This window comes from Nyctereutes procyonoides, unplaced genomic scaffold, assembly GCF_905146905.1.
Source record: "Nyctereutes procyonoides isolate TBG_1078 unplaced genomic scaffold, NYPRO_anot_genome, whole genome shotgun sequence".
Lineage (NCBI taxonomy): Eukaryota > Metazoa > Chordata > Mammalia > Carnivora > Canidae > Nyctereutes > Nyctereutes procyonoides.
In genome coordinates, this window is record NW_026575022.1 from 125,350 (window position 1) to 197,438 (window position 72,089).

The window sequence follows — 72,089 nt, forward strand, 5'->3', positions numbered from 1 at the left end:
CTGGTATTTGGTAACCATTATGTGAACCTGAGGCATTAAATATGAGAGAAAAGCCCTGTGAACTAGGAATCTAACGCAAGAACCACTTTTCTCACCCATATGGTTTAGCATGGTAGGCACTAGCCATGTCTGAGTAATGAGCACTTGAAACGTGGCTTGTCTAAGTTGAGACACACTGTTACTGTAAAATGCACACTGGATTTCAAAAACATATATATGTGTATAGATTTTAAAGTTTTTATTTTTAAGATTTTATTTTAAAGATTTTATTTTAAAGATTTTATTTTTAAGTAATCTGTACACCCATCATAGGGCTAGAACTTACAGCCTGGAGATCAAGAGTTGCATTCTCCATCAAGTGAGGCAGCCAGGTGCTCCAGAAAATTAAGTCAATATTTTTAATATTGATTGCATAATGGAATATGTTGGATATATTGAGTCAAATAAAATATAGTATTAAAATCTACCTGTTTCCTTTTATATTTTTAGTGTGGCTACTAGAACTTACACTATTACATGTGTGACCTGATTTTGTTTCTTACATTATATTTCTTTTTTAATTTTTTTTAATCTTTATTTATTTATGATAGTCAGAGAGAGAGAGAGAGAGAGAGAGAGAGAGGCGCAGAGACATAGGCAGAGGGAGAAGCAGGCTCCATGCACCGGGAGCCCGATGTGGGATTCGATCCTGGGTCAGGATCGCGCCCTGGGCCAAAGGCAGGCGCCAAACCGCTGCGCCACCCAGGGATCCCTCTTACATTATATTTCTATTGGACAGGACTACCCTAGACTCTTTTGCATGTGGGAAAGTAATGTTCAGGCCAGTAAAAGTTGGGCTGTCTGTTGATTATGGCTGAAAGCTTTCCTTGTTGCTACCAAATGCCATTTCCAATCACTGAATAAGGGGATCATGGAAGTCACTGGTTGATTCTTTCCTACACATTTATAAATGTTACAGTACAGGTTTCCTCTAGTATCTGAAAGTAGAGTGAAACTTATAAAACCTTCTGTAAGCCAAGATGGCATGAAGCAGGGAATCAATTACCATTAATTTATATTTATATAACATTTTTGAGCATTCCCAGACTCTCAAAATAAATACCTTAGGACCCATCTTGCTAAAGGGTACACAGAATAAATTGGTTTAAAGCACAGATGCTCACAGACACACTTCAAGGTTATGGCAGCCTGATGCTGAGATGCTGCGTGTAGTTCCCAGGGAAGGAGCCTGGCGAGGCCACTTTCACTGCTCGCTGCAAAATGAACACTGAATGCTATTTTCGCTTTCACCTTTTTTCACAAAAGCGAAAATCCCCTTTAGATTTCTCTAGGTTAGTGAAAACAGATACTGATGTAGGTCTTTCATTAAGCAAATCAGTCTAATAGCAACTTTAGAAAAGCAAAGTGATGTGGGAAAGACTTTAGAATTCAAAGCTGAGGGCCAAGAAAGAATTCTTGAGACATCTTTGGTGCCATTAGGTGGTTTTATTAAAGCACAGGGACAGGACTCGTAGACAAAATGAGCTGCTCTGGGGGCATGAGGAAGGGCCCATTATATACTTTCAAGTTGGGAGGGGCTTAGGCAGAGCCTAAGCCTCTAAGGAATTTTGGAAGTGAGGTTTCCAGGACCTCGAGGTGTTTCAAGGACTTGTCATAGGTCTGTAAGTAGTAGGGAAATTTAATAATTTTTCTTTTGCTTTTGTTTCCCACATCAAAGGGATACCTGTATGAGCTTTACCACTTTCCTGCTCATCCAACACTACCTTATGGTTATGATTACTTTAAAATAAATATATATTTTAAACAGTGAGACAGACCAGGGTAAGCATCTAGGCTCACCTCCTTATTGTCTGTGGATACAGTGTAAATCATTTAACCTCTCTGAGCCTCAGGTTCCCTAGTTTTAAAACAAACAGGCTAATTCCTGATTTGTAAGATTATTTAAGGATTAAGAGATACAATTTATGTGAAATGGGTAACTCAGTGCCTGATGCCTAGTTGTTGCTTGAAGCACCATAGCTCTTCTAATGAAAGGGTGGGGCTCAGTCTCCAGCAGCGGCTGGGTCAGTGGCTGGAGAGAGAGTTGTAGAGTGTAAAGCCTGATGCAAAGACCCCGGAGGGTCATGTATGCAGGATGCGGCATGGTCCTCCGCTGCAGATCCTGCCTGCAGCCCTTCTCTGGCCCTCTACTGCCACATTTCCACTTGCTCTGTCCAAGGCCAATGGAGATTGGGATCCAGCCTGAATAAAATTTGGGGATAGCAGCGAGCACTAGTGAGGACAAGCAGTGAAATTATGAATTTATAAAAGATGAACTAGTTTGACTAGGGACTGCACAATTTGATTTTTTGGTCTGTTTTTCTGGAGTTTATGCTGGCAGAGGTGCTTAAGAGGACAGTTTTGCTATTAAATGTTTTAAAAGGGGAAAGATAAGAGAAATTAGAGTATAGTAGTAGATAGTATTGTTACGGATGTGGGAGAGAAGTGGGCTGCTGGCAGGTGCTCTTGGAAGGAGAAGAGCATCCACAGAAGCACACTCATAATTGCATAGATGCAGCCTTACCACCCCGCCACACGTTCTACATGGGGCCTGGGAACATCCACATGAATAGCAGTAACACTGCTGAGATACGTGATTTAATAAGACAGTCAGTGTAATTGCAGTCACTATCTCAAATGTGACTTTCTAAGAGGAGCACAATTGGGAGGGAGAAGGGTTTAAAATGGATTAAAATTTAAACAATTCCCAATCAAATGAAAATGTTCTGGGAATAGTGCCAGAGTGTATTGTTGAATTGGTTTTAATATAAGCGTTCTAAATTTAACCAGCGAAATTATTTGCATTATTCTTGAAATTATATATGTGGATGTGTTTTACGGATATTTAAAATACAATATTTATTCTTTAAAAAATTTGTTCTTAGTGGCTGAGGTCAGAATATAGAATTACTGAATTTCAAGATGGGATGGAATCTTAGAGGTCAGTGAAAACAATTCCTTGTTGATAGAAAGTGCATCTGGGGAAACTGAGGCTTAGAATCAGCAATTGAGTAGCTAAGACAGGCCTGGTACCCGGCTCTGTTCATGCCCACATCAGAACCTTTGTCCACAACACCCAGCTACCTTCTCAAAAAACACTGACGGCTGGTTGCTGAAAAGGTACCAGTGGGAGCCCTGGGAAAAACTTGCAAACTGCCAAAGAGGTGGCGTATGAAAATAATGAGAAAAAAAAGTCAAAGTTTGAAATTCTAGCAAAATAATAAGGAGAGAGGAAGACCGCAAGTTACATGCCTCATTTCTAATCTCAGGTGGCCGGATCATCTCTGAAAACCGACAAAGGAAGCCTCTGTCCTGACCACATGAATGGGCTGTTGGAGCCAAGCCGTCCACTCCGGGTGCGTGTGCGTGTGTGTGCAAGCGGCGCCCGTGTCTCCGCGTGCAGGCGTGTGCAGGTGTGTGTGTGTGTGTGCAAGCGGCCGGTGCGCCGGGAGGGCCGCCGCCAAGCCAGGAGCCTAGCCCTGGCGTCCAGGCTGGAAGGCAAGGGGCACTTACCTGCATTATTTAAATTCTTTTGGCCCTGGGGGCTGGGGATGGCTTCAGCTTGCGTTTATCTGTCTGGGGGTACCTGATGTGACGCTGTGTTACACTTGGTCACATACGTTAAATGTGTTCTTCCCATTACTGTGTCCAAACTATAAGTGTTCGCCTTTTATTTCACTCATTGGTTTGATCAGTATGTAGCCTTTTCTTTTTTTTAATTTTAATTTATTTTTTATTGGTGTTCAATTTCCCAACATACAGATTAACACCCAGTGCTCATCCCATCAAGTGCCCCCATCAGTGCCCATCACCCAGTCACCCCCGCCCCCTGCCCACCTCCCCTTCCACTTCCCCTAGTTCGTTTCCCAGAGTTAGGAGCCTTCATGTTCTGTCTCCCTCCCTGATATTTTCCACACATTTTTTCTCCTTTCCCCTTTATTCCCTTTCGCTATTTCTTATATTCCCCAAATCAATGAGACCATATAATGCTTGACTTACTTCACTCAGCATAATACCCTCCAGTTCCATCCATGTCAAAGCAAAAGGTGGGTATTTGTCGTTTCTAGTGGCTGAGGAATGTCCCACTGTATACAGAGACCACTTCTTCTCTGTCCATCATCTTTCGATGGACACCGAGGCTCCTCCCACAGTGTGGCTGTTGTGAACATTGCTGCTGTGAACATCGGGGTGCAGGTGTCCCGGCGTTTCACTGCATCTGAATCTTTGGGGTAAATCCCCAGCAGTGCAATTGCTGGGTCATAGGGCAGGTCTATTTTTAACTCTTTGAGGAACCTCCACACAGTTTTCCAGAGTGGCTGCACCAGTTCACATTCCCATCAACACTGCAGAGGGTTCCCCTTTCTCCGCATCCTCTCCAACATTTGTTGTTTCCTGCCTTGTTAATTTCCCCCATTCTCACTGGTGTGAGGTGGGATCTCATTGTGGTTTTGATTTGTATTTCCCTGATGGCCAGTGATGCGGAGCATTTTCTCATGTGCATGTTGGCCACGTCTAGGTCTTCCTCTGTGAGATTTCTGTTCATGTCTTTTGCCCATTTCGTGATTGGATTGTTTGTTTCTTTGCTGTTGAGTTTAATAAGTTCTTTATAGATCTTGGAAACTAGCCCTTTATCTGACAGGTCATTTGCAAATATCTTCTCCCATTCTGTAGGTTGTCTTGTAGTTTTGTTGCCTGTTTCTGTTGCTGTGCAAAAGCTTCTTATCTTGATGAAGTCCTGATAGTTCATTTTTGCTTTTGTTTCTCTTGCCTTCGTGGATATATCTTGCAAGAAGTTACTGTGGCCGAGTTCACAAAGGGTGTTGCCTGTGTTCTCCTCTAGGATTTTGATGGAATCTTGTCTCACATTTAGATCTTTCATCCATTTTGAGTTTATCTTTGTGTCTGGTGCAAGAGAGTGGTCTAGTTTCCTTCTGCATGTGGATGTCCAATTTTCCCAGCACCATTTATTGAAGAGACTGTCTTTCTTCCAGTGGATTGTCTTCCCTCCTTTATCGAATATTAGTTGACCATAAAGTTGAGGGTCCACTTCTGGATTCTCTATTCTGTTCCATTTATCTATGTGTCTGTTTTTGTGCCAGTACCACACTGTCTTGATGACCACAGCTTTGTAGTACAACCTGAAATCTGGCATTGTGAGGCCCCAGCTATGGTTTTCTATTTTAATATTCTCCTGGCTATTCGGGGTCTTTTCTGATTCCACACAAATCTTAAGATGATTTGTTCCAACTCTCTGAAGAAAGGCCATGGTATTTTGATAGGGATTGCATTAAATGTGTAAATTGCCCTGGGTAACATTGACATTTTCACCATATTAATTTTTCCAATCCATGAGCATGGAATGTTTTCCCATCTCTTTGTGTCTTCCCAATTTCTTTCAGAAGTGTTCTGTAGTTTTTAGGGTATAGATCCTTTACCTCTTTGGTTAGGTTTATTCCTAGGTATCTTATGCTTTTGGGTGCAATTGTCAATGGGATTGATCCTTAATTTTCCTTTCTTCAGTCTCATTGTTAGTGTATCGAAATGCCGCTGATCTCTGGGCATTGATTCTGTATCCTGCCACACTGCCGAATTGCTCTATGAGTTCTAGCAATCTTGGTGGAGTCTTTTGGGTTTTCTATGTATAGTATCATGTCATCTGTGAAGAGGGAGAGTTTGACTTCTTCTTTGCCAATTTGAATGCCTTTAATGTCTTTTTGTTGCCTGATTGCTGAGGCTAGAACTTCTAGTACTATGGTGAATAGTAGTGGTGAGAGTGGACATCCCTGTCTTGTTCCAGATCTTAGGGGAAAGGCTCCCAGTCCTTCCCCATTGAGAATGATATTTGCTGTGGGCTTTTCGTAGATGGCTTTTAAGATGCTGAGGAAAGTTCCCTCTATCCCTACGCTCTGAAGAGTTTTGATCAGGAATGGATGCTGTATTTTGTCAAATGCTTTCTCTGCATCTATTGAGGGGATCCTATGGTTCTTGTTTTTCTCTTGGTGATATGATCAATCACATCAATTGCTTTACGAGTGTTGAACCAGCCTTGTGCCCGGGGATAATTCCTACTTGGTCATGGTGAATAATCTTCTTAATGTACTATTGGATCCTATTGGCTAGTATCTTGTTGGGAATTTTTGCATCCATGTTCATCAGGGATATTGATCTATAATTCTCCTTTTCGGTGGGGTCTTTGTCTGGTTTTAGAATTAAGGTGATGCTGGCCTCATAGAATGAGTTTGGAAGTACTCCATCTCTTTCTATCTTTCCGAACAGCTTTAGTAGCATAGGTATGATTTCTTCTTTAAACGTTTGATAGAATTCCCCTGGGAAGCCATCTGGCCCTGGACTTTTGTGTCTTGGGAGGTTTTTTGACTGCTTCAATTTCCTCCCTTGGTTATTGGCCTGTTCTATTTCTATTTCTTCCTGTTCCAGTTTTGGTAGTTTGTGGTTTTCTAGAAATGCGTCCATTTCTTCTAGATTGTCTAATTTATTGGCGTATAGCTGTTCATAATATGTTTTTAAAATCGTTTGTATTTCCTTGGTGTTGGTAGTGATCTCTCCTTTCTCATTCATGATTTTATTAATTTGAGTCTTTTCTGTCTTCTTTTTAATAAGGCTGGTTTATCTATGTTATTAATTCTTTCAAAGAACCAACTCCTGGTTTTGTTAATCTGTTCCACAGTTCTTCTAGTCTTTATTTCATTGAGTTCTGCTCGAATCTTTATTAACTCTCTTCTTCTGCTGAGGGTAGGATCTATTTGCTGTTGTTTCTCCAGCTCCTTTATGTGTAAGGTTAGCTTTTGTATTTGAGTTCTTTCCAGTTTTTGAATGGATGCTTGTATTGCGATGTATTTCCCCCTTAGGACTGCTTTTGTTGCATCCCAAATATTTTGAACGGTTGTATCTTCATTCTCATTAGTTTCCATGAATCTTTTTAATTCTTCTCTAATTTCCTGGATGCCCTTTTCATCTTTTAGCAGGATGGTCCTTAACCTCCACGAGTTTGAAATCTTTCCAAACTTCTTCTTGTGATTTAGTTCTAATTTCAAAGCATTATGGTCTGAAAATATGCAGGGGACGATTCCAATCTTTTGGTATCAGTTCAGACCCGATTTGTGACCCAGTATGTGGTCTATTCTGGAGAAAGTTCCATGTGCGCTTGAGAAGAATGTGTATTCAGTGGTGTTTGGATGTAAAGTTCTGTAAATATCTGTGAAATCCATTTGGTCCAGTGTATCGTTTAAAGCTCTTGTTTCTTTGGAGATGATGTGCTTAGAAGACCTGTAGATTGTAGAAAGCGCTACATTCAAGTCACCAAGTATAAGTGTATTATTATCTAAATATGTCTTAACTTTGGTTATTAATTGATTGATACACTTGGCAGCTCCCACATTCGGGGCATAAATATTGATGATTGTTAGGTCTTCTTGTTGGATAGATCCTTTAAGTATGATATAGTGTCCCTCTTCGTCTCTCACTACAGTCTTCGGGGTAAATTTTAGTTTATCTGATATAAGGATGGCTACCCCTGCTTTCTTTTGAGGACCATTTGAGTGGTAAATAGTTCTCCAACCTTTTATTTTCAGGCTGTCGGTGTCCTTCTGTCTAAAATGAGTCTCTTGTAGACAGCAAATAGATGGGTCCTGCTTTTTTATCCAGTCTGAAACCCTGCTCCTTTTGATGGGGTCTTTAAGCCCATTCACATTCAGAGTTACCATTGGAAGATATGATTTTAGTGTCATCATGATACCTATTCAGTCCCTGTTTTTGTGGATTGTTCCCTTGGACTTCCTCTTTCTATTACAGAATCCCCCTTATTATTTCTCCAGAGCTGTCTTGGTGGTCACATATTCTTTCAGTTCCTGCCTGTCTTGGAAGCTCTTTATCTCTCCTTCCATTCTGAATGAGAGCCTTGCTGGATAAGGTATTCTTGCCTGCAGGTTCTTCTCATTTAGGACCACGAATATATCCTGCCAGCCCTTTCAGGCCTGTCAGGTCTTTGTGGACAGGTCTGCTGTGAATCTGATATTTCTCCCCATAAAGGTTAGGGATCTCTTGTCTCTTGCTGCCCTAAGGATCTTCTCTTTATCTTTGGAATTTGCAAGTTTCACTATTAAATGTCGAGGTGTTGACGGTTTTTATTGATTTTAGGGGTGTGTGTGTCTCTATTTACTGGATCTGAATGCCTGTTTCCCTTCCCAGTTCGGAAAGTTCTCAGCTATGATTTCTTGAAGTACATATTCTGGACCTCTGTCCCTTTTGGCACCCTCGGGAACCCCAATTAAACATAGATTTTTCCTTCTGAGGCTGTCATTTATTTCCCTTAACCTATCCTCATGATCTTTTAATTGTTTGTCTCTTTTTTCCTCAGTTTCCCTCCTTGCCATCAACTTGTCTTCTATGTCACTCACTTGTTCTTCTACCTTGTTAACCCTCATCATTAGGACCTCTAGTTTGGATTGCACCTCACTTAATTGATTTTTAATTTCGGCCTGATTAGATCTAAATTCTGCAGTCATGAAGTCTCTTGAAACCTTTATGCTTTTTTCTAGAGCCACCAGTAGCTTTATAATGGTGCTTCTGAATTGGCTTTCTGACACTGAATTGTAATCCTAATTTTGCAACTCTGTGGGAGAGAGGACTGTTTCTGATTCTTTCTTTTGAGGTGAGTTTTTCCTTCTAGTCATTTTGCTCAGTGCAGAGTGGCCAAAAACAAGTTGTACTGGGAAGAGGAGAAAAAGAGAGAAGAGAAAAAAGAAAAGAAAAAAAAAAGAAGAAAAAAAAAAAAGAGAAAAAAAGGGGGGGGAACAAACAAAACAAAAAACAAGGGGGAGTATCCTCTGTTTATGTATACTGTAAATCCCTCGACTTCCCCTGGAACTTTCCAGTGCTGCTTGGTCAATAACTTGCTTTTCCCCTGTCCATCTAGCTGGTCTTCTGGGGGAGGGGCCTGCTGTGCTGATTCTCAGGTGTGGGCACCTGGGGAGCTGCTCAGCCCCTGCCTGGTGCACGGCTCAGTAGGAGCTGTTTATGCTGCGAGGCCCCAGGAGGAACCACAGTGGCGGCGGCCAGCTCCCCAGCCCCAGAGTCAGCTCCCGCAGTAGCTCCCCCAGCTCTCAGTCCGCAGGATGCTCCGGGGCGGGCTGCTGACCTGCACAGCTCGGCTGCCCGGGCAAGAGCGTCCTGCTGTCCTGGGCCCTCCCGGCTGCCGCCTGTCCCGGAGCAGCACCGGATCCTGGGCGGAGTCCCCGGCGCCCTGGGCTCCAGGGCATTTGCCATGGGAATCGCGCTCATGGGCCACGCACCCCCTCCGCGGAGCCGCCTCCCGAGCCCCCCCGAGCTGCTCCCGCCCCGCAACCTCCTCCGCGGAGCCTCTTCCTCCGCCCGAGCCCCTCCGAGCTGCTCCCGCCCCGCAGCCCCTCCGCAGAGCCTCTTCCCCCGCCCGAGCCCCTCCGAGCTGCTCCTGCCCCGCAGCCCCTCCGCGGAGCCTCTTCCCCGCCCGAGCCCCTCCGAGCTGCTCCGGTCGGTCCCGCCGTGCGCGCTGCAGCCCTTAGGGAGCTCGGCGCACTCTCCCGGGGCGCAGGTGTCTGTTAGTGTCCCCGGGAGCCCGAGGGCATCCCCGCCCTCCTGGGTCCTGCTCCACCTCCCTGCGAGCCCCTTTCCGCCCGCCGGGAAGGTTGGTGCAGCTCCTGCTCCTCCGGGACGGGGCTCTCCTGTCCTGGGGACCCTCGCCCCGGCCTCAGCCCGGCTCCTCGCGGGGCCCCTCCCCCTCGGAGGCCTTTTGTTCCTTTATTTCTTCTTCCCCGTCTTCCTACCTTGATAGAAGCGCGGACTCTTCTCACCGTAGTATTCCAGCTGGTCTCTCTTTACATCTCAGGCCGAATTTGTAGATTTTTCAGGATGATTTGAAGGTCATCTAGGTAATTTGGTGGGGACAGGTGACTTGGGGACCCTGCTCCTCCGCCATCTTGCCCCTCCTCCCCGCATTCCCACCATTAATTAATGGGAATTCCTTGACAGCATCTGGTGGTGTCACTGTTCTAAATCTGGGCCGTTCGAATAGGTGTGTAGTGGTATCTCATTGTTTTATTTTTTTATTTTATTTTTTAAAATATTACATTTATTTATTCATGAGAGAGAGACAGAGAGAGAGGCAGAGACCCAGGCAGAGGGAGAAGCAGGCTCCATGCAGGGAGCCCGACGTGGGACTCCATCCTGGAACACCAGGATCATGCCCTGGGTCAAAGGCAGGTGCTTAAACCCCTGAGCCACCCAGGCTGCCCTCATTGTTGTTTTAATTTGCATTTACCCATTGACATGTGATGTGAAGCATCTTTCTAAGAACTAGCTTTTTATTTCATTGATTTTCTTTTTGATTTTCTGGGTTTTCAAAAATTTTATTGATTTCTACTTTGATCTTTATTATTTCCTTCTTTGGATTTTGTTTGTTGTTCTTTTTCTAGGTTCTTTTTTTTTTAAGATTTAAAAAATTTTTTAAGTCATCTTTATGTCCAATGTGGGGCTCAAAATCATAACCCTGAGATCAAGAGACACATGCTTTACTGACTGAGCCAGCGAGGCACCCTTCTTTTTCTAATTTCTTAATGTGGAAGCCGAGTTCACTGATTCATATTCTTCTTTTCTAATCTGTGCATTTAATCCTGAAAATTTCTCCTAAAGTACTGTTTTGTAGACAAATCACAAATATTAATTTTGATTTCTCATTTCCTTATTTTTAAACGTAATAAGTTCTTAGGCATGTTAAGGCACAATAATATCTTGAATTTGTTTAACACTTTGCATATTCCAGGATTAATTTTTTTTACCTCATTTTATTTCAGGTTAAGTTGAAACAAACTCTTAATACATTCTCAGTTGAGCAGTCAGTCATTTAGCAAATATTTGGTGAATGCCATACTTTGTGCCAGGTACCGGGAATATGCTAACAAAGAAACAATGTCCCCTCTGTCAAGGAATTTATTTTATTTTTAGTGGAGTAATAATTTTAAAGATGAGATGTGGAGACAAAACAAAAGTTAAGTGGTTCACTGACGATCACACACCTATCCATGGTAAACCCTAATCTTTCAGCCACAGTATTATGGTCTCTTTCTTATACCATTAGCACTGCAGAACTTTTTTCATTAAATATAAAAACAGAAAGGTATCAATACAATATACACACATTATTAAAGTCAAATAAAGAACCTTCAGTAAAACTGCAGATTATAGTTTGCTCATGCTGATGTAAAATTAACTAAATCTTTAATTATAGATTCAGTGAAAAAGGATGTACATAATGTTAATACTACTGATTAGGAAGAGAACTGTCCTACTGACACACATTAGTTTTGGGCAATTAGCTTTACTTTCCAGTTTCCAATTTCCACATTTAAAAACCTGCAATTAATCAAATGATCTTTCCTTTAGCTTCTAACTTTTAGATATTAAATTCAGATTTTGAATATTTGCTGAGTATTCACTACAGTGCTCTGTTAGGAATTCAGAATAAGGTAAGACACAATACTTGTTCCAAAACAATCTAGGAGGCAATAAACATAGGGAATATTTTTAAATGCCAATATGAGTGATATAGGCAGTAATGATCTGGAGCAACTGGGGATGGTTTTGTCTCTCTAGGGGACATTTGACACATCTGGGGACACTTTTACTTGTTCTGACTAGGGTGGTGATGACTTCTATTGATAGAGTCACCAATAGAGGGGTGGCCAAGATCGCTGCTAACCATTGTGCAGTGTACAGGACGGCCTTGCACACAAAACTTACGTGGACCAGAATATTAATAGTGTTGAGGCTGAGAAATGGCTCTAGAAAATCAGAGGTAAAACCTTTATGGGAAGGAAAGATAGGAAAGTTTCACCAGGGAACTCTGTTTTTCCATGAACTTCTAACGTGGTTACATCTGGAGAAACACAGCATAAACAAGTTATGGAGAAGGGAATCAGCACTGTTTATTTGAAGAACAGTGAAAAATCTGGTGCAGTTGGAGTGAGGGGCTCACATATCAGATAGAAGGTTAGATTAGATTGGTATCGTATTGTGGAGAACCTCAAATGCCAGGGTGAAAACTTCTTTATTTATTACACAATGGGGAGACTTTCCATAGGCATACTTTGGAGCAAGCATTATTTTGGTTAGATGAGCGTGTCAGTGTTCTGAGGATCTATTGTAGTGGGGAGGCTGAAAGACAATAAGGAGGTTTTAACAATCTAGGCCTGAGGTATTGAGTATTAATTCAAGCAGAACTTGACTTAACCATGATGCTTACACCACATGTCCTACTCTAAATTCAATTACAGATTAGGGTAAAGCCATTCAGTGGCAGTAGTGCCAAATCATGTTTTCACACAAATGCATAAACAATCATTTCTGGTTTGTAAGTGATGTGGACTTTTTACACTGTGCAATTTTCCTCAGGCGTTTGTATCCAGTGTGTTAAAAAATTGTGATTTTTATATCACAAACTGAAGTGATGAAAACTTTCATTTGAGAACATTAGCTTTTTATCACCATAGTTTTAGGTTCTTTGTGTCCTGATCTCTGTGTCCCTTCCAGAGTAATGTTCTCTAAGCTCTGGGTTCTGTAAATCTGTGTACTAACACATTGCTTTGTAAGTTTGCCACCATGTTGGCTTCCACTTGCGTAGGCAAAAAATCAACAACTACCAAAAAGTTCATACCTCAGGCTTTCAGTGGGAAGTGAGGTGAAAATATTAGGAAATTTCTCAGTGTGTTTGAGTTTCATTATTGACTTTGTATCCATAAGGTCAATGCAATAACAACTTTTCCCCCTTCTGTCTTTTGTTTCCCACTGCACTGATTCAATATCTGACATCCTAGTTACATCGGTGTAAGTAAATCATTCAAACTTAGATTTGGGAAAGAAAGTTGTTCCTTTGAAGTCTGGAAGGAGCAGTCATATGACCATCACTGCGGAAGTAAATGGTTGTACCCAGTTGTGGTAATCACTTTGTTATATCCTATTTGTAGCAGGACCTCAATAAATATCAAAGGTGAACAGATGAATGGATGAAAGATACCCAACAGAGCATAGTAAAGATCTGGGAATTGATTTCTGACTTGGTCAACTGTTAACTTTAGGATTTTTTAAAATCAAAAGAAACACAACTTCTTCTTTTTCTTTGTCCTGCCCCTCCCCCCTTCTCTCTCTCCCCTTTTCCTTCTTCCTCCTCCCCCTACCACCACTACCACCACCACCACCATCACTACTACTAGTACTTTCTTCTCCTTCTTTTCATCCGTCTCCTCTTCCTCTTCCTCTTTCTTCTCTTCCTCCTCCTCCTCTTCTCCTTCTTCCTATTAGAAAAGAACTTCTAGGAAATTTTAATTTAGGAAATGAGCTGCTTTCAAATACTGACTGTTTTGGTGATATTCATGACTGATTTAGATTCAAGCTTATTTATTTTAATGCTTCAAGCTTTTTTTTAGATTCTAGTTAGTTGACCCTATAATACAATATTAGTTTCAGGAGAATAATTTGGTGATTCGTCACTTACATATAACACCCAGTGCTCATCACAAGTGTCCTCCTTAATAACCATCCCCTATTTAGCCAATCTCCTTTCTACCTCTGCTCTAGCAACCCTCAGTTTGTTCTCTACAGTTAAAAGTCTCTTTTTGGTTTGCCTCCCTCTCTTCTTTTCTTTGTTTCTCCTATGCTCATCTGTTTTTTTTCTGAAATTCCATATTTGAGTGGAATCATATGATATTTGTCTTTCTCTGACTGATTAGCAAATACATTCTAGCTCCATTCATGTTGTTGCAAATGATAAGATTTCAACCTCTTTGGTGGCTGAGTAATATTCCATTGTATATGTGTAGACCACATCTTCTTTATCCATGTATCAGTCAGTGGATATTTGGGCTCTTTCTATAGTTTGGCTATTGTTGGTAATGCTGCTATAAACATTGGGGGGCATGTGCCCCTTTGAATCAGTATTTTTGTATCCTTTGGGTAAATTCCTAATAGTGCAATTTCTGGATTGTAGGCAACATTTTTTTTTTAAGATTTTATTTATTTATTTATTTGAGAGAGACCCACCCACCCACACACACACACACAGAGCACAGGCAGTGGGGAGACAGGGAGAGAGAAAGAAGCAGACTCCCCACTAAGCAGGGAACCTGACATGGTGCTTGATTCCTGGACCCTGGGATCATGACCTGAGCCAAAGGCAGATGTTCAACCACTGAGCCACCCAGGCATCCCTAGTCTTTTGAATTGAAATTCTCTTTCATGATGAATATGCCTTTTGGACAGTTAAATAAATTATGAAATAACTTCTCTATGAAGATAAGTATTAAAATGATTTATATAACTATGTACTTGGTCTGTAAACTAGCTCAAGTATAGCTGCTGTCTGGTGATCATACTATTGATAAAAAAATCCAGTCCAGTAGGTCATTCTATTGATGAAAACATAGTCTTACTAGGTGGTAGACATTGTGCCTGGGAGTAGGAAGAAAGCCTTTTGCCAACAGCCTGAAGAAAGATAAGGGAGGAGACACAAGCGTCAATGCATGCGTATTTTGAAATATTACCTTTAGAGCAGGTTCATTTGACACTGCCACTCAAAATATTCCCTTATTTGGTTTCCATGTGCATAGAATGCTCCAAATTACTTCCTAAAAGAGATAAACTTAGTGGCAAATAATTTCTTTTGCAACAAGAAGTATTGGAAGTGAAAACAGACTCAGAATGCACTTGTCTGTGATCTCTCAGAACAGCATTGAAATTGCCTGGGAGTTGGCTGCTTATTACTGAAGCAAAGATTTTTGCATCAGGTAACTAGGAAGATCCAGAGCTGCTCTTGGGTATAATGATACCATTTTTTTTTTAATTTTTAAGAAGATTTAAAAAAATATTCATTTGAGACACACAGAGAGAGGAAGGGAGAGCACAAGTCAAGGCGAGGAGCAGAGGGAAAGAGAGGGGAAGCAGACTTGCTGCTGAGTGGGGAGGCAGATGCTGGGCTTTATCTCAGAACCCTGGGATCATGACCTGAGCCGAAACTGAATCAGATGATTAACCAACTGAGCTACCTAGGTGCCCTGATACCATCATCACCTTTGATCATACAAAACCATTTTTCAGGGCAATTTCTTGATACAGATTGCCTGCCTCTCATCCAGCAGTGCTAGAAGCTTGTTTCCTAGGGGCAGCTGGTGTTGCCTGGCTCTTGCTAATCACTGTCTACTATCTTGCCCCTGTAGGTTTTGGCTTGAGGCCACATGTTTTAAAGGTCATTTTGTAGATTTCTGACAAGCTACCTCAAAACTTCTAAGGCGGGGGAAATTTTAAATCGAAACAATAGCTTTTAAAGTTATTTGAGGCATTGGTCTTGAACTATTATCTACCTTGAAGGACTTGATTTAGAAGGCATAGTTGTGACTGGCCTACAGCAGAGATTCTTTAGGATGCTCTGATCACTCCTAAACAGAAATACAGGACTCAAATGAAGGTTCTTCCCCTTGCAAATCCTCCTAGAATGACTCTGCTTCTCTTAGACACACAAAGGCTACAAGTTTTCACATTTGGTAAAAATAGTTGCCAATAAAAAGAGAAATGAGGCTGCTGCTTTGACATCACATAGGGATAGCTTCTTTGCTTAAGAAATTTCATGACAAGATGTGGTTGTATAAAAATAGGCTTAGAACTTAGGCTGAAGCAGAGAATAAAACAAATGTGAGATAAACTATGCTGCATGATTAAGTAAGAGGAAGATAGGGATTCTAATATGGTGTCTGGAAGGGGTGATAGGTTGAAGGCATCTAGAGGTAGACATCAGAGAGGAGACAAGTATTAGGATGGAAGGTGGGAATGGGACCCAGCAAATTTTACTAGACAAGGGCAAAAACACTGTGGAGAAATTCCCCATGGTGGTGATAACTAAAGAATTTCAAAAGAAAAATTATGTCTAAATATTCTTTTTAATTTCTTATTTGGTCCTGTGCCATAATCTCCCTCATTTACTCCCATACCTTTAGTAAAACAGAAATAACAGCCTTGAGTCAACAGTACTCTTGGAAATGCAGGAGGCAAAGCTCTGTCTTCGTTTGGGCTGTTTACCAAGGACAGCAGCTGGAGTGTACATGACAGTACGGTGGGAGTTAAAGACCTAAATCTGCCTTGAAGATTTGAAGCTGGAGTGAGTAGTCTAAGGAATATTATAGAGATGCTGATATTCTACTGTAGTATGCTCACGGGGCTCAGGGTTTTTAAAATTTACGTTTTATTGTTTTTTTTTTTTTTTAATTACAGTTTCCGATTTATAACAAAGTCGAGAGACAGGAACAGAGATTTCTCATACACCCTCTACCCCCACACATGCCTGGTCTCCCCCAATATCAGTATTACCCACCAGAGTGGAGCATTTGTAACCAAGGATGAACCTTTGCTGACAGATCATAATCACCCAAAGTCCACAGTCTACCTTAGGGTTCACTCTTGGTGTTGTACATTCGCTGGGTTTGTATGTATCCATCATTATAATATCATCTTACAGGAACATTCACTGTCCTAAAAGTCCTCTGTGCCCAGACTCTTCATCCTTCCCTTTCTTCCTGTGATAGACTCTTGGTATTTTATTCAGATATCTGTCTATCTATCTATCATCTATCTATCTATCATCTATCTATCTATTACATATATAATATCTATATAATATATAAAATAAGTTAATTTTATATATTTATTAATATATAAATTATATATAATTTAAAATTATATGATATATATTTTATAATATTTATAATTTTTATAAATAAATTTTATTTATAATAATTGTTATATATATATTTGTTATAGTTTCTTTTGAAAGAAGACTATTGAAGATTGGAAAATTTGAGGAAACTTCCTTGTAGTAGAAATAAGCCCAAGAAGAGGAGGGAAGGGAAAGATGAAATAGTAAGAGTCCCCAGTTTATGGTGTTTTGGTCTTTTACCTCCTCAAATATTTCATATAAGTTAAATGAAATTTAAATGAAGCCAGGCATAGTCTTGAGAGAAGAAAATGAAAAAATGAAAACAATGAACAAACCAGCAAGCATTCAGAAGACAGAGTGATGCTGGTTAAAAATGGGATGAGTTGGGCAGCCCATGTGGCTCAGCTGTTTAGCTCCCCCTTCAGCCCAGGGCGTGATCCTGGAGACCCCGGATCGAGGTCCCCGTCGGGCTCCCTGCATGGAGCCTGCTTCTCCCTCTGCCTGTGCCTCTGCCTCTCTCTCTCTGCATCTTTCATGAATAAATAAATAAAATTTAAAAAAATGGGATGAGTCCATGTACTTGATCTCTGTCAAAGGGGTTGTGTAACAATTCAGGCTTTTATTTTGCACCATCTGGCAAAGCTGCATCTTCTCCCTCAAGGCCTGGGACCTTTCTCAATCTTCTGATTTTACTGCCCCCTGAGGATATCCCTGAGTGGAATGCACCCTGAGAAAAATGATGCTCTTGATGTTTTTCTGAAGATAGAGGGGAGGGTTAGAGTGGCAGTCAGTCTACACAATGGCTCACCAGCCAGTGTTCTAGAGGATGGGGACATTCGGACAGGAGTAGGAAGTGTAGAGGATAACCGGGACCAATGTCCTTAGTATTTCCAAAAGGAATCTGAACACTAGGGTATGATTTGAGTAGACGCTTTAAGTGTGCGTTATCCATTTAAGTTAGCTTTATTAGGGTGTCAGTTAATGAGACCTAGTCTTCAAGAAGATACCTGACAATACAGCCCTCAAACTCCAGAAGATAAAAGTTATCCTGGAAGGAAAAGAAACATGAGGCTTTATGTATAACCTAGAAAAGTTTAATCCCCTGGGCTTTGGTTTCCTTATCTGTGAGATAAAGACATTGGAATAAAAGAATTTCCAATGTATCCATTTAAAAGATTTTGTGATTTGATAATGTTAATCAAACAATTTATTAACACTGAGTGCTAATTAGATTCAAGGCACTTTGAAAAATTCTAGTAATACAGGAGTTTGACTGTTCTTTGTCTTCAAATATCATGAAAGTGTTTGGAAAACAAGATACAGGAGTAAATTAAAAAGGATAAATCCCATTCCACAAACTCAACTGTACAGAAAATAAGGCAACTTTTTGTTTTCAAAAAGTAAATTTAATATGAAAAATTTGATCTCAGTTACTTTAGGGCTTCCTTACCCTTCTCCAGAGCTGTGCCACCCACAGTTGTGGGGGCCTTTACATGTTCATCTGGGGTAGACTCTGCTATGCAGTGATCAGGTCACATGTTAATGTTAGGAAATTCAGGGCTCCACCCTGCAAGGCTTTGTCAGATCCCATGCTGGTCCACTGCTTCCTTGTCATGTTTGGTCCATGAGGAACTTGTTCAAGGCGGCCTGCACCCATCTGTGACATCTACCACACATGCAACACTCTCTGGGTTTTTGGGTTTTTGCCAGGTGACTTCAGGGTCCCGTGCACTCTGAAGAACTGAGGATGTTGCCTTGATCTCCTTGCTAAGGATATATCCTTACTCTGAGGTGAATCATTTTCCCTTAATGCTTCTTAAAAGCTATTCTGTTTATGTTCGTGAACTCTCTAAGTTGTCCATTGGGGTTTGGTTTCTGAAATTCCAAAGTAAGAAAAACATCCAAACTACTCCTTAGTCTGCCTCCCCTGAAGTAATGAGTCACAGAGCCTGTTGTCATCTTTAAGTGGAGGGAAGAGAAAGGACAAATATATTGAGAAAAAAAATTAACATCTTAAATAACTTTAGTTGATTAATGACTAAAAAAATAATAGAAAGCATATGAGAATGACCTTTTCTTTCTGGATGTGTCTTTGTTTGTTTGTTTTTTGGTTGTTGTTTGTTTGTTTTTGGTAAGTGTGTTTTAACCCTGTGAATTTTAACATGTAGATTTTTTGTAAGGCCTGTGGAGGAAGCCACTTGGAGTGTTTGAGGAAGGGGGAAGAATTGACAACCTTATCAAAGAAGGCAAGAACATGCCCATCGTCTCTGCCTTACAAATTAACAGAAAATTAAAAGTGTTCTTCCCAGAGAGGAAGTCAGTGGCAGTGCCAGAGGAAGGTGAGTAGTTTAAGAAATCTGTCAGTGTTGGGTGCAGAAGAAGCGATGCATTGGGAAGCGAGCAGAGAATTACATAAGAAAGAGGTTTCTGGGAAATGGTGCTCCCTGTCTAAGGCCATGAAGTCACCAGATTCTAAAATATAGGTTCTCGTCATGGGCTTCAGTTTCTGTGAGTGCCTGGAGAGAGCTTGCAATATTCTCTTTGTAAGGGTTTGGGTTCTCTTAGAATCTGATAAGTGAATATGTTTGACTTTTGGGAGGGAGGCTGGTAGGGAGTCTCCAGAATCATGGTGCCTCGCCAAAGGGTTGTAAAAGAGTTTTTTTTTTTTTTCCAAGGCACAGAAGATTGAAGCTGGGTTTCTATGCGGTAGTAGTTGCCCAGATTAAAGAACAGTCTGACATCAAAGGGAGCGTCGCGGTGGCCCAGTACCCAGAGTGATGACCCGCACAAAGGCTCTAGTGTGAATACAGTTCAAATTAGGGTTATGGCATCTGGGGTACACAGAGTTGGTGAGGACAAGAACCAAGGGCCTATATGCCCAGAATTAAACCAGCTGAGCCAGTCTGTGGTTAGACCAAGTTTGTGTGATGGTTTAAAAATGTGTACTGTGAATAGGACTGTTTCTATAATTTTGTCACTATGTTACCATTGTTTTTCCAATTTTGTTTTTCCTTTAGGATTGTAGGGGTGCCCTTTTTGAAAATCCTAGTTTACCTCAACTGAATTATGGGATAAAAAAATGTCTCCCTCTTCTCACCGTCTAAATTTGGAGAACAAAAGGGTCAGTGTGACCCTTCCCCATTGCCCAGCAGACTAGAGGTAGAAAGAAATGGTAGAGCTATGATCACACTTGAGGTGTTTCTGAACTGAAGACAGGGCGTACTGAATGCTGAACATGTAGCTCTTCACCCGAACCCTGTAGTGTATCCTGGTAGGGAAAAATCACTGTGGTTGGATTTGCTGGAAAGGATTTCATGAAATAGCTTTCATTTGAATTAGACCTTGAAATCTGGGTAAGAACTCAGAGAAATGTGCTTAAATATGAGCATGCCTTATCTACTACATATATTAGTTTCTACACTCAGTTCATGAAATGCAGCACGTGTGGGGAGCACTCCTCTGGAGTCGTTTCACATATTCTGGATTCTTAGGCTTAGCTGTGTGTGAATGAGGAAAGTGGGCAAGTTACTTTCAAAGTTACCAATATAAAATGAGCGATAGTGGATTAAATGAAGATATATGGAATGTTCTACAGAAACTAATTTTTAGGAAATCTGAAAACCTGTATGAGTCATCATTTTAATACGTCCTTATATGAGTTATGAGATGGGAGATAAATATTAGCAGGCAGCAAATTACTACACTTTGGCCTCTGGCTAAGAGAACTCTGACCTTGCATTTCATAGTTTTGTGTGCATTGGCAAGGTAAGAAAATCATTTTATTAAGTCACATGTATATATATCTATATCTATAGATGATAGATAGATAGATAGATAGATAGATAGATAGATAGATAGATAGATATCTGCAGGGCTTCAACTGGGAAATTGTTCATTGAACTATATGTATAATAACATTTAGATGACTTGTTTTAGAAGCGAGGCTTTCACTTCAGAAAGACTGGCTTCTAGTTCTTGTTCTGTTACCAAGTAGCACTGTGACCTTGGGCAGGGCAAGATAATCTCTTTTTGTATTTCCTCATTTTGAGAGTTAGATTATGTCAGGGGTCTCTGATCTCTCTCTGTGTAGGATCTGCTTTTCTTTTCCCCTTCTAAAAGCTTGTGGCCTGATAATAAAACTCTAACTGCTATTTTGGTTTTGAAGATAGTTAACAAAGCACTGTTATTAACTTCATTTTATAACTTAATGTAATTTGTGGTATAAAACTCTATCAAGGTTTCTAGCATTAGTATTTAACACATGAATTTTGGGAGGACACAAGCATTCAGACCATAGCAGCTTTTTGTAGGAGTATTAAAACAGTTTTGTTTAATAAAAGATTTTTTTATTTTTAAGTAATCTCTACACCCAATGTGGGGCTTGAACTCACAACCCTGAGACCAAGAGTTGCACGCTCCACCAACTGAGCCAGACAGGCACACCCCCCCCCCTTTTTTTAAACCTCCCTAAACCAGATTTGACTTTGTGGCCTCTGAGTGATATCCTTCGTTAATATTCCTGAATTTCTATCAGTGAAAGAGTGAGGCTTTCTCTATGATACCATTTCTCTTCCTCTGTTATCACACTAAACTGGCAGGTAGCATTCTGGGAAGAGAAGGGAACTGGGAGTCAGTGTGAAGGATGGAGGCCTTTTATGTGCTGGAAATCTGTTGATTTAGACCAATGTCCAAGATCTCTTCTAGCATTAAAGTATTAAAATTCAGGATGAAGACTTAGAACTATTAATGCTTTTTGGAAAAAAATTATTTGTTTGTTTATTTATTTATTTATTTATTTATTTATTTATTTATGAGAGAGTTGGGGGGGCAGATAGGGTGGGAGAGGGAGAGAGAATCTCAAGTGAACTGCATGCTGAGCATGGAGTCCTACGGGGCTGAATCTCATGACTCTGAGATCACAACCTCAGCTGAAACCAAGAGTTGGGCGCTTAACCTACTGAACCACCCAGGAGCCTCTTCGTGCCTTTTTAAAAAGCAGGGTCTGTATTTCTGAGCTCAAATGGGAACATAGAGTAAGGGGAATAGGGTATAATTCATCTTATAAGGAGGAATTGAAGTCCTCGGCTTGATGATGCTAAACATCATTGACTCGTGTTTCCATACATGTATTTTCTTTTATCAGCATCGAACTCTGCATGAGGCCCAACATTTGTGGATAGGGGCAAGGGCTCTCATCCTAGCTTTTTCCTTCAGGGATGATATAAGTGCTGCTATAAAAAGCACTAACTTTTCTCTGGGCATGATACTGTTGACATAGGCATTCAGTGTTTGCTTTATGTATAAAGAATTTGGTAGGTAAGTTTTAAATGATACTGAGTAATAAGGAAGTTCTAGAGTTTTACATGTGGAGGAAATCCCAGGATTTTTGCCCAAGGTTTCCACTTAAGGCATACTTCTCTGTCCACTAACTTAAAAAATTGTATATAGTTGGAAACACAACCTAAAGTTTTTAATGAAAGTGACATTTTGTCACATTCTTATATTTTAAAGTCTACCTGACTTTAAAAAGCATGTGGATTAGCTCTGAGAGAAGAGTGTATAGAAATCACTACCTTTGCCACATTTGACCTTAAACTTCTGAAATTAGATTCCTCTTTCTGTTCCTATAATCTAGACTTGATTATATTTGTAACAGTTGAAGTCACATGACCATTTCAGAATTATTACATATTTATAGTGTACAGATTGTATGATATTTATAGTTTTAATTTAATAGCAAACACACAGTTTCCATGCTGCAAATGGCTATTAAAATCACGGGAATCATGGAAATTAGATTTATTTGGACTTCTGTGGCTGTCTGAATTCCACAAGATAAATGCCAGATTATTTTTTTATTGCCAGACCCCATACTTAAGGAAACCATGAAAAACTTGGAATTTCCTAAATAACTGTCACAAATATACAGTTCAATTTAGACTCCCCAAAATGCATTATTATGCAGTTTCCTCTTCCCCACCCCCAAACACTGCCTTGTCTTCCTTTTCCTCTAAGCCCCAGTATTCCTGCATGCTCTTCAGATTCTGTTGGCTTCATATTTAGCATAAAATTCTGAAAATATTATGGCTGTGGATTAGTGTAGTTTTATTATTAAATCAAAAGTCATAGCTAAATTTTATCATCTTAATAGTTTTTATTTGTTTGGGGTAGATTCTTAAGAATTTCAAGCTGCATCTATCAGTAAGTATTTATAAATCATTTGGTATAGGTTCCAAACTGTCCTTAGATTGGCAGGCATGCAATAAACTCTTAGGCATTATTCTTACTTTCAAAGGGCTAGTAGTGGCAGGTATTATAAATGACTTAGAAGAAAGATTGAGGTTAAAAAACTTTTAGGAGACCATTGTAGGAAAGATGAGCTGCAGATAATACCATTTCCCATTAATTTAGTGCATTGACAGGAGGGACATAGACCGAGGAATCTGAGACACACTGATGGCTACTAGTGAGTTCTGACAGTCAAAAGAGAGAGATGACTGGGAATGAAGAGCTCACAGAATAGACACTGATTTATCTGAACAATGACTTCATGGGTAGAGATTTGCTATCATTGAGATTTGAGAGGTTTATAGCATACCTAATAGAAATGATCTGTGAGAGTGTGAGATGCATGCTTGTTATATGCATGTATAAAAATATCTGTATTCATCTATCTATCCATCTGCCCGTATCAATCTATCTGTGCTCACATACAGGAAAATGCACATAGACACATGCTTTTAAATAGCTGTGCTAATCCTAATCTAAAGTTGAAAAATGTCCCAGGATATTCCTGAAAGAAATATACCTATTAACCGTTCTTCATTTTGCAGATTGCTGTTCATGTAGACATGAATGACTCCTTTTCCCTGAAGATTTTCATTCTTTATTCATGTTATTTATTTCTAAGGAAAGCACTATGCATGGCAGCCTCATTTACATATTTCATGTCATTAGTAGGAAATCATATTCACTCTTTTTTATAGGCTCCAACTTTCTGATTTATTTTTGACACGATTGTATTTTTCAGTGTATTTCTTCAGAGAATCTCAGATTTTAATCCATAAATGTGTGGTAGAATCAAGTCTCTGCCTTTCTCCTCATCGCTATATTCTTTTTAAACAAAGGAGTTTTAGGATATATAAACATTAATTTCTGGTTGGCCACTTTTCCAAGGTCATATTATTTTGCTTCAATTAATATTACATTTGAACATTTGCATATCCCATAGTGTCTTTGGATTAAATAGAAAACATGTGATTAATTCCATTGGTAGCCACATCACTGCTCTGGATACCTTATTAACATATAAATGATTCAGTTGAAAATGGAATGTATTCCCACTACATTTAGTCAGAATGTGGTAAAAGCCACTTCGTTAGTATATTTCCCATGTATCTCTCATCCCTCCCCATCGAACGTCCCTACCCTCTTTTTTTCTGATACCTATTCTTGTAAGGTCCTCACTCATAAATGTCAGCTTCTGCCCTGTGCTCAAAATTTTATTTTTTTCATTGACCTTTACAATAAAATAGAAGTTTACATAAATATTAGCCTGGCTTTGTCTTTAAGGAAACCAAAAGTAATCCTAAGTAAATTGTCATTAGTAAGCCTTTCAGGAAAGGTCTCAATTGTGATTGGTTGTGCAGGCTATGAAATGAAGAAACTGCACGGAAAGTCAAGATAGTAAGATAGTAATGCAGTCCTCCAGCTGGTTGTGTTATGCACTCTGGCCTGGACTTGGGGGGGGGGGAAGGGCGTCTGGAAGGTTCCTTGGAGAAATGACATCTATATTGACTTGAAGAGCCAAAGGTAGCCTAAGAGAGTAGGCGTAGGACAAGGGTAATAAAGGCAGGGAAGGATTCTAGTGAAAAATCAAGGGATGACACGTATGTTAGGGTGAGGTCACTGAGAGTGATTTTGGGCTCAGGGATAGAGGTCAGCCAGACAGGTATGGAGAAACCAGCTTCAAGGGACCTTCTAAATTAGCTGATAGGATTGGATTTTACGGCATGAACCGCTAAAGTGAAACAGCCTATCAACAACATGCTTAAGTGTTTGATTAATTAAACACGGAGGCCAATAGACGTGGAGGTGGCTCTAATGCCAGGGTGGCCTAAATAAGACCGATACCGAAGCCTATAAATGCCTCAAGGTTACAAAATCAAAACACCGGGGACACAAACAGCCAGCAGGCTTTAAGCTGTAGCCAGTCCAGTAATTTCCTTTCTTTGTTTCTGTACTTTTCTCTGTGTAAGTCTTTCCCTTGGAGCCTTTTGACTGATTCCTTACCACTTCTGGTTTAGTGCTGCCCACTTTTAATGAATAGTGGCTCAAATAAACTCCTAAAAATTTTTAGTGTGCCTCAGTTTATTTTTTTTAAATAAAAGATTTATTTATTTGATATATATATATAGAGAGAGACGTCACAGGTGGGAGTGGGGGAGGAGAAGAGGGAGAAAATTTCAAGCAGATGCCCCAACGACTAGGGAGCCCCACTTGGGGGTTCGATCCCATGACCCTGAGACCATGACCGCCTCAGTTTATCTTTTAATAGTTCCTAAATAAGAATGCCTTTTTAGTCTCAATAATGTGAATATAGTGCTATATTTTTTTCTAACAGCAAATGACTGTCTTTGACAACATTTCAGAAGTTCAATCAATAAATCAATCAGCGAATATCAATCAAAGGAATATAACTTTTTTAAAGCAAAAATTGCCTCTAAGGAAATGATCTTATTTTGTCATATAATCTCTAACAGTGGCTCTGGATCATTGCCCTGCTTTTAAACATCTAGTTTAGTTCTGAGGATGTGACTGATGTATGATAAATTCCTGTTAATTAATTAATTTAAAAAAGATTTTATTTATTTATTCATGAGAGACACAGAGAAAGAGGCAGAGACACAGGCAGAGGGAGAAGCTGGCTCCCTGCGGGGAGCCTGATGTGGGACTCGATCCCAGGACCCAGGATGTGACCTGAGCTGAAGGCAGATGCTCAACCACTGAGCCCTCCGGAGGCCCCAAATTCTTCCTAATTTAAAGGATATTTCTGACCTATTCACATCAAAACTTCCCAGAAAGTCTTTTTGGAATAACTGTCTCCTGACACAAGCAATATAATTAAGGGAAAGGAATTTTCCATAAGTATTTTTATATTTTGATATGTAACATCAGTGTCATGGAGACATTTATTTAAAAAAAAAAGGCAAGGGGAAACTTAATTATCTAGGGGGAAAGTTGGGAAATACTTTAAAGCCCTTGGAGGAAAGCACACATTTACAGTATTATTAAAGGTAAGGAATTAGTCACTGTAGACAGAGCCCCTCTGGTGTTTGGCATCCTCTGCTGTCTTAATCAGAATCCAGAAATAATTTGAAAATAAGGCTACTGAGCATAAACATCAACAAAAGTTGCCAGAAAAGTCACGAATGCAAAAATTACAGAAGGAAAAAAACAAACCAGCATTCACATATACAGTGCTGGCTTTCAAAATCAGTTTTTATGAGACAAAAGTGAAGACATGAGAACGTTTAAGAAATAGAGGAGAATAAGAAAGAAAATAATGTGGGTAGAGGGGAGAAATTGACAGACAAGACAAACGGCAGCTGAGAATAGAGGCCGTGATGGCTACTGCAAAAAATATCAAAGGCTGCCACAGATGCCCATGTCGGAAGAAGGAAGGAACATCGGCCAGAAAAATATCAAGCTCTGGAGATGTGTAGCTAAAGAGAAAGATCATACTTAACTATAATAATTTTGAGCCTGTGTCTTGGCCATTTTTAAATGCTACAGCAGTATTTGAGCGGTCTAGAGACAAATTTAGAAGTTCCTTTAATATGTGAAAATGCTTTACATCTATAAAATAATCATAACCCACTTAGGAGAGATCAGTACACTTGATTTCTTTTAATACAATAATAAGGAATAGTGTATATATTTTAGAAATGTTTTCATAAGCTGATTGAAGTAAAAGTTCTAGAACTTAAAGTATCAGATCTTCATTTGTCTGAAATGTCATTTATCCAAATAACCCTTTTCTACGCTCTGTCCACCCCACTATGATATTTGCCTTAATATCAGTAATCAAAATTTATTTGTCTGAATTATCCAACTAATTTTATTGATGCATTTTACCCACCTCCTCACTCAATCTGAGTAGAAACAGCATGATTTTGGTTATTACTAAAGTGCTTCTTTTTTTGTACAGCTGGTTTTTTTTTTTTAAATTTTTTTATTTATTTATGATAGTCACAGAGAGAGAGAGAGGCAGAGACACAGGCAGAGGGAGAAGCAGGCTCCATGCACCGGGAGCCCGACGTGGGATTCGATCCTGGGTCTCCAGGATCGCGCCCCGGGCCAAAGGCAGGCACCAAACTGCTGCGCCACCCGGGGATCCCTGTACAGCTAGTTTAATGGACGATCATTTCAAAATTGTTTTAGAGAAGGATGTAATTATTTTCTCAATTGTTAAAAATTAGAAATCAAGGTTTCAGTACTACGTTATATGTTTACCTGAAATCTAGAGCATTCAATGTTACAGAAAATTATGGTAGTAATCCCCTGTGTGTTAATTTACTGCCTGAAGAATAAAATGGAACAAAATGCAAATGTTGAGACTTTTCTGCAGTCAGAGGGTTTGGACATTTTCCATTTTTATCTGCTGCAACCACACTGCCAAAGGGCTGCCTGAATTTCCTTATCTTTAGTTTCATACCTGAATTGGATGCAGTTAGTTTGTTTTCCATTTTAAATGTGTGATTCAATTTTGAAAATTTCTTTAAAATAGTCTAGGGATTGTAAAAATCCTTGGAGTGGAGCCAGCTTGTCCTGAATTGCCCTCAGTTACATGTGACTGCCGTTGACATTGTTGTGTACCTTTTATACCCATTGCTAAGGTGCCACAAGATGCCACTGTACTTTTACAAACGTTTCTCCAAATTAGCTTTAAGCAAGTAGAATTCTCTTTCATCAAGATGTGATGATCTTAGTAGGAATGTGTGGTAAGAATCCAGTACAATAAACAGAAAATGTGCAAAATCAGAATTTAAAAGGTCAGAAGCTTCTCATTGCTGCAGACATCTTTGCATTGCTAGTGATTAAAACTGGCATGTGTATTAGGGGTTTTCAGTCTCATTTTTAATTCCTGTTTATTTATACTCTAGAATAACAATTTTCTTTGGGGACTTAACTTTTATCTCCAGTGCTCTCTGATACTGCATACCTTTGATGTTAGAAAATATTTGGAATAGTTGTTTACTATAATACACTAATTCTGAAAATATATTATTATGTGGTGGAAAGACCATTTCCATTTGTTTTGTTTGTCTGTGTGGGCTGTATAAATAAATGTTGCATGAATATTAATAAATGTCTATTCACAATCATGTTTTCATGGGCTGCAAACCTTTAAAATGCTCCTAAGATGCATGCCCTGCTTCTGATGATATACCATTTATTTAGCTTCCAGTGTCTAGAAAAGATTATGAAGCCTCACGCAGACTTAGCCCTGAAAGGTCTTTAGCATGTTCTGTGGCCAACCGCTTATTTACTTTAATGTATGGTGAAGCTAATGAGGAACAAATCTCAGATATAACACATAGGATTTCCCCACATCAGGGAATATGGTGTTCTCCTATTTGATTTGCTCAGAAATTTCCTTTGGAAGAACTACCACAACACTGCTACTGTGTAACTGCACCATAACTCCCTAAAGTCCTTGGTGTGCTTTGCACAGTTAATAGTTATATATATTTCAGGCAATGGAAGGCACCCCAATATCTCTGGTTAAGAAGCCAGTTCCTCAGGGTGGGGTGCAATGAATTCACTGGAATAGAAGAGCAATCAGCTATGAAATTAAAAAAAAAATCTCTAGATAACCTATTTTTTGACAAGATGATAGTGCTGATGTGTAACTGTTTTCCCCAGGTTCCTCCCAGGTGTAGGGTGGCATGTGCGGTTCAGAGGCAGCAGGTGTTGTCTCACAGTTATTTCCTTTTACCCCCCAGGCTGCCGTCAGTTGCTGCCTGGAGATGGAGAGGGAGCTAATAATTCCCATCATCACTGCCTTCCAGGCCCTGGCAGAGTGCAACTCATTGCTAAAACAGAAGTCCCCAAGTTTTGCCCCCTTGGCTGAGCGGGATACGACTCTGATAGGCCATGAATGCTCCAGAGCTCCCAATGGAATTGGGCTGAGGCGAAGGTTCAGCTGAAGCCACAGTTGCTCAGCTTCTTTCCTGACCTGAAAGGAAGCTCTTTCCTCAGAGCCCTACAGGTTTCTCCAAGGGCACTGACCTGGGGAATCCCTTGCATGGAAACTAGTTCCATGCTCTGCCTTGAGGCACCTGGATCTAGGACAACATTGATTTCACTCCTTCAATTTCTAGAACGCTTATTGCAGATGTTGTCACTCATAGATAAAATTGAGTAAGAAGTAATTCCTGCTTTTGAGGCAGGGTCTGCTGAGGAAGAACACCCAACAGGTCATTACAGAGTGATGGAGCAAGAAGTCTGGGCATGAGGCACGGTCGGGAGGCTTCAAGCAACAGGTGACAATTGACATACATATTTATCAGTAGGGATTTGCTGGACAATTTGAAAAGAAAGAAAACAAATTTTTTTCCAAAGACACAAAAATATGATGTCTTTGGGAGACCACTACAAGCTTAATGATTTAAGAAGGGATATGAAAGATGAGATTGATTTAGGCAGGGGGCAGACTATGTATGGCACCAGTGCAAAGAGCTTAGATTTTATCTATAGGATAGGATATGGATTTCTTTTTTTTTTTTAAGTTTTTATTTATTCATTTAAGTAATCACTACACTCAAGTGTGGCTTATACTCATGACCCTGAGATCAACAGTCACACATTTTTCCAAATGAGCCAGCCAGGTGCCTCAGGATATGGATTTCTGAGAGATAGGATCTTATATGAAATTCAAGGGACACCTGGGTGGCTCAGTGGTTGAGCATCTGCCTTTGGCTCAGGGTGTGGTCCCTGGGGTCCTGGGATCAAGTTCTGCATCGGGCTCCCCATAGGGAGCCTGCTTCTCCCTCTACTTGTGTCTCTGCCTCTCTCTCTGTGATGAATAAATAAATAAAATCTTTAAAAAAATGAAATTCAAATAATATTAAACTCTATAGAAAGAAGGAGGTGCATTGAGAAAAAGGAGGAGGGGCAGTGAGAAATAATGATGATACAGGCAGTTGGCAGAAATTCTTTGAGGGTATGGGGCATGAGAGATAGATTCAAGATATTTAGAAAAAAATTCATGATTTATTAAATGTTGGGAACAAGAGAGAGAAGGATTCTAGGATGAATTCTGGGGATCTGGCTTCAATACTTGGGTATTTCATTGTTTCAGGAGGAATATAAGGGGGAGACCAGTTGACTCCATCATCAAACATTTTTTTGACTTATTGTACTGCAAATTTCTAATGTTTCTTTAAGTAGATAAATTCACTGGGAGCAGGTATATACAGGAAGAAAGATCTGATGATTTTTTTAAAAAAGGTTTTATTTACTTATTCTTGAGAGACAGAGAGAGAGGGAGGCAGGGAAAGAAGGACCTGAACTGAAGGCAGACACTTAACCCACTGAGCCACCCATCGCCCCAGGTCTAATGATTTGTATCTTTTTTAAAAATAAGATTTTACTTGTTTATTTATTTATTTACAATGTGTGAGCAGGGGGAGGGGCAAAAGGAGAGGGAGAGAAAAAGTCTCCAGCAGACTGAGCTGAATGCAGAGCCCCGTCTCTAAGATCATGAGGAACCCTGAGATCATGACCTGAACCAAAACCAAGAGTGAGATGCTTAACCGACTGAGCCACCCCGGTGATCCATGATTATTATTATCTTTTAAAAATCTCTAGTAATGTTTCTCTTTCAAGCTGTTAATGTGTCCTCATTGGCAAATTTAACTTTTCTCCCCACTGTCTTTATCCACTTAACCATTCTTGTCAGTTAAAAATTTTATAGACCCCATCCTCTGGAAAATCTTGTCCTCCTATTTATTTTTAAATGTATTAGATAGTTCTTAATAACTACAAATTATGTTTCTATTTTCTTTGCTAATATTGCTCTGGATAGAAATCTTTTTGTAAAAATAATATTCTTTCATAGCTTTCAACATACTGTTAGTTTAAATGGTTTTACTGAAGATGCTAAAGCAGTGGTTTTCACTAGAATTTTCCCAGTATCTCTTCAAGGGCATGTAATAGAAGATTCATGTGCCTATTTCTATGAAGTTTGTATGGAAATTTATAATCTACAAGAGCAGCTAAAGCTGAAGTACCACAAAAACCTTAAGGGACTGGCCATAGCTGAAGCGTATGTTGAAATATGGTGGATACAGAAAGCAAACAGAGCCTTATATGGAAATGTCAAGGACAGATGCCCTGATTTGGGGATAATGATTTGCAAATGAACTGCTTTTCTAATGAGCTACTCCAGTATAGCCAAGGTGTTTTAGCAACTGCACCTGAGATTCATTTATTTAATGATTCTCCCAAGAAATACTTGTGAGACTTGTTCATCTTTAAATAAAATATGTAGCTAACTTGAGAGTGAAATAGGAATATGTGTGTGATCACTTTTGTGAAAGTGAGGAGGACTTTTGTTTCTGGATTATTATTTTTGAGTTGGGAAATCTATTTTTAGAATTCATTCTATAATAATCTTTGTTAACTCTAAATTTCCCTTAGAATAAGAGAAAGCCAAAATGTTCAAGTGATTACAGACCAAAATTTCTTATTTATGTATAATATTTTAATTTCTTTTTTTAAGTTTTAAAGCTTTTTAAAAGATTTAGAAAGAGAGAGAGAGCATGTGCGAGCATGTATGAGTTGGGGGAGGGGAAGAGAAAGCGAATCTTCAGGGCTTGATCTCACAAGCCATGAAACCATGACTTGAGCCAAAACCAAGAATGCTCAACCAACTGAACCACCCTGGCACCCCTACAATATTTTTACTTCAAATATATCCTGAACATGAAACTGATCCATTTAACATAACAATGAAATTTCTATTTATAGTCATGTTTCTGAAATAAATATAAGTATTGTTAAAAACAAATAATATATAAAAATGTATAAGTAGGAACGCCCGGGTGGCTCAGTGGTTGAGTGTCTCCCTTTGGACCAGGGCATGATCCCGGAGTCCTGGGATCAAGTCCCGCATCGGGCTCCTCACAGGGAGCCTGCTTCTCCCTCTGCTTATGTCTCTGCCTCTCTCTCTGTGTCTCTCATGAGTAAATTAATAAAATCTTTAAAAAATGTCTAAGTCATTATATCCTTTGAGGGAAGGTACAGTTCTATTTGTACAAACTAGTGTGTACTCTTATGCAACACTAAATAGATTTTAATATTTTACTAATCAGTAGAACAAATATACTCTGTCTAGGGATAATTTCATCTCAATATTAGTTACAACAAAAATCATCTTCAGGTCCACAAAAACTTCTAGAATATATCATTTTCAAATTCTGAGACTATGCAATAAAGCAGTGGGTATTAACTTGGTGATGAAATAGAATATGGAAAGCAATTAAGGGATTCAAATAATGTTTGATTTGGTGAATTTACTTACAATGTGCTATTGGTATTTAATAAGGACCTGGTATACCATAGGAAATTATTTTTAAACCAAAACAAAGTAAATGGACATTTTTGTTTCTTTTTTATTTTACAAATGGCATTTCTGTTTTACCACAATCAGTCTTGCCAACCTGCTAGTGCCTTTGACCCTAATCCGAGAACCTTGTACTTGAACTTGGCCTTGCAAATAAGGTAAATATGATCATGGTTGTGGTTTGTGGAGGGCAGAGGCACAGCCAGCTGGGCTTACCCAGCCAATACTAAGTGCAGTATTATGGTGTCGAAGAGGAAGCATGCCAGCTCAAAGATGAAAGAATTTCCTGTGCTTTACTTCTCAAACCAGTCAAAATTATTGAGTTGGCCCCTGATGTACAGAAAAATATTCTAAACTGGAAAGTAATTTGTTTGAAAGGGTTTTCTCCCATGGTGAAAACCCATGAAAATAACATCTATGTATTATAATATATAAGGTGAAAGTTGATATCCTATATCTCTAAGTAATATTTTCCTTACATGAGGGAAGTCTCTGGAGTCTTGATAATTAAAACTATCCAATAATACTGGCAAAGTGGATGTAGCTTGGGATTTTCCACCACATAAGTATTGGCTAAGTTTTATTGCCTGAAAAAAATGGGCTTTTTCATTAGTGAGTTTTTCTGTATTACTGTGTGCCAGTTGTAACATTTATTTTTGTTTTACACAAGTTTTGATTTTTCCTCATATAATTGAATTCAGATTTTTATTGGCTGGAGTCGGTTTCTTAAAAATTTTTGTCTTCAAAATGACTGTCACAAGTAACCTCTAAGTAGTCTTGTTTTTTCCTTGAAAGAAAAAGTACAATTTAGATGGAGAGGAAAGATGACAAGTGAATACTGCTGACAAATGAGTATCACTTTCATTATGCTGTTCCCATGATTAAGATACCTAACATGTCTTGGGGTGCCTGGAGGTTCAGTTGGGTAAGCACCTGACTCTTGATTTTGCAAAGCTCAGGTCATGATCAGGGTCATGGATTTGAGCTCCACGTCAGGCTCGGTGCTGGGCATGGAGCCTGCTTAGGTTCCTCTCTCTCTCCCTCTCCGCAGCTCATGGATACAAAAAAAAAGAAAGGGAGAGAGAGAGAGAGAAAGAGAGAGAGAGAGCGAGCGAGAGAGAGAGCGAGCCTAATGTGTCTTGAAGTTTCTCTCAAAAAGTACTAACTCATCTATTTGGCTTTGGAGTTCTTTCATCGACAGCACTTTAATGATTCTAATATTATTTTTCTCCTGCTGTCAGTAATCTATCTTCCTAGCAATACTTATCCAGTTTTATCTGTTTTCTTCTTCTGAAACTTTTTAAATGATTTTCCTTTTGTTTAAAACAGCCTCTTCTGCTTTTTGTCTATTTACATCTAGCACATTCTTCAAGGTCTGTGGAAGCAGACCTCCTGGATGAAACGTTCATGGAGAAACTGGCCAACAAGGCTCTTCTGTACCTCTGTTACTTTAAATGTCTTTAGTCATGTATATGTGTGATTATCTATCATCTATCTATTTATCTATCTATCTATCTATCTATCATCTATCAATCATCTATCTATGTCTATCACCTATCATCATCACATCTATCATGCTATCCCACTATGTGAGATAGCCTTTGAAATAAATACATGTGATATCAGTATACCAAAAGATAAATAAACTTGCTCTGGCGGAGTTTACATTCTCCGGTTATACATGATGAAGGGGAACATATTATAATGACTAAAACCTTGACTTCAGAAGTTGGACAGAATTGGGGTCAAATTTCAGCACTAACCTCACGTAGCTTGGATGAGTTACTCCTACTCCGTATGCTTCACTTTCCGCATGTGTAAGTTAGGGATAGTTATAATACTTTCACATTAGGTTGATTATGGGAATTAAATTTTTTACTTATTTTATTTTTAAAGATTTATTTATTTGATGGGGGGAGGGGCAAAGGGAGAGGGAGAGAAAAACTTTAGCAGACCCCATATTGAGCTGACCTGAGCTCTGAGCCCAATGCAGGGCTTAATCCCATGACCCTGAGCTGAGATCATGCCCTGAGCCAAAATCAAGAGTCTGAGGCTCAGCTGACTGTACCACCCAGGTGCCCCTATTTTGGAAATTAAATGAGATAATGCTTTTTTGAAGAGAGTAATACTAGCAATATTCTAGAATTTATTACATACAGCTTATATCACTTAAAATATTAGGGAATTATTAATATCATCTCCTTCAAAGATAGCATCTTATTTTATTTTTAAAGACAGCATTTTATTAAAATGAAAATGAATAAGGAGGCATGAATTGAGTGTACGTTCACAGCCACACAAGGCAGGTGGCATTACTGTATTTTTACGAAAGATAATCCTTTTCTCTTAAGAATCTGCAAAATTGAAAAAGCAGCTCTTTGCTGATTACTATAGTTCTGAAAGGCAGTTTTTACTCTCCAGAGGCTTAACTGCTTCTGATTATAAAAGAATAAGACATGATTTTTTCACACATACAAGATATTATTTAGTAAATGAGTAGGTCATTGTATCAGGTGGTATCTTACTGCTCTCAAAAAACTCTCCAAATGATTTAATATGTACCTAGAGGAGAGAGTTATTAACTATGATCCTACCAAAAATTGACTGTCACTACTCTTCTTATATTTTATATCTACCTTCATATGAGTTGGTTCTTAAATCAAAAGATAACATTCATCTGGGGATCCCTGGGTGGCTCAGTGGTTTAGCGCCTGCCTTCAGCCCAGGGCATTATCCTGGAGACCGGGATCGAGTCCCACATCGGGATCCCTGCGTGGAGCCTGCTTCTCCCTCTGCCTGTGTCTCTGCCTCTCTCTGTGTGTGTCTCTCATGAATAAATAAATAAAATCTTAAAAAAAAAGATAACATTCATCTAAATAGCTATCTGAATTTATGGAAGTAAATGGACTTGGTTCATTTATTCATTTACCTTTTTCTCATACGTGTGCTTGCTCATTCATTAGATTTTTTTCATGTTACTATATTAAAATCTATAAAAGAAGTAAAAGATTGAATGAGAAGTTGACTTGGGGCATGTAAAGAACCAAACAGCTGGCAAGTAAGGCTATGTATTGGTGCAACGCAACAAGAGCAAGTGACTTATGGTGGTCAGGGAAGTCCTCCTGGAGTCAGTTTGGAAAAAATGAATACCGTGCATTGGCTAGGAAGCAGTCAGGTATTAAAGGCAGGGGAGGGTACATAATTAATCTTTTATATTGGGATGTTTTATAGAAAGACTATTTTTATTTGTTTGTTTGTTTATTTATTTATTTAATTTATTTTTTTATTTGTTTATTTTTGAACAGTATACTCTTCAGTTAGGTAATAGGACTTTAAATGCAAATACTAAAATAAAACTTGCTTCTTAAGCATTCTATCTAAAGTTTTGAAGGTGGTGGAAAATTTTCTTTTTTCTTTTAAATTGCAGTAAACCTTTTCTTTTCCTTAACATTGTTTCTCTCTCTCTCTCTCTCTCTCTTTTGCCCTTACTGATAGGAAAATATGTCAGGACTAAAACACATTCACATACACACTGAAAACCACTTAAGCAGGATGCACAATTTTTCCTCAACCCATGTGGCCTTGAAAATGAGTGTGTGAAGGAAGAAACTGGTCTATATAAAAGTGTCTCTGATTCTTGGGTGGCTTATGGTTAGTGTTATTGTTTTTAAAAACCACTCTTGGCTTCTGTGGTACATTGACCTGTGTGTGGAATCTCAAAGTAAATGTTTTCCACTCTGTGGGACACTGGGTCAAAGACGAAAAGTTTTGCTCCCTTTCCAGTAACAATTTTCTTCCCCCTCCATATTCACATGATGATTTAAAGCCCTTTTCTTTATTTGAGGCAAATCTTCCTTCTTAGAATAAGCATTTCATAATTTGGGAAACCGACATCCAAGGCCTGAAGCTCATTGTAAAGCAGGGTGAGGCAATCCATTATTTGGTCTAATTTTAAGGCTGTGGAGGGCTTGCTTTCCGCTACAAGGAGCTGTTGTTCTCAGCATTAGCCCTGAACATTTTGGTTAGACCAAGTTTCTCTAGAAGCTGCTGCCTATGTTTTCTCTGACTTAAGCTATAACAGATAGGGTTATTTGAAAAGCTATGAAGGAATGGACAGTGGATGTCTACATTTTTATAGGGAGGAGAGAAAGGGTAAATGAGGAGTTTGATGCATTATCCAGTTGGATGATGGAAAATAAGGAGGCGATCTTTGGTGGAGGCAGCCAGATGGATGCCTTGTGAAGGAGGAGGAGACTGAAAGTGAGAAAAGACAGGTGTGAAAGATGAGGTCTCCCCAAACAAACTGGCTACGTGACAACTTAGTTTTGTTCTCTGACTATAGTGAGCCCCTGGCTAGGGTTGCTGGAGTGAGCCATGTCTGATTCACCAAAACTTCTGGCCTGTCAGAGAGCTACTTCAGGGATTCCAAGAGTTCAGATGGTGGCATAGGGCTACATCATGCAAAGTTGGAGTAACCTAAATGATTGAAGACCTTCATATTTGCCCAAAAGAAAATCTGGAGCACCTTTCAGAATTTCAGTAGAACTGGATCTTTGAAGCATGAGTCCTTGAGATACAGGGCATATGGTATGCTAAATATCAGACTTTTATCACAGTGTCTTCCTGATGGAATATGCTAGAACCAGGAGACAGTCCTGAACTTCTGGTTTCATATGCCCTTTGCCTGGCATGCCCAGCTTTCCTCCCTCTCCAAACACTTCCCACACTTGCTTCCCCAAGGACCCCATCTCTCCTTACCTTTGCCCTCATTTCTTGCTGTGCCTCATTCTTATTTCTGAGCCAACAGAATAACAATAGTGTAAATGGAGGACAAAAATCCCTTCCTCTACTCATCTCAGGCTCTCCAGCTGGGGCCTCGTAAATTAGACCAGCCAAAGATAGATAACAAGAGGAAGACATACGCAAGTTTGTTCATTGCATGTGCTCGCACTTGAGAGTACTTGGAGATGAGTAACTCAGAGAGGTGATTAGATTTAGGCTGATAGACGCTTTGAGGCTAAGAGAAAAGGTGCTGTGATACTTCTTACAGCTTACCCCTATTTCCAATCCGTTGGGGATTTCTGCTAATTCTCCCTCTTAAGTCCATTCTTTGTCTTCACAGCTGCCACAAGACAAGGACACTGACATTTTTTACCTACATTGTAGGATACTCCCTTTATAGGTCTGCCAACTTCCACTCTTGTTTTTCCACAATCTAGCCAAGGATGACTTTCCTAAGTGTGAATGGGATTCATGCCATTCTTAGATTAAAGGTGTTTAATGTCTTCCTGTTGAAATTAAAATCAGCTTCAAAGAAAATGAAATAAAATCAGCTTCTCACCAAGGTCTACGAGGCCTGGTGTGACCTGGCGCAGCTGCTATTTCTAGAGCTTCATTTTAACATTCTCTCTCCTACTTACTCTTCACTCTCTCCAAGCATAATGATCTTTCAGCTCCTTGGTCACATGACGCTCTTTTGTATCTTAGAACATCTGCCTGAAAAGACCTTTTTTATATTTCTTCCATGACCAAATCTTTTTATTTACTGAGCTTTTGACTTTAGTGCTATCCCAGCTCTCAGTTTTGTTGTTGTTGTTTGTGGTACTTGTCATGGCATGCAGTTAACTTATTTTTCTGTTTACATATTTGTTTTGTCTCATGCGGTTTTTGAGATAATGGTCTTCCCATCCTTTTTTACCCTTTTGCATTGAGATTGTACTACAGTTCCTGACACATAGTAGCTAATCAATAAATATTTGGTATGCAGACAACCAAACACAACTCCTATTCCCAAAATTTCTGATAAAGACTATATCGCTGTGACTGAGGGTTGTTCCTCAAAACATAGCTGTGATTTTATAGAATTATTCTACTTTACCTTAAATTTGCATCTGAATGAATTGGGGTTAGACCATTCAAAAATGATCCGGTTGTTAGCCACTTCTCTCTAAATAAACTGCTAAACAACATTTTTGTCCTGAACCTAAGGAATTACTATTGTCAGAAACTTAGGTTTCAAAATACTCTAGTCATCTAATCCAACGCCATGAATACAGATTTTATAGCATTTCCCCCAAGCAAATCATGCATATGGTAAATCTTTTGAGATTTTACTTATAAAATTGGTTTCCTAGCCATGCACATCTTTCTGTTTTCCCTCCTCCTCACGTCTCTTATCTATCTAGGAGAGCTAATTGCCAAAAGTTCACAAATGTAATTGCATTGAAACATCAGAATAAGCTATTCTTTTGAAGTAAAACTGAATAACTATAGTTATTAGTTCCAAAGTATATCTGACTCAAAGGCATTCAAGAGCATATATCTCATCACTAGATTGTATAAAAGGCTTGACTCCAATTCAGGCGTTTAAACTTTGCTCACTGTACATTTACTTTCAGTAATGTTAATTAGCTAATTCGTGAGACACAAATAAGCTATAATTAGTATAGTGCTTTGATATTTTATTTCTAACAACAGGAAGATGATTACCTTCAAAAAATAATAAAAGATTTAAATCTAAGTAAGAATCTAAATTACAGTCGTTGAGTTGTGAAGAAACGTGAATTCAGTTAATCCCCATTTGCATGTGCCAATTAGTTAAGTATTAATCAATTTCCTATATAAATGGAAATGAGGATACCAGGATTCTTTGGTAAGATAATGTTTCTCATTAACTCAAGCACACCTCCCGACATTCCATAAAAAAAAAACAAAAAAACCCAAAAACCCCACATTTTCCCCCTTTCCACTTTCCTTCTTGAAAATATCTATTGATTTATTTTTCCATAGTTATGGAATCTGTTCAGTCCAACACGTTTGTAAGAATTTTTTCAGGATTTCTCTTAGAATCTAATAATGAAGAATAGCTAGCTATGGACAGAATTTAGAGTATACATTATTTATTATTATTATAATAATAATAGTTCAAGTATAGTTGACACATGATGTTACATTAGTTTTAGGTGTATAACATGGTGATTTGACAAGTCTATATGTTATGCTATGCCTACCACAAATGTAGCTACCGTCTGTCACCATAGAACTTTATTATAATACCGTTGACATTTTGCTTCTGCTGTATTTCTTTTCATCCCCATGACTTATTCATTCCACTACTGGCAGCCTGTATCTCCCACTCTCCTTCACCCATTTTGCCCATTCCCCTGCCCCACTCCCCTCTGGCAACTGTCAGTTTGTTTTCCGTATTTATGTGTCTGGTTCTGCTTTTTGTTTGTTTATTTTTATTTATTTATTTTATAGTTCATGTATAAGTGAAATCATATGGTATTTGTCTTTCTCTAACTCATGGTACTTGGCATAATGCCCTCCAGTTTATTCATGGTGTTGCAAATGGTAGGATCTCATCCTTTTTTATGGCTAAGTAAGATTTCATTGGATATATGTCTCTATCTGTATCATATCTTCTTTATCCACTTTTATTGATGAACACTGGGTTGTTTCTATATATTGGCTATTACAAATGCTACTTCAGTGAGCATAGGGGTGCAAAGAAAACATAACACTGACTTCTATTTTTTTTAAAAAAATTTCAAATCTCAGAACACAATTTTATATCTTCAGATGTGGGAAGGCAAAGTAAGAAGCTGAAAATTTTCAGATGAGCTATGCTCTGGTGAATTAATCTATGTTCCCTCCCTCCCCCCTTCCCTCCCCTCCCCTACCTCTCTCCCCTAGGTATGGAATATGCCCAAGTGTATGTGTTTAAAATATTTACGTTTAGAAACAAATAATAGAGTTTGAAAAATGAGTAAAATTTCTTGGTATTTAAAAAGCTATTTGGTATTTGGAAAATCAAAGGGACAGAAGTTTTAACATAACTATTAAATGAATGATTTTTAACAAGTGCTTTTATAGGACTTTTAGAGCTGAGTTTTGCAAAATTCAGGGCTGACATAGACATGATAGTCACAGAAATAAGGCCATGTCAGCATTCTCTGCCTTTCAGAGTTAGTCCTCTGGGGTATATTTGCTCCATAGAAACCTGGCCCTTTATCATCATATTGATATATTCCTAAAATTCCAAATATACTCTAAAAAATTATTACTGTGGGGAGCCTGGGTAGTTCAGTCAGTTAAGTGTCTGCCTTTGACTCAGGTCCTGATGCTGAGGTCCTGGGATCGAGTCCTACATCTGGCTCCCTGCTCAAACCTCTCCCTCTGCGACTCCCTCTCCTCCTCTGCTTGTGTTCTCCTCTCTCTCTCACAAAGAAAAATTAATAAGATATTTTAAAAAATTACTGTGGGAAGTGAGAAATTATAATGAAACCAAAATGAGCCTTTGAAATGTGCCTTATATGGGAAATACTACAGTGAGATGAATAGAGTAATGATCTGTTTCCTCATTCTACTACAAATTTCCGTTTTAGGTGCTTCTAAAGATCAGCTAGCTTCTAGATTCCCAAATTCTACTTTCTTGATTAATCATCAGATTGTTTTTCGTCTGTCATTTATAAAAGGTAATATTAATCAGTGTGATTATTTAGAAATTTTTTGATGAAATAACTTATAAAGCTAATGATGTAAATTAGAGAAATATGATTATCCTAAAATGATTTTTTAATTATTTAATAAAAAATCAAATAAAAATTACCCATAATCCTGACTTAAAACCAAATGCAATAATGAGAGAATAGCGACTTTTGCCCACTGTTCTTAAAATCCCAATCCCTAGAGGTAATTACATTTAACATTTTAGTGCCTATTTTAAATTTTTTTAACTTTATTAAAAAGTACCTCTCTATATATTATATATAATTATATATTATATATATTATAAATTATATATAATTATATATTATAATATATACTTACATATATATATTTTATATATACACACATACACACACACAAATACTCATACACTTTTCAAAAATAGAGTCATGTCAAAAAATAAGGTACCATAATTTATTCAACTATTTCCTTAATTGATATATAATCAGAGGCTTTTGTTTTTTGATTTTCCCATTACAGTACTTCATTGGAAATCCTAGTACAGGTGCTTCTGTGCTAGTGTGTTTCGTTTTTTGTTTTTGTTTGCCTATTTGTTTATATCACTTCCAAAAATGTTGGACTTCTTTCAGTTCCATAAAGAATTTGTGACAGGGGCCATTTACTTGTGCTCTCTTCATCCCTGTTTATCATTCTTAATTTCTGTCAATCTTATGATAGTGTGATTTTTTTAATTTCCTTAAATACTAGTGAGCCAGCACGCCTTTCAAATGTTTGCATATACTCCATCTGCATTTCCTCTTCCTTGAATTCCCTATTTCTCAAGGTATCAAACATACAGAAGACCAAAAAAAACAACGAATTATGAAGCTCTCAAAATTTAGAATAAGTTTTGAGTCTAGATGGCTTCTCTAGTTATAAGATAAAATAACCAAATTCTGTTAATACTGCTTTTGTTCTTCTGTATTTGGGTAGGATATGGAACCAATCAACTGGTAGTATGAGTCTACAAAAGAGGCTATTAAAAAAAAAAAACAAACAAAAAACCCCTGGCATCTGAGTTGATGATAGCATATATTTTGCAGTGGTGCTGGTGGTTAAATACCTCTCTTAGAGCTCATCCAGCTGATACCCTGAGTTAATAGTCCATTCAAAGCCCAGAAACTAGTACTACTTAATGGTTGCAAGGAAGCAGTCACTCAAATCTTAATTTACCTTTGAAAATGTTTTGATTTGGTTTGCAGTTGTCTAGATGGGGACCGGTATGTGGTGCGTGTGCGTGTATTGATGGATGTGTATGTATCTGTGTATTTATTTATACAGAGAGTTTTTTTCCAAAATGTGCAGTGATTTCAGGAGAGTATCTGTTTCAGTGAGTTGACAAATTTCAAGGTCATTATACAAAAGTAAATTTTATTTTTACATACTGGCAACAGTTAGAAAATGAAATATAAATATACTATTTTCATAGTATCAAAACAAAATAATTCTTGGGAATAAATCTAACAAAAAAAATCTAACAAAAAGTATACAAGACTTTTACACAGAAAAGTACAAATTTTATTGAGAGAAATTAAAGAATGCCTAAATAAACATAAAATGAATATATCATGTTCATGAATTGAAAGAATATACAATAAAAAATTCAATTCTTAAACTGATCCATACATTCAACACAATTTTAATTAAAAAATAGCTAGAAGTTTGTGTGTGTGCATATGTAAATTGACATACTAATTCTAAAAACTGCATGGAAAGTTCAGAGGGCCAAGAATTACCAAAGAAATCTTGAATTATAAAAATGAAGCTGGGAGATTTGTAGTGCTAAGATTATTGATATATTGTATAGTATATGTTATAAATTATAAAGCTACACTAATTTAAAAAGTCTGGTATTGCACAAAGACAGACAGGGGTGCCTGGGTGGCTCAGTAGGTCAAGCATCTGACTCTTGATTTTGGCTCAGATCATGATCTTAGGATCATGAAATAGAGCCTCTTGGATAGGGCTCCATGCTCAATGGGGAGGGAGACTGCTTGATATTCCCTCTCTCCCTCTGTGCCACTCTGCTCTACTCTCTCTTTCTCTCTAAAATAAATAAGTAGGGCACCTGGTTGGCTCAATGGTTGAGCATTTGCCTTCAGCTCAGGTTATGATCCCGGGGTCCTGGGATCGAGTTCCACATTAGGCTCCCTGCAGGGAGTCTGCTTCTCCCTCTGCATTTGTCTCTGCCTCTCTCCATGTCTCTCGTGAATAAATAAATAAAATCTTAAAAAGAAAAAAATGAAATATATAAATAAATCTTTAAAAAAAGAGAAACAAACAGAAAAATGATACATAGAGCAGAGTCCATTATAAACATTTACCACATGGTCACTTGATTTTAATGAGGTTAATTCCAGTGATACAAGAAAAGGATGTTCTATTAAACAAATAGTGCTAGGTTAATTGAATATCTATATAAAAAATCGATCATGATTCTTAAATCATATCACACAAAAATAATTTTTGATTTTAAAATTAAATATGAAAGCTAAGGCAATACATTTTCAAGAAAAAAAATTAACACTTTCTTGACCTCAGGTAGGCAAACATTTCTTAAATAAGACATGAAAAATACTAACCATAAAATAAATGACAGTAAATTGGACTATATTAAAATAAAGAACTTATGTTTATCAAAATACACAAATTAGAGATTATAAAGGCAAGCCTAGAGCCATAAAATGAGAGAAAATATTTGTGTGTGTGAGTGCGTGTAGAAAAATGTGCAAAAAGACTTGAACAGGACCTTCATAAAAAAGACCATGCAAATGGCCAATAAACATAAAAAAAGGTGCTTTATTACAGAGATTCATACATTTCTGATGTAAAAGGCCAGATAGTAAATATAATGGGTTGTGGTAGCTGAAAAATACCCGCTCAAAAAATATCCATATCAAATTTCTGAAATTGGTGAATATTACTTGGCATTGAAAAAGGGTGTGTTTCAGATATAATTAAGGATCTTAAAATGAGATCACTCTGGATTATCCAGGTGAATCTAAATATAATACTTATTATAAAAGACACAGAAGAGAACAGACATATTAGAAGAGAAGGGCACAGAGATTGAAATGTAGCCACAAACCAAGGAATCTGAGGAATGCCAAAAATTCTCCTATAAAGCCTCCAGAGGGAGTACAGCTCTCTCAGCAGTTGATTCAAACTTCTGGCTTCCAGAACTATGACACTATAAATTCATGCTGCTTTAAGTGATTCAGTTTGTGGTAGTTTGTCATGGCAGCCACGGTAGGGCCGTATGATCTCTGTCATAATTGTTTGACATTGTATTAGTAGCATGTAATCAGCTGTAGATGCAGTAAAATAATGTGTATGCCCATGTTCTAATAAATAATGAAGTTTTATATATACAAGTTTGGGGAGACTGTGGAGCACGGAATCCTCATATACTATTGGTGAGAATACAAATGGAATGAAAAATTTGAAAAATTGCTTGACATTTGCTATAATCCAAAAATTCTGCTCCTAGATTTAAATAGAAATTTATAAATATATGCACCAAAACAGACAAATAAAATGTTCATGTTAGCACTTTGTGATAGTTCTAAACTGGAACAGAATTCAACAGTAGAATCCATCAGTCAGTGAACTGTGGTATGTCATAGACACAGACACAAATACATACATACATGGTCATGTAATGCTATGGGGCTGTGAAAATGAATCAGCACTGCTACCTGTAATAACATGGATGATTCTTGCAAAAAATATTGGGGAAAACTGTTACCAAATAGTAAAAATACCACGTACTGCAAAACTGCATCTATGTAAAGTTCAAAAACCGGCAATATATTGATGGTGATGGGAGTCTTACTTTTGAAAGGGCAGAGCCTTGGGGGGATAGCTGGGGTTTTATTCTCCGACAGTCATAGTGATCACCCAGTTGTGCTTGGTTTATACAACTTAGTCGGACTGTATGCTTTGCATTCCTTTCTGTATCCACGGTACACCTCAAGCAATCATTGGTGTACTTTTGGAGTCTGTATAGCATGAATTTCAACAGTACTGTGTCATTTGACAAATAAAAATCTTAAGGAAAGTTGATATAGTGATACTTTTTAAAAAATATTTTTATTTATTTACTCATGAGAGACACAGAGAGGGCCAGAGACACAGGCAGAGGGAGAAGCAGGCTCCCTGTGGGGAGCCTGATGTGGGACTCGATCCTGGGACCCTGGGGTCATGCCCTGGGCCAAAGGCAGACGCTCAACCACTGAGCCACCTGGGTGCCCCATTGAGTCACCAGGTGCCCTGAAATAGTGACACTTTTTGAATAACATTCTTCAAGACAGTATTTTTAAAAATCAGTATTTTTTAAAAAATGATCATTCTGACGTAGGGATCACTTAAACTTCTTAGTTAATATTGTTGTTTTTAAGTAATAAGCACTTCTAGTAGTTGATATTTTTTTCAAACATGATAAATGATGAAAAATTGGAAATCCTGAACATATTTTTTTTAGTTCACAGGGAGTTTTTAGTTATAAAAAATATATTTTTAAATTGTAGAACACTAGACAGAGTTAACCGCATACTAGGCCTTTGGGAATACTGAAGGTTGGTACTCAAGTCTAGGTTGTTGGAGGACCATCTGCTTTCTGAGCACCACAGTTGGAAAGTGGCTGGGATCATGATAGGGATTAACTCGCATAGCTTTCCTTCTGTCACACACATGCAGGCAGGCAGTTCACTGCTCTAGTAATTTAGTTGAAACTTTCCTGAGGTATTGGTGTTTAGACTTTCTAAAGCCTGTCAGTGCCATAAGCCACTTTATTTAATTCCTTCATCTCAGAAATGGGAGTTCTACTGCCTCCCTGACATCACAGTGACATGATGATTAATTAGTTAATGTTTGTCAAGTGCTTCAAAGATGTAAAGTGCTAAATAAGTGTTAAGCCTGGCTAAGTATCACAATCAATCGATATGATGTTTTATCGTACAGAGTCTCGTGTGTCACTTCAGATGCAGTATACTAATTTAGTTAATGTGGAAGTTCTTACGACATTAGAATTATATCACAAAATTGGCAGAAATTCTGAAAATTATGAAGATGCAGCAGGGATCAGAGAATTATACTGATTTATTTACAGTTTTAATGGTAGTCATTATTTTTCATTTTTAATCAGAAGGAATTAAAATTTCTCATCTCACCTTTCCATTTTAATTTTATATGTTAGAGATACTCATAAAATAATCTATGCTGGCATCTCCTTAGCCATCCTTAATCCTGAATATAATATTTCATTTCCAAAAGTATTACTGATCTCTTTTTAAGAATATCCTAGGACTGGAGTTTTAATGAATTTATCCTTGTTTCTTCATAAAATCTAGCAAGTGGCTTTGCATTAATAAAAAAATGGCAAGAATTTTGTAATATGGCTTTTAGGTACTATAACATGACTTTTCTATTTAATAGGAGTAAATAGACTGAAAGAGGCTTGAAATTGTCAGATATATTGACTCTAAGTCGAGATGTACAGAATAATCAAGGAGGTAAGAAACATAATTTTTTTTTATTTCCTAAATTCCAGAGGACATTCATGTTCTATGTGCAGGAATGAAGAGTTCAATCAAGTGTATTTATCCACATTTAATATAGAAAGGAGGAAATGATAACTTGAAAATAATTTATTATTCAAAATAGTAAACTATTCTTTAAAAAGACCTGAAATAGATAATATAAGTACCTGCAAATATGTTGCACTCTTTGTTGCAGCATGTAATGTCACTCTTTTTGGTGAAGATTTTAAGGCAGATAGTGGACAAAATGAAAGAGCAAAGACAGAATTTATGTACTCTAGACAGCTTTCTCTTGCCTTTGTAGACCTAAGGAAATTCCTTCTCTGTGTTGACGTCAGTACTTGTGAGAATAATCTGAGAACAGCCAAAGATTTAATTAGGTAGCTGACTTTGCAAAAACAAACCACACTTTAAAAAACATACAGATCCCAGAATCTTCTGGGAAATTATTTTTCCTGGGTTCCTAAAGATCAGCTGGTGTGATTTTATGGTTGAGAACGCTGAGCCTGAAGGCATTCCCTGGATTTGCATGGGGCAGGGGACCGTAGAACTGCCCGCTGCCCCGGCAGGGGCCCTCCTTCTGGACACCTCTCTGCTCTCTTTGGGGGTGAAGGAATGGGTACAGGGTTTGCAATCAGGCGGTGTCAGTCTGGGGCCAACATCTGTCTCTGTCTCTCCATGGGTGTGACGTTGAGCACATCACTTCTCTGAATATGTTTCAGTGCCTTCCAGGGTTGCTGTGAAGATTACAGATGAAGCACTGTAAGTACCCAGGGAGGAGCCTGACAGTCAGAAGCTCAATACTTGAAGGTCGAATAATATAACTGACCTATGGTTCCTTTATATGTATTATCTCCATTAGAAAATATCTATTATTACAGTGACTATATTAATGTAGTGTTTTTTCACACAGCAACTCTCTACATTTATTCATTTGATTTCACAACCACTGATATGTTTCACAACAACTGTTTTATTTCTATTTTACATATGAGAAAGCCAAGACTTAGAGTAATGGATATGTGTAACACAATGAAGACTCATAGAAATTGAGGAATCAACTCAAGAAAGGCCACACAGCTTGTGCCCAGGGAGCTGGATCTCTGTCAAGTTAGCCTGTCTGCCCTTCTGCACCTTCTGCTATTGTTGTCTACAAAGATAATTCATTAATTTCACCCTGTAGCAGAGATCCTACATATAAGCAGGAGAAATGCTCCTAGAGAAAAGAGAAGAGGCAAATGAGGGCAGAAAAAAGAGGAAGAAATAAGAGTAGAAAAATTCAGAATGCAGTATGTAGGGTTCTTGAGTAACCACTCCCATTGATATATTCTTTACATTAATTATAGGATTTGAAAAAACCCTGGTATTTTGTTACTCTGGTGTAAAGTTAATTCCATAAGAATTTGAACTTTTTTCCCAGTCTTAGTGTACTATCAGTTAGATGAGGTCAGTTTACATAATTTCCTGTCTTTGCCACCAATTTTACTGACTAAAATAAATTCAATGTAGTATCTGTTACTGATGTGGCTCCCATTCGTCACTGGTAAATGCATATTATGTCCCCCACCGTGACAGTGACTTTATCCATGGTTCCTTGGGGAACAAGAGTATATCACTTACAGTGCTTGGTGAGATCATAAAGCTATTTATAATGTGTAACACGACCATTAATAGTTTGAATATTTATAACCATACTTAATAGCTATATATCACCAGTACAACAACAAAAAATACATATGGAAAGAAAATGGCTTCTTTCTCAAAGGCAAAACTTTGCCTTTAAATGCACTCAGGAGGGAAACTAGATTTGTGCACAAAACTGGGAATGGACCCTCAGGAGAAATGCGTCCTAGGATTTTTGTACTATATCCTTATAGCATTGTTACCCGGACACTTACCAGAACATTTTCTGCCTGCTTGTTTTGTTTTGCTTACCATCCTTGTCCAGTTGGTTCAGGTTGGCTTAATTTACCTAACAGACATCTCAGAGTTAACCCAAACAAAGCTGAAAACTTGACCCTCAGAGTCTCAGCTCCACTTGAAGTTACCAGATCACTTAAAATCATCCTTTTCTAGTTGATGACATATTCCTTTCTTTCTGTTTCTTGTGCCATGGACCTTTGAATCATCCTTTAGAATTGTCTTTCCTTTTGTCTCCAGATCCTTTAATGAGAAACATATTCATCAACATAAAATATCATATAATTTCAGGAGTTTCATAGAGGATGCAAAGCCTAGACACTATGGACTTTAGGGGAAGGACCTCCATAAAATGCCCCTTCCAGGGTTATAATCACATTATGCTTTATAGTGAAAGTTTTATTATAAAATGATGCAAAATAAAATGTGATTCATTTTCCAACAAGTAGATGATACTTCAATAATTAGTTCTTTTAATGGATAGAAAATAATACCTTAATTTAGACTTCTCATTTTGTCTTCAAGTATTGATAGTAATAAACTCTTGCATGGAAAATCTGTCATGAAGGAGCTTAAGGATCAGATAAAGAACCTCAGGTGTGCCTCATGAGATTCTGGAGAACTTAGATATTCATCACATGACCAAACACAGGGTTTCTGCAGCTCATTAGGTTTTAAACATTAATTAAAATTGCAATATGAAAAGAATGTAACCTATCTTGTATATAAGCAAGAGACATTAAAAAATTGGATTTTTTTTTTTTTTTGAAGACTGACAAGGAACTTTATTCTTTGGCAAGTTAATCAATAGTAATCAAGTAAATTTTCATTATACCATTAGAAATTGCAATGTTATCATTTGATGAATGTGAAAAATCCCTGCCTGAGATTCTAAGTATGACCAAATCTATTTATTGCTCTATGAGTCTGCTTATCATTTTAGGTGTAAGCAACAATGAAAGGTGTGGTTTTTACTTGGTTATATAATTCTGTTTTTATTTCAGCCTTTATTCTTTAATCATTTATTTTTTATTTATTTTTTTAAAAGATTTTATTTATTTAGTCATGAGAGACCCACAGAGAGAGAGAGAGAGAGGGGCAGAGACACAGGCAGAGGGAGAAGCAGGCTCCACACAGGGAGCCCAAGGTGGGACTCGATCCCAGGCCTCCAGGATCAGGCCCTGGGCTGAAGGCGGTGCTAAACTGCTGAGCCACCCAGGCTGCCCTCTTTAATTATTTATAAGTGAAAAATTCAACTTTTAAATTAATGCTCCCAAATTAAAAATAATATTTGAAATATTTTAACTGAAGTATTGGTTATAAATTCAATGAGACAGCAGGAGTAAAATTTACTTGCTATGAACAGAACAAATTGAATTTGAATTTAGACTCTTTTAGGTATATCTTTTTATAACAAAGTTGGGAAGTTCTAAAGAAATTTTAGTGATAATTAGCATAATTTTGGAAGGTAGCTGACATACTTAAATTCTAATTTTTAGAAGAGTTTATGGCTTAAGATGTAAATCAATTTTTAAAAGTACTATTGAATTAGGAATTTTTAAGAAATCAAACATTATATGTTTATAAAATCATTTTGAAATATGAGCAGCAAAGTCAGAATTTGTGAGTTTATAAAATAAATAAAATACAATAATTTCATTTTATTGTTAAAAATGAAAGAAATGTTTCTACATACTTAAAATAACACTAGTATAGATGGCTACTGGAAGATCATAAACTTCTAGAGATAAAAGAATTTTAGAGTTTATTTCATTGTAAGTTAGGTGCAATAAGCAACTGTTTGGGAGTTCTCAATATTGAGATAAAAAATCCAAAAATACATTTCATTATTAATTGTTCTAGGCACCGTGTAGTGTAAAAGAAATCGTGACACCATTTTATTATAATCACATGATTATACATGATGAGTATTTTGCTGCTGCTCTCAACTCTGTCACCACGGCAGCCACTGCTACCTGAAAACTGCACACATCTGCTAAACCCTGAGTGGCCTCAGAATACTTTACAATACATTCCTTAAATGGTCCCTTCTTATTTATCTTCCTATTAGTGGGCTAATAGGTGAAACTTGTTTATCATTTTCTTTCTGTAGTACAACCCCCTTTCAGATAGCTTATGGTCTTGTCTGGCTAAGAGTTATGTTGTTGTTTTGGAAAGATTTGGCAAAGTATTTATTGCCTACCTTTTTCTCTGGGATTGCCTAGTGTACTGGTGCCAAATATTCCACCTTTATCCTTAAACTCTTGAACAAATCCAAGTTTATTTTATGTTTGTAGATGGTATAACATATCTAATAATTTCAGGAAGCCTGAAGATGATCATCAGTCCTAAAATTCTGAATATAACTTACTACTCCTCGTAAAAACACCAATTAACTTTATTTAAAGATATTAAAAGATGAGGGCACATTTAGATATACCTTTAGAACCCAGTGTAGTAGCTGGTCTATTCTTAATAAAGTTATGTTTTTTTTCTCTTATTATTACTGTTGTAATTTAAAGAAGAAGCCTCTATAAGATCAATATGCTATTTAAAAAAAGAATCTCAGGAATAAATAGCATGCATATCTTCAGTGTAATAGTCTTTGCTTTCCTTAACTTGAAGCATAAAAGCTTTTCAGTAACCGATGTTAAATTCTTAAAATAGACTACATTATCTTCAACCATATTATCTATTTCCATATGTCATAAAATGACTAAGTTTCTACCAGAATACCAGGAAATATACAAAAGGAGTCAGTAAGTGATATTATTTTCCTAATGTCTTTGAGAGAGATGCTAAATTTTATTCTGGTTATTTTTAATGTAGCATGATAAAATAGGAGAAGGAAAAATATATTTAAGTTGTTAAAATCATCATAAAATTTTCTCAGATTTCAAATACCATATAAACATGTGAAAAAGCAGATGTTCCATTTTCACTAATATGCATTCATTCATTGAACAAATATTCTGAATGTCTTCTAGATGCTAGTTGTTCTGTGTTACAGCAATGAAAACCAAACCAAAACACATCTCTGTGGTAAGCCGCCTCTAAATGGCCCCTGATAATCTCAGCCTTCCGGTGTTCACAATATTGTGTAACTACCTTCATTGAGTGTTTGCTAGACTTAATGATTCACTTGTAATGAAAAGAATATGGCAAAAGTAATGGGATGTCATTCCTGAGATTAGGTTACAAAAAGACTAACTTCTGTCTTACTCAAACTCCCTCCTGCTTTCTTTCTTCTTCTCTCCAGGAGCCCTCACTCTGGGAGAAGCAATATTCCAGGTTGGAGTTTGCACCCTGGAGAGGCCCATTTGGGAAGGAATTGATAATTCTGTCCAATAGCCAGAAGAGGGCCTGGCACATATCAACAGCCGTCGGAGTGAACCTGGAAGTGCATCTTTTGAGACTTCCCAAATAGACTGAACTTGGAGGTGGATCCTTCTCCAGTTGAGCCTCTAGTTGACTATCGCCCCTGCCAATGCCTTGACTGTAGCCTGTAGGATCCTTGAATCAAAGGTATCCAGCTAAGCTGTGCCCAGATTCCTGACCTACAGAAATGGTAAGATAGTATTTATTGTTTTGTGTTGCTAAGCTTTAGGTGTAAATGAACAGGATTAGATAACTAAAACTTCTCATTGTCTATATTCAAATGTATATATCTGACCTGAGGAGAAGACATTTTAGGGTACGGTAGGTATAGAAACTAATGTGGACAGTACAGAGTCTTCAAAAAAAAAAATGAACATAGAATTACCACAAGACTCCACGATTTCACTTCTGGGCATATGTCCAAAAGAAAACAGGGACTCAAACAGATATTTGTACACTCATGTTCATAGCAGTGTAGTCACAACAGCCAAAAGGTAGACACAACCCATGTGTCCACTGACAGATAAATAGATAAATAAAATGTGGTATGTACATACAAAGGAATATTATTCAGTCTTAAAAAGGAGGAAATTCTGACAGATGCTACAACATAGATAAAACTGGAAGACACTGGATTAAGTGAAATGATCATACAAATACTTTATAACTCCACTTATATATGGTATCTAATTTAGTCAAATTCATAGAGTCATAAAATAGAATGATGGCTGTCAGGGACTGCGAAGGGGTGAAGGTAGGGAATTACTGCTTAGTAGGTAATGAGCTTTAGTTGGGCAAGATGATAAAAGTTTTGGAAATGGGTGACAGTGATGATTGCATGACAATGTGAATGTACTTAATGTCACTGAACTGTACATTTAAAAATAATTAAAATTGTAAATTTTATGTTATGTATGCATTTACCAGTTAAACAAAACAAAACAAGAACAAACAAATGGAAAAAGAAAGGAAAACCCTCCCCTCACTCCTACACTTTCCTTAAGCTCAGACAATTGAGGGTGACTGAGTAAATTTCAAAGCGAGTATGTTATGAGTCCTCCATCTGTGATGTGAATGCTCTTGTTGGTGACGGAAGTCATTGGCCATGCTCTTCCTCTTCCAGAGAATTTGGAAGGATGAGAATTGCTTGAATGGACAATGAAATGATAGAACCACAGGCAGTGGAAAAACAGTGAAGACACAGAAAGTACAGATGACAGTCCATGCTGGTGTGGACCTTACGGAGATCAGATGAGAGAAGGTAAGACTCAGCTACAGGAGTGTGTTGTCTGGGAAATATATGGCAAAGCCTTGATGGGTCATTAATGTGGTGGGGTCTGGAAGCCCAGAAAGTATTGAAACTTTTAAAATTCCCTTTGGTCACAATCTTAGAGGAGCTTAAGTGCATGGGGTTTTCAGGACTAGGCCTATCATGACACGTCACATAAAGCTCAGTCTTTTCTATCGCATAGCCGGTAAGAGAAGGTAGAACGAGAGTTGGGAGTTTGGGACCAGACTGAGAATTTATTCAGTCAGAGAACATGTGGCTACATACATACTTGAATACAATATAAGGCCTTTGGCTTTACACTCACAAGACAGGTTTAGAGGACAGAGATGATCAAACAGGTATCAGGCTACCAGATGGAGGCTCCCTGCTGTGTCCTTCTCCTGCGTGGAGAACCAGATTAGGAATCTGTTCGTCAGATCCTTTACTATGCAAGCTCAGGGAGGGTATATTCTTCTCTAATTCTAGGGATGGAATCTTCAAATCCTAGGGCCGCTTTGTCAGACTCTAGGTTTTTTGATTTCTTCAACATCAGAATACAACTGAAAGTTTACATCATGACTTATTTCTCAGGGTCTTTGGCACCAAGTGTTTTGTTTCTCTGGTGACTTCAAAGTAGTGTGATGACAGTGTAGGAAGAGCCTCCTAACCGTGCTCACTGACAGCTCAGTGGGGGCTCAGGATCATTTGAAAACAGTGTGCTAGTGTTTTGAGGGGGTGACTGAGAAGTCAAAAAGGCAAAGTGGGAAATCGCAGTGGATAGAGGCCTCAAGGGCAGGAGAAGCATTTTGCCCTCCACCTGTCTCCTTCTATAATTTGCACTTCAAGTTGGGTGTTATTTATATCATCAAATACTGACAGTTCAATTATTAATAAATGTTTCATTTAGACCATATCAGTATAATTGTGAAGTGAGGTGGGTCATAAATTTGTTATCTTCATCCCTTTATATTACGAGGCATATACAGCATGCTGCAGTTGATCACAAGGAAACACCGATGATTAAAAATAAACTTTCCTTCTGCAGCCTGAAATAAAATGGAAGGAAATAAACATTTGCCTTGTGACATGATCAGTAGGATAATAAAGGCATGGAGGGATCCCTGGGTGGTGCAGCGGTTTAGCACCTGCCTTTGGCCCAGGGCGCGATCCTGGAGATCCGGGATCGAATCCCACGTCAGGCTCCCGGTGCATGGGGCCTGCTTCTCCCTCTGCCTGTGTCTCTGCCTCTCTCTCTCTCTCTCTGTGTGACTATCATAAATAAAAAAAAAAATAAAGGCATGGAAAGGGTACAGCAAAGGAGTGCTTGTGGGGGCAAGAGAGCTTTCTTAAGAAAAATTTGTAGAACAAAATTCACTGGGGTACATTTTAAAGGTCTTCCTCACTTTATTCAGCAATTCATAAATCAGGCAGTCTCCAAAGCAGGAGTCAGGATGGTGCTCCAAAGAGCTGTTAAGGAGACAGAGTTTTACACAATGAAGTGAGCATTCACAGGAAAGGTCTACTTGGCATTTGCTGACTGGTTAAAACAGGGACAGTGGAGCATGAGTGACTCCCTTACAGACAGTGGAGATGTTACTGACAGAAGTAAGATGATTAAAATTGTATTTTTTGTAGATGAAAACCATCAAAAGGAATTGTTCAACTACAGTTATAAATGGTATCAATTGCATGACTTCTGTGGACCTTTCTCCACTTTCTCTGTCTCTACCTCCACATTTTTTAAGGTCTGCTGTGATTACTCAGATGTAGATAATTCCCACACCATCTCACTCCTCGTCCACTCCACCCCTCACCTGTGAGATAATAGAGGATCATGGTTTAACTGGAGGTAGAAAAGCCAAACAAAGCAGTTTATTTATTTGTAAAGTAAACATTTAATACTACTATGTTATTTTTTAAAACACATTTTTGGAGACCTTTTTTATCTGGGATGCAAAACTGATCATTAGAGTTCCTGGGTTGCTGTATTTCTAAACCAGAACAAGGTAAAAATGTATTCTTTAATTATTTTCTTCAGAATTTTAAATTCCTCATCTTCTCTTACTGTCTTCCTTCCTTCTAAATATCATGTGCTATTATTTTTATTTCTAGTGATTATTGAAATATCAAATTAATGGTATTACAATAAAAGTTTTACATATAGAAGGATAATGACAAAAGAAATACATGAGTAATATTTCATAGGTACTGGAAAAAATTAATTTTTGTCTTCTTAGATTACTTTCTTAAGTTTATCCTTAGACAGGTTAGTTTGGTTCCAATCTATTGAATTATTGCAAAAATAAGACACTTGTATTATAAAATGGAACATAAAATATAACAATTTTCCCTACCATGAAAATTCTATACTGTACAAGTAATATAATCACCAAGGTAAAAAATAGCTTGAAATCTTATCATATGAAGATTTGTTTTATGATGAGCCTGAGAGAGATTAGTTACAGCTAAATATTTTGAAGTATTTGATAGGGCATTCTGTTCTTACTTTGGCATTGACAGTATGGATGAGAAATCCATTCAAAGAGAATATTAAAGAAAATCCTTCCTAAGATTCAGGGAAGGAAATATTTTGCAAAATCATGTAGCAGTAGCAATAAAGAGAGCACAAAACTACAATCCAAGGCATATCTGAACTTGTTTCAGACTGAAGTCTAAATCTTTGTTTTTCTAGAGAATGTATTTTCCTTGCTGGAAATTATAATTTAGGTAGAACTGTTTCTTTCTCTTCCTTTCTATTATTCACTTATTAGACAGTGGGTTTTTGGGTGGGTGCTATATGCTAGTCAGTATGCATAGGTGCCCTCATGGAGATAATAGTTGAATGGGGGGGGGGTAACAGACTAGAGAATAGTAAACCAGGAATGAGATAAAAACTGGGAAGTTTTTAATGGATATAGCCATGAGGAGAAGGCTTCACTGAGAGCTGCTTCAGTGAAGTGGTTGTCATTGTGTGGTTTGAGGACAGAGAGAGGTATTGGGACTGACTGTGGATAACTTCAATCACGTTTGGCTTCTATGGTTGAAGATGGTTGGGGGTGGTATTTTACTGAGGGCTTGTCAGTGGAGGGGAGGCTTGTATATTCAAGACTCAAGAGAGCTGAGCTTGTTCAGATGCTAAGCAGAGGGAATTAGAGGACAGGTAGAGGTTGAAGATACTGGACAAGCACAATACACAACGACATACTGATGTATGGAACTGATGAACCCAAGGGCTGGTAAGGATGGGGATTATGTAGCATTTCTGAAGTAGGGAAGAGACTGAACATCTTTTGGAATTAAATTTTTAGGTAATAAGATTAGTTGAAGCAGATGGTGGGCCTTATCTACCACCTTCCTTGCATCTTTACCCAGATTTCTATAATGTGAAAGGTGGGGAGGTAAAAATAACTGAAAAAAGGACCATTTTTGTCAGATTCTACTTCCCTTTCATTCCTCTATGTAAAAGTTATCATGGCTCGTTCTAAATTAATTACCTAAAAAAAAAAAGCAATAAATCTCTTGTAGTCTATTTTTCTTCCTCTTTGTCCATTTAAGGAGGTATTATTTCTCTACTATGCATCAAACCAGGCATGGGTAGAATGGAAAAGAGGTTGCATAGCTGTCTGGGTTTTGTTTTCTGAAAGCCCAAGTCTTTAGAAAAATTCGTAGGGATAATGGAGGAGGGAAGAGGAAGAGGGCTCATGGGTGTGGACAAAATGTCTTGAATATGTTGTATTAGAGAGTGACATTCCCTCTGTAGACTGGCAAGATGTCTCCATGCTTTGTAAGTTCAGGGAAGGAGCTGAGGAGGAAATCTCTGGGTCCTAAGATTGGTAACAACCATTCCTTAGATCCAGGAGCATAGCTGGTGAGGCGGTGACATCTGAGGGTAGGGTGGCTTGTTGGCGTCTTGGCAGGAGGCCCCAGAGCTCCAGCAGTTCCTGTGGCCCCTGTGCGCGGCTCAAAGGCCGCGGAGCCCTTAGCAGCAGCAAGGGTAGCTCCGCAGAGGTGGTGCCCAGGGGCTGGGCTGCGTGGGCCTGTCTTCTTCAGCGTCACTGGAGCAGTTCTGCATGCTGTGATCTTATTCCAGGAGGGGTATTTATTCTCATTTTAGTGACTTTCGAAGGACAAGAAGGGCAAGCCCCACAGAGAGACAGAACGAAGTAGAGAATCCAAGCTGTGTAGTCGCTGCCCTTCCAAAAACTGTGTATCTTTACCCAGTGTATTCATGCTGAAAACTTTCACTCTGGACTCACTTTAATATAGACTTACAATTCCCTAGCACAGAAAGCGACCCACACCCCAAGTATGTGGCCGGATTTCTGGGTTCCTGCTGCTGAACAAGTGAGTCATGTAGCTTCTTTATAAAGAATTTAAAAACAGAATGCCCTTATGTAGTAGACTTCAATAAAAAAGGATCGGTAGTAAATTACCTTTTATTTCTATTTTAAGGTAAAGCAACCAGGCATATAATAAATAGCTTAGGTATAGTTTCTTATTATTCTCATAGGTTTTGGAGGTAAGGCAATTGAGTTGAAGAGCTGCTGACTGAATGCAGATTTCTCTCTTTTCTCTCTCTTTGTATCCTTCTCTTTCTACCTTCTTTCCACAGTATGGTATTGATTTTTGACAAATATACATAATTTACAGATTAAGCTAGTATCTTTTGTTTCTAAAGTAGCAGCTTTGTTCAGATATTCCAGTAGTATTGCTTTTTACACAACAAATTAGAACACCTTTTGGAATTTGCCTTTAAAATCGGTTTATGAGCCATGTGAGAAAACAGTTTTATTTCATGTCTCGTCATATCATACATGTCTAAAATTAACACTGGTTTGGTCACTGACAATTATCATGAGATTTGGTATTAGATAACTAGTGGATAATTTTAAAAATTCCTAATACATAAAAGCTATGACAGCTACGTTGATTTTAGAAAAAATGTTATAAGCCCTTGAGGCAATTAAAAAAAAGTCTTATAGTGTGAGATCATAGCCTTTTAGAGCTGAAACAGATCTTTGTCCAACTTCCTTACTGAGCTCAAAGTTACTTTTAAGTGGTTTAAGTGTGGTTTAAAGATAACATACAGATTATCACATTAGATACACAAAGTTATTCAAGAAAATGTTCACCACAAAGATTCATTTTCTGTCTTTACACATTCTTAAGACATTTAATTCCAAGAAGGAGATTTAATGTCCACCACTAGAGCTAATGGAACAGTGAAGACAGATTTCTACTTAATCCCCCTGAACCAAGAAAAGCTAATTTATAAGGCTTCATATAACAATGAAGATTAAGAATTTCATGAAATCCAGATGGACAAACAATATCTATATTATGTCTTTAAAAATTTATACCTTTTTTTTTAAGTGTGTTTTGGTTTTACTTTAAAATATGAGAGCCTGAATACTCTGGAGTTTAATCATTATTTGTTACCATTATTTTTATGATGTAGATGTAGAAAGATTGCATATTTTATGCTTTCAGGTAGCTGAGTTAAATATATTTGTATTGTTTAATATCCTTGTAATTGACAGTCACTTCTAAGATTTTCAAAGTTATTTATAATGGGATTTCGATTTTCATATGACTAAGAACTTTTTACTGAATTTGCATTGGGAAAAAACTCTCAATACTATACAGGTGTCCTACTTTATTAATGAGGAAGCAAGTAGCATATGCTTTATTTAGAGATGTCAACTAAGTAATAATTTTTAAATGTTACAATATTTTTATTTATAATTGCTCAAGAGATTACTGAAGGTCTAAAATCAGCGTTTTTGAAAAAGTACTTAAGAAATGCTTTTAAACATGCTTTCTGGAGTATGTGGTCATTAACAAAAGATTCTTCTTTGCCACATGTAAGGATGTATGTTATTGTGGATGGAGCATTATTAATTTGCTAGGTAAAACACATTATAACCAAAATTTGCTTGGGACACCTGGGTGGATCTGTGGTTGAGCATCTGCCTTTGGCTCAGGTCGTGATCCCGGGGTGCTGGGATTGAGAGCCGCACCAGGCTCCCCACGAGGAGACTGCTTCTCCCTCTGTCTGTGTCTGTGCCTCTCTCTGTGTGTCTCTTGTGAATAGATAAAATCTTTAAAAACATTGCTCATGTTTCCCCAAATAGCTAAAAATTTACCAAAGTATAAAAATTCTCATAAAAATATGGATTAAGTGAAATGTTTAGGCCATAAAAATCTCTATTAAAATCTGAAATGAGATAAAATATTTTCAAATATCCACATAATTTTTAATATTGCCTGGAATTCAATATATAGTTTAAGAATTAAAAAAATCTTCTTAAATAGTTTATCTAATTTACCCAGTGCAAGAACATTCTTCAATAAGCCCTTTATTCAGTCCTTGAAATAACACATGGAGGTTTTTTTTTTTATACACATGGAGTTTTTAACCTTTAATACCTTTTTCACCAAGACTTGCAGATTTTCTGAGGCAATATTATTTTGAAAATATGTTGGTCATATTGTTACTTGAGTAGCTTGTAGCTTTCTGAAGTCAGAAAATATGTCTTATGCTAGTGTCCTTAGCACAGCACAATTCATAGGAATTGGCCTATTTATTCAGTCTACTGAATATAGATGAATGATAAGGTTTTCTTTATAAAACATCTTTAGGGTATCTGTATCTTCTTTAATATGCTGTATTTTTATTGTTACAATGAAAGCATATCTTTTGAGTTTCCTAATGCAGCTCCTCTCATTTAAAAATGCATTAACAGATAACAAATCAACAAGTTATTTACTGCCTACCCATATGAAAATGAAATGCAAGTTAAAATATATAAGAATTTATGTACTTGGGGAGATATGAATAATGGCATTGCTTAGTAAAGATAAATTTGGCTGAAGATAATGAAGCTCTTGAAATTAAGAGGCAAGAAATTTAGGCTTAAATCATTGAGATAGACAAATACATTTTAGGTCTTCATCATGGGTTTAGGTATGATAAACTCAAGATTTAGAATAAATGAGCCTCATTGCACAATAAGAAACCCTAAAAGGATGATAAGGTTGAAGACAGGGAGATCAGCCAAGAAACTATAATTCTTGTATGAACTATATGGTGGAAATGTCAATTGAGAGAATGGTGATAGAATATATGTAGCAGGAAATACTGATAAGAAGGAGTATAAGGCCAGTGCACCTGGGTGGCTCAGTAGGTTAGGCATCTGTCTTTGGCTCAGGCATGATCCCAGGGTTCTGGACTCAAGCCCTGCAGCAGCCTCCTTACTCAGCAGGGGGTCTGCTTGTCTCTCTGGCCCCCTCCCTTGTTCTCTCTCTTCCAAATAAATAATGAATGAATGAATAAATAAATAATAAAGAAATGATTTTTAAAGAAAGAATAACGGCCAAGGAGAAGGTGAACTAGAAATTTCAATCTGGTCTTGCAAAATACCTTGAGCAGCCAAAGCATGAGGGAGAGGAGACTAGAAAATTTGATGACTGGTTTTAGGCTCATTAAATTTGAAATGACTGTAGGGCATCAAAGCATCCACATAGAAATATATATATATATATAATATCTGTCCATTTAGAAATGTGAATGACAATGCAGAGCAAAATATATATTTTCGAGCATAACCAGCAATGGAGTAGTTGAAGTAATGGTAAGACAGCATGCTGTAGAGTTATGAAGAGATGAAAGGATGGAGTCACACTGAACACTATAAATTGGAAATGAGAGTACGAGAAGGAGCTTCCTGAGAATAAATAGAATCAAAGAAGAAAGGAGAGAACCAGATGGAAGTAGGAGATGCAGAGCATAGAGAGAGAATTTCGAGGAAGGAGATAGAGCTGTAATGTGCAGAAGCCTATTCCTATCAGCTCAAGAGAGTAGATTGTTTAAGTGGGGAGTTTTATGGGTCAATTTTTAAACACAACCATTCAAAAAATTAAATTACATAAACTCCAGTTAAACCAAATGTATTAAAAGAAAAATTAATAAATACCACTTATCACTTCCTAATCATTTTATTTTCTTTCACAGTTATACTCTTTAGGTCATCTAAATATATTGTAGGTAGCTATATGGTGGAAATACTGTATAATTGTGTTCTACTCTATTCTCCATCTCTTCCCAACAGCAGGGAGTGGTATCACATTGGCAACTCGAAATCAGCAATGAGGGAGTATAGTATGTGAACCATTAAAATGGCAAGTGCTAAAATTTAGGTCCACTTTATAGTTCTGTTGAGTATCTAGGCAAAGGATTGGCAAACTACATCCTTTGGACCATATTCAGCCCATTGCTTATTTTTGCACGTAGCTAAAACATTTGTACATAGTTGGACTAGTTTGCATAGTCTAAATTGTATTGAAATACAGGCATATCCTTTTGTTTTAGGCTGCTTTTGTGTTACAGTAGCAAATAGGAATAATAATTACAAAGAATATAAGGCCCATATAGTCTAAAATCTTTAGTATCTGACCCTTACAGAGAAAATTTTCTATTCCTGGTAAGAAAGTGATGGAGAACATATGCATAATGCAGATTAAATTTAGAAGTGTGTTGAGTGTACAGGTGTTATATTGTGAATACCACAAGAATTTGAGAAAATGTTCTTCTGGTATTTGAAAACTATAATCTGAGTCAGCAAAAAAGTTGCTAACATGGACAAATGTGTGAAGTTCTGACAAATGTGTGACATTCTGACAATGTCTTTGTTTTGTCATTTTATTGTACTCAAAAAACATTAACAAAAATGTCAATCAACATTCACATTGGAATCACACTCATTTGTCAATCTTAAAAATAGATTGGCTATGGATACAAGTGTTTGGCAAAAATCAACAAAATCCATCTGTGAGAATCGATTGGCTACGTAGGATTTTCAATGAAGAACATTATATGTTTTATTATTATTTGTCAATTATATCCTATATATATCTTTAATGTCAATAGAATTTAAGATAAAGTTATGCATATATACACATATGTCACTTTTTGTGCAGAGAGTGGGTTGTTAAGGATTTCCCAGAACAGCCCTCTACAGCAGTTTCAGAAGCAATAGGGTATTGGAGGAAGAGAGAAACTGAAAAGATCGTTACGTTTGATAAGCACTTAATGACATAGAGTATATTTGTCATACAGAAAACTATGAATCACTTAAAAAATCCTCAGAGTAGTTAACGGCAAATGTTACTGCTTTTCTTTCATTCATTTTGCAAATATTTAATTGGTCACCTGCTCTGTACTAAGTTACGCTAAGTGATCCACTTTGAGGAATTACGTAAAGACACAGCTTGTTCTGTGTAGTTTATAATCTGATGTAGAAAGCAGGTGACAAGGAGTGAATGTATAAGGAAGCATATAATTACAAAATTGTATAACTAGACTACAGAGTTAGAGAGTGATAGGGATGAGATGGCACTGACCTTCTTAAGCAGGCTGTCCAGAAGGGTCTCTGAGGAAGTGCCGTTTCCGCGGAGGCACAGACCAGGCTTGGGAGACTGTGACAGGCAAGGGGAAGAGACTGGACAAATATCCTGAGGACTTAACTTTGAAAAACATTTTTACTCCCTTGCAACAAAAAGGTAATCACTTTCAGTTGCTTCATTAACTATAAAAGAGAGTAAATTTTAAATAACATTACTTGGGATATAGGCAGTTACTTTCCTCTAAAAATCTTGAAGTTAATCATGTGTGGAAGTTAATTTCCCAAGTTTCCTTTTAAAGCTAGTGTGGGATTCTCTGTATGTTTACATATGACCTTCATTAAGGCTAAGAATTTCTTCATTTAGATTTTGGCTTTGTTTGGTGCTAATATGCTGCATCAGATTGTTTCTCATTACTTTTTGTCAAAGGAGGATAGTTCTTTTTCTTTCCTCACTTATGTGTTCCTGATTCTCTAAACCATCACTAGGCTCAGACAGAGAAGCATTCATGCATGCTCTTCTCCAGTTTGATTTTTTTTCTTAATTCATCAGGCCTCAGAGCTAGTATAGGATCTACGGTTTCACGAAAAAACGTAAGTAAGTTCAGCATTACAGTGGAAATCTACCTTGTAAGAAAAGATTAACTGCATTTTCCCATCTTCCTTTATTCTTTTTGCTACATGATTTTTTTTTTAACAAAAGGCTAAGTCAGGTATAATAAGTTCTTCAAGTGATGAAGATTAGAGCTAATATTTATGAATACTTTGAAGTGTTGACTGAAATATCCTCCTTAGCATCACTTACTTCTTTCTGTGCTGGGCTTCATTCTCCTACACTTAAACTTCTTTGATTTTCTTTTCTTGGGGCTGGGACCCTTCATTCCTGTGCAAGCATCCAGAAATTGCTCATTGAATGTTATTGTAGGATTGGAAGAAAAAAGAAATGCAGAAAATCCTTGGCTTCTAAACCCAAAAGCTTTACTTCCTAATTAAGAAGGAATTATTTAGGAAAAATATTTGTTATCCAGTTCAGAAGTCCCCCTACTCCTGCCAGAGCTCCTCTGAACTATAGAACAGAACAGAAGAGAAGAGAGACAGAAAGATAGTTACGTCTGCTTAGGGCTGGGCCCATGCTCTGCTTCTGTTCTCTACCCGGGGTTATTTCAGAACAGGGGGCTTGAGAAGTGTGGATATACAAAAGTGGAGCAAGCTAGTTCTGGGGTTCAGCAGGCTCTACTCTTGTAATACTTCCCATATTGACAAAGGTGTGAGTCCTGATAGCTTTTTGCGTTATCCAAGACAATAAAGTCTTGCTGAAGATTCAGGGATTTTTGTGACTCCAGAGAAGCAAGGGAAAATAGCTAATTTTTCCCACTGCCTTCGAAGAGGGTAGAAAATTGTCTGAAAGAAAGAGCCGGCAGTCTAAAGTGACTCCTTAGTTGTGGTTGTTTGGTGCTACCGGAGACCATGGAGCGTTGACAGATCCTCAGACAACGGCAGTGATAATATGTGCTGCAACAGAGGCCAGGTGAGGCAGAGGTCATCCTGGCAGGATGGTAAGGTCAACAGCCCCCGGCCATAACATCCTCTGGCCTCCGTCCCTTCTGTGTAAGCCACTTAAAATTAGGTACAGGTTGAGGAGAAAGAAGAGGGAGGGAAATTTCAAATGAACTACATTTAAACCTGAAATGAACAAGAGCTGGAAAACACTAAGATTTTCTATCTTCTACCATTTAGGCAGGGTGGGGCTTGACATTCATTTCTTCAGCATACATTTATCAAACAATTATTATATGCCAGCCACTGTTCTAGGTACTTGAGATATACTGGAGGAAGAGATTGATACCTTCATGGAGCTTGCATTCTAGCAGGTGACAAGAGTAATTAGAGTAGGAGGGGGTGAGATCATTGTAGTATTAAATAGGATGGTCAGTGTAGGCCTCATTTTGAAGGTGAGATATGAGCACACACGTGATAGAGGTTAGGAGATTAGCAAACCTGGTATTATGGGCAAAAGTGTTCTAGGCAGAGGCAACAGCTAGGGCAAAAGCTCCTAGAAGAAGCAAAAGAGTTTGGAAGCAGTAGGAGATGAATTCAGAGGGGTAGTAGTGAAGGCAGATTGCTGGGGCTTACGACTAATTTGATAGAATTTGTCTTTTACTTTGAGTTACACAGGGCGCTACAAAAGTCTTGATGAGTAAAGGCAATCCTTTGCCTTTTCAACGGATCATCCTGCCAACTGTGGTAACAAAGGGGCAAGGATAGTCACAACGAGAGCCCTTAGGAGACTATTGCTGTAATCTAGGCAAGGGACTATAGTTGAGCACAAGTGATTAGATTCTGAATGTATTTTAAAGGTGGAGCCAACAGGATTTCCTACTGGACTGGATGAAGGATATGAGAGAAAGGCAAGAGTCAAGAATCAAAGAGTCAAAAGAAGGGAAAAGTCAAGAGTCAACTACGAAGTTGGCAGAAAACAATGTCTGTCTTGAAGTTGCAACCTACTTAGATGGTGTTGGAGGAAAGATCAGAAGATTGAGCTTTGATATATGATACATTAAATGTAAGTGTTTCTCAGACAGCCAATTGGAATTTATGATTACAGTTAGCCACATGAGTCTGGAAGGACCTTGAATCTCTACTCTCTCTTTCAGCGTAGAGATAATATTTAAAGTCATGAGACTGAAATGAAGGCTGGTCCTCCAATAAAATGTTTGAGTAATCTTTTTTTTTAAGTTTAAATTCAATTTGCTAACATATAGTGCTCATCATATCATGTGCCCTCCTTAATGCCCATCACCTGGTTACCCCATCCTTCTAGCAGATCCCTGTCTTGCAAACAACAACTATAAATTCTAAATAAAATACCAAAGACAACTTCTACAAAGGCTCTGAGGAGTTAACAAACCAGATGGGTTATGAAGGAAAATGGAAACTTGTAAGAAGTAACTCGTAGTGGGTAAGTTTCCTCATTTTTTATAGCTTTTTAGCTTGTGTACCATCTTCAGTGGTTTCTGCAAGGACTGTTTTAAGCTGCAGTAGAAAATCTTAAGTCTTTCTGGCCTGAAGAATCAGAAGACAGAGTAGAGCAACCACAGAGAGTAAAGACTGAATGAGGAAACTCCCTGTGTACGAACTCTATGAAATCTCTGGCTGACACTCGAGCCATACATGATTGAAAAAGACTTCAGCTAAAGACAAAAGAAATAAACCGACATTTGAGCTACCTCGATGAGATAGTTTGTAGTTTGATTCCAATTAAATTAACTGTCTGATGAAAAACTTTTTCTACGTTTTAGAGGTATAAAATATAGATTTTCCACAGTTTAGCAGTTACGATATCCTAAATGTGATATGAAATTATCCAACATATGAAGAATCAGGAAATGTGACTATTTTAAAGAGAAATAACAATCTGTGGAGGCCAACTCAGTAAATGAAGATGCTGGAATTAACAAGCAAGGATTTTTATAGTAGCTCTATTAACTGTGCTCAGTGAGGTAAAGTGAAGATGCTTAAAATGGATGGAAATATAGGAAATCTTAGTAGAAAAACAAAACAAAACAAAAACATAAAGAGAGAATCCAGTGAAAATTCTAGAACTGAAAAACAGTGTCTCTGAATTAAAGAATTCCCTGGATGGGAGAATGGAGATGACAAAGAGTCCATGAACTTGAAGAAAGGTCAGTAGAAATTATTCAGTCTGAAAAAAGCAGAAAAATAAAGATCTGAAATTTTAACAGAGATTAAAGCATCTGTGGGCAATAGCAAAAAGCCTAACACAATTGTAATTGGAGCCCAGAAAAGAGGAATGAGAATGGGCCAGAAAAATTATTTGAAGAAAAAATGGCTGAAAGTTTCTCCAATTTCGTGAATAACGTAATACTACAGATTCAAGAAGCTAAGCAAACCCACGTCAAGGTAAATACAAATCAAACTATGGTCATCGTTGTCAAACTTTTGAAAACAAAAGGTAAAGAGATTATCTGGAAAACAGCAATAGAAAACAACTCATCACCTTTAGGCTACTAATGATTTGTACAATCACAAACTTATAATCAAAAATTGTAGACACCATAGGGTGGTAGAACAATGTCCTTAAAGTACTAACATAAAGTCTGGGGACTACATAGGATCGCTAAGGAAGTAGAGAAAAGGAAGCAAAAAATTAGATAAAGTAATAAGAAAGAAGGAAAACTGAATGGGAAGTATCCTGGAAAATGTTTCGAGAAAGAGGCTGTGGTCAACCGTGTCAGATGCTGTATTATGTCAAGGGTAGAGAATGACCATTGGATTGAACAAGGATGTCGGTAATAATTTTGACAGGAATAGTTCTGGCAGACTAGGGGGCTTAAGGCTTGATTGGAGTGGGTTTAAGAGAATGAGAGGAAAGGAATTGAAAACTATAAGTAAAGGCAACTTTCCAGGAGTTTTGCTGCATAAAAAAGAAATGAAGTTGGAGTTAAAATGGGGACTGGGGTCAAGAGAAGGTTTTGTTTTGTTTTGTTACATGCTAATTAGCATAATCCACCTAAAAGCAAAAGTGATAATTTTGATAAAAAGGGAAAGAATTGTGCAGTGTTATCAGGTCTGTAGGAGGAAAAACCCCAAAAACAAAATAGCCAGTTGAGCTAGAATAAAAATCATGCACATAATATATGACTTTATTCTTCTATGTCCTCTCTCTTGGGCAACACTTGTTCCTCCCCAGGCTTTACTATTTACAATTGAATCATTTGTCAACGCAAATATTTGAAAAGTATGTCCACTAAAATTTATGTAAAATTCTATGATTTTATAAAATAGTAACTTCGATTTTTTCTTTGTGTTTTTAATTATGGATATTCCCCAAATTATGAGCAGTATATATTTCAAATATTGGTTTTTAAGTGATTTAAAAGCTCTGAATATATTTTTCTCATAACATTGATGTTACATGAGGTAGTTTTCCTGACCAGTATACAAAATCCTATAAGGTAGCTGAATTGTAATACTCATTATCTGAGAAGTCTCAGCGATTCAGATTTTTATTTCTATGGAAAAACGTATTCTAGTTTCAACTCAAGATTCTGGAACACATCTTCCATTGTGAAGTGGGCTTAAAGGAGGGAGTGGAAACACAGCTGCTTAGTCACACTCTCCACCCTCATCTTCCAGCAGTGAGGGTAGGTCATCAATGTTCTCATGGCACCAAAGATTCAAGCAGTGGGGTAATGGAGATCCTGGACATTTATTTTCTCACTAGTGAAAATTAATGAAGACCCAGGAGTTACCAGAGCAATAGTGATGAGAAGGAAGTTTCAGCAGCTAGAGTGTGTTGGTGAGTTCTTGGTTACATGGCTGTTTGTACCATATCTATAAGGGTGTGTTAAAGTGTTTCTGTGTGTGTCACGCACACACGTGATGCTGTTATTCTGTGTATACTGAAGTCCTATTGCCCTGAAAACCCAACATGTAAAAAATGCCAATGAATAAGCTTTTGCTCCCATTTTTTGTTTTATGATTAAGAGAGAAATGTCCATTAAGTAAACTAAAAGCAGATTTTATTCCCACAGGTATTTTAAAGTATATACAAGAAAACTCCATTTCTTATGCATTCTGCACCTATAAGATTGTGCAATGATAATGATATATGTGTTCAATGATGATGTTCAGGGCAGGGAAAAACCCTGAAGGGAATTCTGAGTCACTGTAGTTAAATTATTTTCAGCATAGATTCAGTAAATCTTTGAACATTGATAAAGCATATAATTCTTGGGTAATAGAAATATTAACTTTATTAATTATTAATTAATTAAGGTTCTGTCCTTAAGTAGAGAGACACTTTATTTAGACCTGTTGAAGTCATTTTTTTGTAAACTTTTCTTCTTGATCTTCTGGATCATCATTATAACTGTCTCCATTAACTATTTTCTGTCTGTCTTGAAATGTAAAGCTGATAGATTTAGATATACTTTGGACTTTAAGTATTAGAAGTGTATTTGCCTATTTGTGAGGATACAAAATGACTTAGAATTTGCTATTTGGGATATATATATATACACAAATATATATATATATATACAAATATACATATTTGTATTTATATAAATATAAATAACATCTCTCAAATGCACTAGAGGAGCACTTGAGTTCAAAAGGTTTAGAGTCATTGTAATTATGATTCACTGAGAGTAGGAATTACAGCTAAGTAATTTTCTTTTCTTGTTTCAGAAGAAATGGGTACACAGATGTACATTCTGAATACTTACAGAATTTTAATTGCCTGCCACGAGGTAGTATTTAGGAGCATGATTAAATGGGTTAAGACATCTGTAGAAAGGAAACCTCTAAGTAAGAGGCGATATACTGGTTAATGTTGCTTCTGAGATTGAATTTAAGATTTATAGCATTCCCCATTAAAAAAAAAAGTTGTATGTGGTCTGTGTACACATTGTTAGAAACTGAATTGTTCACAAATGATATATTTTATGCTGATTCATTGGCATTGTTTCTAAAATAGTATTTGCTATTTCAGATCTTTGTTTTCAAGAACTGCATAGACATTCTTAAATACCAAAATCTCTTCTCTATAATCTTGTTCTTCTAAGATATCACTGGTGCTGTGATCAGGAGCTATTTGTTCAATCATGACCCGAGAGGCTTTCATAACCTCTTATAAACCTAAGTGCCAATCACCAGGCTGGATATAATTACATTTTGGTGATTTTTTTTGAGCTTTGAAGGCTAATGGATAGCCTCAAGTATTTAAATAACTGCTTGAACTTTCTTAATTGATACAAACTGTCTGTAGTAATTCCACTTTGTCTAGTATGCCACCTGAACAGCTTTATCCTAGGGTTATATACTTAACTGATAGTGTTCAGTGGTACATGATATTTATATGAGCCTTTGTCCTATTGAACTATACGAGATAATCATTCTAAGTTATATTTCAAAGCTGTGTACCAACTTCAAAAATCAAAACTCTAGAATCAGTGTATGCTAGATCAGCAAATTTAATATCTCATATAAAATTTTATTAGTCCTTTGTAAACAGGCTAAAAATTATATATCAAATGATTTTCCTATTTTTTTCACATTACAAATTTATATGGACACACATTATGTTTTAAAATACAAATGACCATGTTAAACTTATGACTACCATACCAAATGATCTAATACCTAATTATAGTAAACAATTATTTGAAGACTTTTAATTTTCATTGAAGGTTTTTATTTATTGTCTACATTAAAAATAAGAAAAATATTGAATATTAAAATATTATTAAAAATAATGTATTTGGAGGAATAATTGGGTTCATAGCTTGTTTTCCTTTAAAAAAATTCACATCTAAAATATATAGTATCAGGATATATATAAATTGTTACAACAGAAATTGTGGAAGTAAAAAGTATTATAAATAAGAATATATTTTTTTTTGAAAATTCTCATTAAGAATTACCCTTTGTATCCTGGGTTTGCAGCTAGATATTTCTGAGTCTGTCCTTGTTCTGCAATGTGACTTCCATTTGACATTTGGCAAGTTATGACCCTTATGGATAGCTGCTTGCTCATCTGCAAGATGGGAAAAAATTATGAAGATTACAATAATTATCTCAAATACTCAACACCTTTTATATTTAATGGATATTCAATATATGCTACCCTATTATTATTGTCATTGTCATAAGAAATGCCTTATTACTACTTTTTAGTGTCATCTTGATTATAATCAGAAATTATGGTCTTTGGCTTAAGATGACCTTGAATTATTTCCAAAAATGAAGTCCCCAAAGTATTAAGATATGATAAGACACGATACCATTAATGTTATCTACAAGAATATTTCAGAAAATCTAAAGGCAATTCATTTTTCTGAACAGTAATTATTTGAGGTAGGTACCATTTTTGAATGCATACATTTCAGTATGTTTGAAAACAATGGTGATGTTCTCTAATTAGTTATATATTGCATATTTTTATTCATTGTATTATGCCTCTTATAAGCAGGTGATGTAAAATCATGTAAGTCATTAAATAGGTATTATTAAATCTAAGTCATCCAACGTAGATCATTCTCAGATTGCTTGCCTGTGTACTAGCCAAGAAAGTTTTGGTGTTAGTTTTGTTTAATAGTTTTTATTTGAAAAGATGTGGTATGCATACGTTTATATGTGTGTGTGTGTGTGTGTTTTTTGAGCACTAGCAAATAATTTACCATAGTAAAAAATCTTTGAAATAAATCTTTGCTACAGTGTGGTATAGATATATGATCTGAGGGTTCTGCATGACTACTAAGAAATCCTTAAAATTGAGAAGCATATATTCAGACATTTTTTTTAAGAAAGTGATTTTTTTTTATTTAAAAGGAAATAGACTCATTTGCATCATCCCCCATTGTTAGGAAGAAAAAAAGAGTAAGAGTCATGGTTTTTTAAAAAAACTGTATATAAATGACTCTGCTACATCCATTAGTTCTTGGATACAGGTTGATTAATTTTGCAAGTTGATAATTTTGGTGTGTATTATTCCCAGTTCCAGGAGTTGATGGGTATAGTGTAGCCATTTATGTGAAATTTTCTTTTCTACCGGAAGATACTAGTCACATGGGACTATGAACAGTTGAAGTTTGGCTTGTGTGATGGAGAAGCAGAATGATAAATTTTATTTACTCTTAATTATTTATATTTACATTTAACAGCCACATGTGGCTAGGGGAAGCCTTATCGGACAGCACAGTTCCAGATTCATGAGCATTGTTCATCTACAGTTACATTTGTGCCGTGACTTGCTGTGACAATGCCGAGTACACGGTGCCCTGGCGTGGCCTATCCCTACCCCGTCTCATCTTATAGACGTGGCCCATGCAGAAGATTAGAGAGCAGCATAATGGTAGAGATGAGGCTCAGCGCTCCAGATAGTGTGTCCCAGGCTCAGAATTCCCAACAGGCCTTAATTTCTGATTTCCTTATGACAAGTGATAAACTTAGTAGGTGGTGATAATGATCTTCAACAACCACAGTAATTAAACTCTACGTCCCATTCTGTGGTATGCTGATAAGAAATGAGAAAAAGGAGACAGAATAAAGGGAACAATTTTATAACTAGACTCTGCTGCTTATCTTTCCAGTGAGCCTGTTGGCAGAAATGGCCATATTCTCAATAAGCATTATCCCTGGGCTTAGCTACAAATCATTAGCTGAGTTCATTATGTGAAAGTCACTAATTTGAGTAACACAATCCTATTTGATAAAGAATGACATTGATGTATAAATCAAAGTAGGCAACTTTTCAGGATATTCTGATGATGAAATATAGACTATTATAATAATGTGAATTCGTGTTACAACGAAGTACGCAGGGTCAGTAATTTGGGAATCAAAGGGCCATTGCACATAAATCACTGAACAAACACCAAAAGACATCTAGGGACTGAGATAAGATCTCTAGGTCCTCTTTTCAGTTATATTCTACCTGTTTGATATTCTGTTCTAGCAAAAGAATAGGATATAAACAGCTAGCGTCTAAGAAGCAAATAACTGCAATGTGAACTTCAGAGTTACCTTAAATATGATGGAACATGGAAGAAATTGGCACATAGCTGTTTTCATTTTCCCGGTCATTATTTCACAGTGGATCTCGCAAGTCAATCATTCTTCTCTATTT